A 70,496-nucleotide genomic window follows, 5' to 3' on the forward strand; every position below is an offset into this window, starting at 1 on the left:
GGTTTGCTTGCTGTTCAGAATCACTCAGAACGTGTATACTCTTTTGGGCATATATTCTGGTGGAAGAATCACAAAAGTGTTGATTGGAAGGGACCTAGTCCAACCTCCTGTTCGAAGCAGGATGATTGCCAACGTTAGGAGAGAGAGCACAGCCGTGGGTGTCTCCATGTGCAAAGCATGATGGATAAAGGCCATCTGTGACAACAGCCTTTGATAGAACCACCTGGATTTAACAATTCAAGACCTCCTTACTAGTCCCGAGTCTGGTGTCTTCAATTGCTGTCTTGTGTATGGTCCTGTTATGCCTATAGGAAGTAGACTGGCATTACCTGGTATTTCAGAAGTGATCCTCAGCTAAATTACCTAATCAGTGCATTTTAGAAAAAAAGCAATTCCTCTATTAGATCAGTTCAAGAAATCATGCTATTCAATCCTTGTCTACAAGAAAAGTGCCATAACTGCTCAAGAACAGGGTAACTTGCACTTTGGGAAGCTCCCTCCTTCCCTGGGAAGGAACGGCCAGCTAATGCCTTCAGGATCTTTCCTGCCTATGTGAGAAGCTACTTCCAAAAATTAGGGAAGAGGACCAAAACAGCATTCTTGAGCCTCGCAGATTCCCTGTATGTCCCTCTGTATGTTCTCCTATACTGCACACATACGTTCCATAAGAGGCCATCCAGGCCCAGACCGATTATGTTGCCTGCATATCAGAAGGCTCTTGAGATCCTGCTGTCCTGGGATAAAAGAAAGAAAATGCTCAAGGTTGCAAAGTTTCAAATGCTCCTGTGGTCCGGAAGGCCAGAAAACAGCATGAGATTGGCCCATGGCATGGAAAATTTCAGCTCGTCAGTTTGACAGCTATAAGCAACAGCAAACAGCATCTATAGTGGGAGGTGTCAAGCAAGCATCTCTAGCAGACAGCACCACTAGCTCTACCCCGTAATGCGAAGTAGGAAATGATCTGGCAGGTTCTGTAGTAGTTATTATGGAAAATCTCTATCAAGTGGAGAATAAAGAGAACCTACCAGTTTCTAAAGAGTAAGGTGAGGGAGAAGGATTTGTTCCAAAAAGCTGGAAAGAGATAAGTGAGACAGTAAGTGAAACAGCTCAACATTCCCCCATATTGGCTTCTTTTCCCCAGAAACAACTCCTGCAATGACATTATGTTTTAGCCATCACCCCAAGTGCGCTACCACACTGCTGCATTGCAGATATTTCGGGACCTCATCTTGGGCTTTCCCTAATTTCGCTCAAGGAGAGGAGACACCCCTGGGATACTCCTTCAGCCCCAACAGCAACCAGCCCCACAGTAGGCAGCGTTAACCCCGAGAAAGCAAATGATGAGCTGCTGCTTTGCATGGAGGAGGCATTTTCCGCCCTGTTGAGTCCACTTCACTAGGACCGCACAGCATCCAGTGGTCTTACCTGCACAACACTTGCCACTCTATAAGGTATACTTGTTACCTTCACTTTATGTTGACAGCATATGTGCCACCCATTTTTCTGTAATCTACCTGGGTTACAGTGCATCTTGCAAATCATCTCAGTCAGATGGGCTATAAGCATGTCACCAACCACCTGAATATCACTGTTTTTTTACCAGATAAGCTGCAGAACTCAATGGCTTGGATTGAAGCTGGTTGTTTCTCTACTCACTAATGTGACTATGGTGAGAGATGACCCAGGAGTTGGTGGAGGCACTTCTGTCCCTCTATTGCAGACTCTAGATAGGTAAGGAAGAAAACATGCCTAAGTACTACAGAGGATGGAAATGTTCTTGGGTACCCATCAGTGGGTCCCAGTCCCCCTCAGTGGGTCCTGGTCCTTCTCTTCTGTACCAGCACCTTTGTTGAGTCCAACAGGACACAGCTCTTGCCCAGGGCCAGCAGGGATGGCTCAGTGCCCAGTGAGGGGCCGTACGACCCAAGAAATATCTCACATTCTGCCCTGCCTCCATGCTGCTTCTTGGCTACATGGGAACAGCGCATGTATGTATCAGACATGAGCCTGAAATGCTCACAGTGACACGCAGCTACCCAAAGGTGCCAGGAAGATCCTCCTGGCATGAGGACATGCTCTGGTGTCATCTGCCTCCATAGCTGTGTCCCTACCTGGCCCGAGACATGAACGCATTGCTTCTGCTGCCTTCTTATCCCTACTTTGCTGCTTTATTTGTGTGACCAGTTCTTCAGGTGTGGAAAGACCTGCCTTATGCTTCCCTCTCTCTTTGGTTGAGGCTGCAGAGTGGCTGATCTGGGAAATCTACCCTTTCCTTGCTTTGGTCACAAAAAAGCCAACTGAGAACAAACATCAAGGAATCTGCTGCCAACAGAAGTGTGCCAGGTTCAGATACATATGCCAGTGCACATATAACACACTACTCAACTGTGTGCTGGGCCAGTGGTTTTCCAGTAACTATATAAACCACAGAGAAGTGGCATCTCCCTGATTTTCATGGCCTTTTCTCACTCCTTTTGGGCGCACTTGTCTTATTTTGTCAGGAACTGCCAAACATCAGCAAATGAGCTGAGAATTGCACCCCAAACAAACTGTTTGTAGCATCAGGCTGTTGACCAAGGTCCTTCCCTTCAACGCATCTGCATCAGAAAAAGGGCATCTATTTTTAAATAAAATTATTGAACATTTAGGTGTTGCTATTTTTATCAGAGATCAATGAATGTTTTAAAGCTTCGGTTCACTTGGTGCTTCTCAAAGAAAACACAGCAGACTTGGGTGAAGGGAAAGCAGCTGTATTACCTATATAAATGCTTCTAAATGCCAAGAGGCCATTCGTAGGCTCTGGGCACAGACTGGCTCAGAAACAGCTGGAAGTGGAGGGAAGCAGCTGTGGTTACGAATGTATAAGTGAAGATATGACGGCAGAGTGTAAATTGGAGCTGATATCTTGGTCCCACTTTGCCTGCAGTTGTGCCCCTAATGAAGGAGTCCCAGCCTTTAATGGGTCTTGTAGTCCTTCTGGGAGAACCAAACTAAGTAATAGACTGGTTTTCTTACTAAAGGTAGTATGAAGACTACAGTGGAGTCCACCTGTAATGCCCAGCCATAGGATCTGTCCAGGCTATGATCCTGCAAAGAAATGCAGTGAGATAGCATCACATTTCCAGGGTTTTAAGCTTGGAGATACCACCTGCTACTTCAGAAAATGTATGAAAAGGCATGGATACCTACTCAAAATCGATGGGGACGGAGGGATAACCTGAAATGATGGGTGGGATACACGTCAGGTGAGAAAGGGAAGAGCTAAGAAGAATAGCCGCTTGCTGTGGGGTGAGTGGTGTGGCAGAGGGCAAGTCAGAGAAATGCAGCAGCAAGAGGTGAGGTCAGGTCCCACAGAGGTGGGGGAAAAGCGGCGTTGTCCAGAAGCCAGGATGGATGGATGGCAGGAGCAGCAACGAAGAGAGAAATCAAGCACTGAGTGGGCAAAGGCTGCTGGGACTACTCAGCCATGGGCATGCCGTAAGCAGAGTATGAAATGCTGCTGCATTGCACAGAGATGGATGCTCCTTCCTTCCTACCCTTCAGGTGGCCACAGGGAGCTTATGGATCCCAAGGACTATGGCTGTAGGTCGGGAAGGATGTGGGCAAGAGAAACACAATAATCTTGGATGAGCCATCTGTCCTCGACGCTGGGAGATGGAACACAGGTTCAGGGGAAAATTTACTGGCACTGAACAGTTACACAACCATGGGGGGGAGTTTGGATTTCATGTGTAAGGTAGGGGGATGGAGGCAGACACAGCTTCATCCCCTCCTACAATGAACCCAGCTGGTGGCAGGGCAGCTGGCTATTGTGGCCAGAGGCCCAGGACGCAATCAAACTCCACCTTTGCAATTTGGCTGCAGGGTCATCTGGAAGGAGCAGGAGAGCTGGTGACAAGGACACATCCTGTGGCTTGCACCAGGACAGGAGGCCTCCTAAGCCTGACCCAGCCACTCGAGAGCCGCACTTTACAAAGAGGATGGATAATTCACAATGAATCCTGACATTATTTTATCTACAGATTCCACCTGACATGATTTCACCCTATCTAGCATCATTTGATCCACTTCTAAATCCAAACTTCAATAGGCAGTTACCTAAAAAAAATGCAGTCCTCACATGTAAAAGGCTAGAAGCTAGAGTTCAAAGCATAAAAGTCCAGTAGGTCAATTTAAAGTCACACTCTTGTAATTAGAGGGAAAAATTAAGACCGTTAACTCAGAGCCACATGAAGCTGTATGCATTCAAAAAACACTAATAGTGTTTTATTCAGAAAAAACAAACAGCCTTGCCTGGAATGAGATTAACATTCACATGAGATGACATTTGCCATGATTGTGTGTGACAGAAACACATTTTGCCCCAACAGTATAGGAGGGTGTGTGTAATCCTCATAGAGGCAACAAGACTCCCAGCTCCTCCCAAATGCCTGCACGGCCATTCCCACTGACCTGTCTTAAGTTTCTGCTGGTGTTGAGTTGATCTTTGGTTCTCCCTTCAATTAGTTTATTATTTTCTGGTTTAGCTTCTCTATCAGTCCATCTTACTTACACTACACCCTGTAAATTATCTTTTTTTTTTTGAGCTTTACATTTTTTCCTAGGAGACTTTCTAGACTTCAGCCAGATGGGGCCTCTCTTCTTTCCCTTGGCTTGACTCACTGTGAAGAAAATAAAAGCCTCCTCTGTTCTCTTTGGACAGGTTTCCAGCATTTGTAGGATGGCTTATCTGGAAGGAGCATTTCGTATTCTTCCATGCTGCAATAGACTTCACAGACAAGAAGTGCAAGCATCTTCACCACTGAAGATAAAACCAAAACTTAGAAATGTCTCTTCCATCCCTCTATTAGACCAAGACAGAAGACAGAGCTTGGGCACTCTCCCTTCCCCACCATCTATGACCTCTAGAGAAGTCTTTACTCTCCGAGTTCTTTCTTTCATAGGACCACAATAGCCAGAATGGACCTCCGACTGTCTCTGGTCCAGCACCCCGACAGCTTGGATCAGTTCATCAACACCTTCTCCAGTCTGGAGCAAACTGTCTCCAAGGATGGAGATCCCACACCTCATTGGGGTCATTGGCCCCTGTTGAACTATTTGATCACCGCCCCCTCCCTCCCCCCCAGGCCTTTGCTGAGCAATCACCTGCAGCTATGAGGAAACCTTTATCAAACAAATATTACAGAAGCAGGCAAGGAGGGGACTGTGCCCACGCGGGTTGTCCTTTGGGCCCTGCTCACCTGTCTCTCTCTCTGGACAGCTGGTTCTTCACAAAAGGTAGTGCTTGAAGTTGCCCACAGTGAATGCACAGAGACAGGCACTGAGAAATAAAATTTGCACTAATAATGACCTTTTTGAGGTTCTTCCTCCTCAGTCTTGGTCTTTTCCATCTCCTAGGAAATTCTGCATCTGAGAGGAACTCAGGACTTAACATACTTTAATGCCCCTGTGTACTATGCTAGAAGGGGCATGTGGAAGTGTACCTGCCCAGTGGCTACTGCTGATGGAAAACCAGCCTCCACTGTAAACACACGCTTGATCAAACATTTGACCTTCCTTTTCCTGGCAAGCAATTGTTTTGCCCCAAAGTATAAATACATTCTTTAGAAATACATAAATGCATAACTTAAAACCTCCTTTGACACAGGCGGGACTCACAAGGAAAAAAAAAAAACAAACAAAAAAACATACATTGCAACCCCAGGGGAGAGCTTATACGTTCACACAGTTTTATCTGGGTCCCTTGTTTGAACCTGGTGTCCCTTGCACGAGTGCAATGAGAGTCAGCAGTTGTAGTTGGGTTTTGAGGCCGTGCTGCTGCTGTAACGTGGGTCTGTAGTGTTTATGGGCTTCTTGACACCTTTAATGCTGTAACATTTACTTTCAGGCAAAGCCCAGTTTGCAGAAAACATCAGCCACTGCCCTTGACTTTAAGCGACGTTGGGTTTTGCCTGGAAATGTTATGACTTGTCAGGTGGTCCTGTTCTCCACCGGACATGACAACGACTCCTTGCTGATCCCGATTGCTCCTGTGGGACAGGGGTTATTTCCAGAAGGCTTCAGGCCCCGCATGCCGCAAGGCGCCGATGGGAGAAACCTTTCCAAAAAAGCAGCCTTGGCCTCATTTGGACAGGGCGATCGCTGACGCTGGAAAGCGGCTGACAGATTCTGATGTGTTTAGCACTCAAATAACTGTTGCCTCTATTAAAAATAGCAGTTCCCAAGGCTGGGCACGCCATCCCGCTGGGGTCAGGGTTAGTCCTGCCCTGGGCCAGCCCGGAGCAGTGCCGAGCAGAGCTCACTCAGGTCGCTCTCGTCATTCTCCTCCGGCTCGCTGCTGGAGTTGGAGGGGTTGCTGCTGGGCAAGCTGTGGCCAGAGCCTGTCCTCAGAGATGTTTGCCCCTTTGGGTCCATGCTCAGTGCCGACGCATCCCAGTGGCACACGCTGCCGGCACAGGCAGGAGTTCTCTGGTAGTTTGGCTGGGAGTAATTCTTCTGGCTGAAAAACTGCCCTAGCAGAGATTTCTGGAGGGTTGTTTGCAGGCTTTCACAAGTCCTCTGCTTTGTGCTCAGCTGGGTGTAATGCAAATCCAGCTGCAGGACCACGTCCGTCTGGAAGGGAAGAGCAAAGGATGCAAAGTGAATCGGAGACCAAGACTTGAAGCAGAGACTTTTCACTGTTGCCACTGTCAACAAAAATGACAGCCTTGGCTGGCTCTCCTGCAGGCTCACAGCCCCATGCTGTGGCGTGATGGAGCAATGCTACTGCCAGAGAAAACGAGCTGTTGCATACGCTCATGACATTTGTGGGTCTCAGCCATAGTTTCTGGACTTCAGGACTTCTCCTGAACTCAGGCCACCTCACTTGAGACCTCATCAGCCCAGTCAGGGCACTGTCACCGAGAGCATCACCCCCAGGATGCTGGCAGAGGGGAGCAGGAGGGGAAAGGGACTGCACCCAGGCAAGCTGCACCCATGAGAGGAACGGCACGACATCCGTCCTGGCCACGGCACAGGGCTGCTGCACACGCGAGAGGGAAGCATGCAAGGGGAGGGATATGAACCACTTAAATAAAATACACATCGCACAGTAAAAGCCAACAGTTTTAAACAGTAGCCCTCCACAGGGATCTATTCACAGCCTAGCACTATTTTAGATTTTTATAAAAGACGGTGAAGAAGTCAGAAAATAACCATATTCATGGCAGCTAAATCCCCTGAATGTGAACCCCTAGCATGGAGCTGTACCTGAGACGTCTGGCTGTACAAAGTAGAAATGTACAAATGTATAGCGGAGCAAGAAGATTTTGGCAGGCAATGCAGGGTCCAGATCTCACACCTGTACTCAAAAGCAATACTGAATGCTTGGGAAAAGTTCAGAAAAGAGCTCCAGGAACAATCAAGGACTGAAAGAGCTGCCATATGCCGAGGCACGTCATGCACTCTGCAAACGGAGCTCATTGTAAGCAGATCCAGGCAGCAGCTCGAGAGCAACGTTCGGTGTGAGCCTGCGTGGAGCAGAGCAGATAAGCAGCTGTCAAGATCCACTGGCTGGGTTTTGGGGAGGGCGGAATTAAAAAAGTCAAATGAGAAACAAGGTACACACTGCTATTTGGGGTGAGAGAATCTGCTGGAAGAGACAAGCCAGGGGACTAGCAATTCTGGCACTCTCATTTAAAAATAGTTCCAGAGTCTTTTGAAGTATGCCAAAGAGGCATAGCTCAGATCAGGCTTGGTAGTGTCAGCCTGATGGCAGGGGCTAAACCCTCCTCCTGCTCGAGATCCTGGCCAGCCCAGTGAGACATCCTTCACCTGAAATATTTGGGCTAATCTCATCTCCCCTAGGCTAACACAGGCTCCTTGGCCTGGCAGCGTGGAAGGACAGAGCCAACCAAGAGAAAGAGGATTGATTTTGTTCTTTGAAGATCAACAAGCTTTTCTAACATCAATCTGGATGTTACACTGACACAGGCATCCCAGGCACCATCTGCATGGAGTCACAAGACACACAGAGGGGCACATCCAGCTCGAGCCAGTGGGAATGGGGAGTATCAGTTACGTGAGGCTGCGGGAGAACTGTGGAGATTTGCACCTGGCAGCTCTCTACCTGAATTTTCTGTAGTCCACAGAGCTGGAAGACGCAGTCCAGCTCCTCCCGCTTGTACACAGAGGCGAGCAAAGACTCCATTTGGTCCAGGCAGCTCTCTTTCAGGACAGCCACATCATCCATCTTCTGGGTCAGGAAAAAAGAAGAAACACAAGAAAATTTCAACATCAGCCTGGGCATGGGGGCACAACTGCCCATGAAACATGCTGCTTCTCTGCACACAGCAATGCCTGGGGCTGGCCTGTGCCCTTGACACTTTGGCTGGTGGAAACGCCACGTAGCCTAATGGAAGTACTACAGCGTGCAGACAACCAAAACACAGAGATTTTACACACCCACTTTGTGCATATCAATGGGAAGACCTAGCTAAACATCCCCTGAGGGTGTCTACTGGGAAAACTGTGGTATAATGGGATTTCCAGCAGTGTAGATAGCAGCAACAGCTGGTATCACAACCACCCATAAGCAATATGTCAAGGAGGGAGCAAGTTTTCCGAGGGCATAGCTGGAGGAAGCTCTGAGTTGTGCCCCCCACCATCTACAGAACTGTCAATTATTTCTCAATAACCCAAACTTATCCAAAACAGCCCCATCTCTATGACAGCCTCTTCAGTAACAGTCTTATCTTGGAGCTGCCAATAGCACAAGAAGAGACAAGGGAATAGGTACCTTACAAAACAGCATCTTGCTTTGGATTTGAGCCCTCTAGGATGGGTGACAGCCCAGTCCACAAGTCCTTTCCATGCAAAGACACTTCCCTCTGCCATCTGGCTCCGGCAACTACTACAGCCTGATCCTGCTCACCTGCCTTGGCCAATGCTAGAATGTGCTGGCTTGGCTTTGGCTATGGAGCTGAGCAGCCCAGGTGGGCTCACTGTGGCCACACATAAAGCCAGTAGCACATAAGAAGGGTCCAACTCTTGCAAAACTTTCTTGCTGTTGGCAGGAGAAGTTGCACTGAGTGATGAAGGAGGCTGTTAGGACATTGCAGGGAAGCAGAGGTTAGAGAAGCCCTGGGAGCTCTTGCTAGCCTTTACAGACCTTCCCTGAACTGCTGCCTACAAGTGGCCAAAGCAATTTGTTTCTGGCCAGGAGAATATCGGGGGTAGACACAAAAATGTTGGATCCCAAATGCTGGCTGGGATCTGCAGGCATCAGGGTCACCGCTCCTTGCAAGGCTGGCAGAACAGCAGTAAACACCATTGCTGATCCAGCAGGTCTGCTGGAGGCAGGCTGAAAAAGTACCATTTATCTCTGTACAAAGCAAAGCCAAATCTCACTTCCCCACTTGGCAACTCATTACTGGAAAGATAATACGGAAGGAGCTTAGGGAAGATCGGGGCAGTGAATGGAGCTGGCAGAAAGGGAGACGGGTGTGCCAACAAGGGGAGGACACAGCTCGCAGGAGGATGGAGAGCTCTCCTGCTCAGGGAGCCTCCTGGTTCCTTCCACCAGCCTGAACTGTGCCCGAAACAGGAGACAGGCTGCAACGCAGAGCACCTTCTGCAAATGAACACTGCCCTCTCCTGCCCTGGCTCAGTGCATCAGGTACCTGCTCCCAGCTGTCCTGATGCCGTCACTGCTATGCTGAGCCCAGCAACCAGATTAAACTAAACCTGAAGACCAAGAGAGAGACACAAAGCAGATCAGCCTGGATGCCACTAACACAGGACTTCGGCAGGACTGCAAAAATCAGTGGAGTGGCCCTACTGTGTCCAGCCAGCTCCATCCTCCAGCCCATGCTTAAGGAAGGACAGGACACGGGTGCCGCCAGCCCTGCCCAGGGTAAGCCTTTTCTGACAGCCTCCTGCAATGGGAAAATCAGTGACTTTCCAAGTCAAACGTGGTGTCTGTGCTTTCAATAGCCTTTATGAACTCAAATGAAGGTGTCAAAGTTATTTTTGAACCCTGCTAGACTTGTAATACCCATACGATGCCCTAATCACTAGGAGGAAAATGGTCCATGGCCAGAAGTCCTCATAGTCACCCCACCACTAGTCCCCTCTCCTCCCCATATCTGATGATGCCATAGCACTCTCCTACAAACCTTCTCCGTAGCTGCCTCATTGCTGTTTCCGCACATGTCTCTTGCATTCTGCAGTCCTGCCTTCTCCAGTGCATCCCCACTCCTGCGACCTCTCCAGGAGTGGCTCCTCCCGGGATCCATCAGCCCCTCAGAGCTGAGGTTGGGCCACATTCCCTTTTGACTCCTTGCAGGCAGACTCCATCCAGATGTGCTCTGGATCAGATGACCTCTAAGTACCTGCTGCTGCAATTGTGCTAGCAGCCCTTGCAGACACTGTGAATCTTCAGCGATTAACATCGCAGTTGGGTTTATGCTAGCAGGGCAGGGATGCTCAGCTCTCTGCTAATGCACTGGACTCTTCTCCCAAAAGCCTGTTTATTGCTCTGCAATTTTGAGCCCCTTGAGGTTGGGCCACCCTTTTTTCCAGCCTAAGAAATAACCGGTGCACTACAGACATGACTAGCACAAATATAACAATATCCCATCCCAAGTTAAACCACAGCTCATGACAAGCCGCGCAGCATCAGGAAGTTTGGGTGGGGTGAACCACACAGCCTCCCAGAGTGAGATGAAGCCAGTCCCAAGCATTGGACATCCAAAATAGATGTGCCGTTTCTCTCTGGCACAGACCTGTGACCATCCCAACGTGAAGGAGCGAATGCTCAAGCACTGTGGGGAAATGACCAAAGTCCCTTCAGCATCCCCGCAGGGAAGATCTCCCAGCAGCCCGAGGGATTAACTGATTAAATGACTGCATCCATTAAATGGATTCAACAGCCAGCCATGTGCTGCTGACCTGCTTCTGCAAGCAAGGTTGAGCCTGTGTCCTATTCCTGAGGCTAGGACGCTCATCCCCGGGATATGGACCCTACAGGAGAAGGGACCAAAGGCATCATGTGGCCCAAACAACACAGATTTGGTGACACATGTCATGCCTGATGGATGCATGACCACATGCTCCAAGGGATACACATGGGTGGTGATCCTGCAACACCCTTAGGCAAAACCCCTCCCAGACAGGTATTCTTTTTACATGGAAATGTCATGTCCACTCTGGACCTGCCTTACTGCAATTCAGATCATTACTTCCTTCCATGTTGGAAACAACTTTTTATATATTTGAAGGCCCCCATCCACCAATATTTGCTTTTCTTGCCTAAACCACAATTCTCTTGCTCCTTCCTTTTATTACTTTGGATGTGCTTTATCTGGCACATCCATGAAGCATGGACCCAACACTGGACCCAGTGCTCGAGCTTCAGCAAGGAGAGCCAGAGAGGATCTCACATAAATCTTGGAGCTCTTGTTTACAATCTTGGCACAGTTTTCTGTCCTGCTTTTGTTGCACTAGCTGTTGTGGACTTTTGACCCCATTCATTTCCCACCCCATGCCCACGCTACTGCTTATTCCTGCCCACAGGCAGGAACTTCCATCTGCTGCGTAACAGCCTTGGCCTCAGATTTCATCTTCAATTTATCCAAATTGTTCTAAAATCTATCCCTGCCTTTCAACACCTTGCAGAGATGCCCAGTGTTACGGCATCTGGGTATTTAATAAGTGCATGCTATGGCACATCACTGCAGTCATTAGCAAAAATAAAAAACAATCCCACAGCCGTGTTTTTCCAAAAGAAACAACATATTCAATCACCCGCAGAGTAGGAAAGTTTTAGTTTTAAAAAGAGCTTCCTGTGTTTCAGTTTGTGCCCACTGCCTCTGGTCCTGGCTCTGGGCACCACTGAGAAGAGCCTGGCTCCTTCCTCTTTGCACTCTCCCTGCAGGTATTTATATACATTGATGAGATCTGCCTGAGCCTTCTCTTCTCCAGGCTGAACAGTCCCAGCTCTTTCAGCCTTTCCTCACAGGAGAGATGCTTCAGCCCCTTCATCATCTTCGTGGCCCTTCACTGGGCTGTCTCAAGTATTTCCATGTCTCCCTTGTACTGAAGAGGCCAGAACTAGACACGGCTCTCCAGACGTGGCCTCACCAGTGCTGAGTAGAGGCAATAGATCACCTCCCACAGCTTGCTGACAACTCCCCTGACCTGGTCCTCCTCCACCAGGTGCAATTCTTCCTTGCTCCAGACCTTCCCCCTGGTCTCAGGGGTCTGGGAGTCCTGAAGGCTGGTCTGACCAGAAAAGACAGAAGTGAAGAAGGGAGAGTACCTCGGCCTTTTCAATGCCCTGTGTCACCAGGGACCCTGCCCCATTTAGCAGTGGGCCCATACTTCCTCTTGCCTTCACTTTGCTGCTGATGTACTTGTAGAAGCCCTTCCTGTTGCCACCAGATTCAGTTCCAGATGGGCTTTGGCCTTCCTAACCCCGTGCCTACGTGCTTGAACCACATCTCTGTAGTCCTCCTACATCACCTCCCCTTGCTTCCATCTCTTGCACACCTCCTTTTCATGTGTAAGCTCAGTTAGGAGTCCCCAGGACACTCATGCAGGCCTCCTGCCACCTTTGCTTGACTCCCTTTTCATCAGGATCCTTGAAAATCCACCAGCTCTCCTGGACCTCTCATCTCCCCAGCTCTGTGTCCCACAGGAACAAAGCTCTCCAGCCTAGTGACCTTCAGGACATTCACCTGGGCGAGGAGCAACCTAATCTCAAGGGATCAGTTAAAGCACTGACTCCTGAGATTCAAAGCCCCTCAGCTGACAGCAGCTCATTATCCAAGTACCTGCACTCTGCTAAACTCCCAGTCTCGATAGCCTCCTGTGACAATGACTTCCCCAATCTAATTACAGTGCATGCAGGCAAGTATTTCCTTCCCTTACTCTCCTTTATCATTTCTGGCTGTGTAGGAGTCAGGAAATGGAAAAAAGGATTTTCTAAATTAATTTTTTTAGCACATTCATAATTTATAAACGTTTCCCCATGGTGGAATGCATTTTTTAATGAAGATGATGCCCAGTAATTGGCAAGGCCAGAGTTTTGTCTGGCCCAGAGTTTCAGATTTTCTAAATAATTTGGGGAAAGTGTGACTGGAGAGGCCATTAAGTCAAACAGCTCCAGATCAAGTGACTTGAAAACAAGGAGATCCAATGTAAAAGTTTTTAAAAAGTACGCATTTAAACAGTATAGAGCAAAAAAATGGGAATGTCTTAGGTCTCAGCATCATTTCTTTCTACATACGTCCTAGAGCTGCCTCTCTGAAGACAGTGCTTGTCAAGTAAAAATGCAAGCCAGGCAAGACACAGGATGGGAGAGAACACTACCACTGGACAAGTAAAGAAAATGGATCAATGCTAGAAAATCCCATCATAGTTATCTCTGGCAAGCCCTACAGCAAGCCCAGGCTCTCTGCTTAGGTCACTTTGATAAGCAGAATGTGGCAAATGGTAGGAAAACTAACATTTCCTCAACCAAACGGCTCCCTGCATTCATTCCCCATGCACCTCACATCGAGACTGTTTTTGTTGGCCTTCAGCCTCCACCTCCTGCATCTCAGCAATGCAAGTGTGGCTCAGACAGTCCCTCAGCTTGCCTCAGCATCCCTGAGGAGAGTTGGCACGGTGAGGACGCAGCCAGATTTCCCAGGTCCTGAAAGGAGCCAGGTGCCCTCCTGCAGACACCCGTGCATCTCTCTGTGGTCCCACAGGTGAGAGTGGGTGGCCTCGCTGCGGCTGTCTAACGTGGGGCAGATGAATTGCAATCCGGCTGGAGGATGTGCTGCCGCGTCAGCAGATGCCACTGGAGGTCAGTGTGAGCTAGCATGGCTGTGGAGCAGGATAGGGATGGGGATTCTATCGCCCTGGCTCTACTGGGGTCCCTTTTTGGTGTCCCCAATCCCTCTTGAACCAGCTCCAGACGCAGGAGCAAGCAGCTGCGTCCCCCTTTCCCCAGAAACGCTGATGATTCACACAAACACATGCAGACACACACACGATTTTCATGCGTGGTTAAGGAGCTCACGAGGGGAAACGATGCTCCGGCTTGGTAATGGGCAGGATCAGGCTCCAAACCTCCCGCTGGACGCACCACTCTGCATCAAGTGACCACAACGTACTTAGGGGCAGCATCCCTCCACGAGCAACAAGGGCCAAAAAATCCACCACAGTCACACTACGCTTCAGCAAAAGGACTACAGAAAATGAGGAAGATGGTTAGCAAAAAGGAGCAGCAAATTAAATCCTTAGAGGTGGCATGGAGACCACCAGAAAAGACCACGCTGGGCATGTGGTTTGTTAGGAGAGGTGTGAGAAAGGGTGCAAGGAAGCTGGTACGGCTCAACCAGAAGCAAATACAGGAGGATATATCTTTGCATGAAGACATATTAGGACAGCAGGCTAAGAAGGCATCATTCAAAGAGCCAGATCTGCTTCCAAACACAGAAAACAGAAAGGGTCTTCATCTCAATCGGATTAAATGCAATAATTTAATCAGGCAGGCCAGAAAGAGGTCCGAGGAGGTTAAAGGCATCAAAACCGACATCAAATCTGTTTTTGCAATGCATTAGGAGCAAGGCAGGCAGTGTGTGGGGCACCGATACGTGGAAGGAGCACTCAAAGGGGTGTTTGCAGAGAGGATTATTTGCATCAAAGGTAGCAAAGAAGGAGATCCTTTTCCACATGGGAAAATGGCCTTTCCCAGCCCTTGGGAGCCCTTGGGCTCACCATAACCCTCCTCTGCCCCGGGGAAAGAATCCCAGCTGGAGTTGAGGGGAAGGGGATCAGCATCTCTGCCAGAGGACTCACAGTGGACTGGTGGAGCAGGAGACGGACATCAGAGACATGGGCCGGGGGGGGCTGCAGCTTGGCACACACGTACATCACGTTGGAGAAGAGCCGGTGGAAGCAGAGCTCCACGCGTGCCCCGCAGGGGAAGGTCACCATTTTGCTCACTGGCTCTGGAAGGAAAAGCCAAAAAGGGTCAGCTCCTCGGAGGGTCCCACCAACACCTCCCCGCAGACCAGTGTCCATGAGGGGCACGGGGACGCCCAGCCCTTTCCTCCCCCCACCTGGTAGCGCTCCCCGTGCCTTGCATGGCTCACCATGGTTGCGTCCCCACCACTCAGCAGCTGCTCCCAAGGGACAGATTGGGTCCGTCAGGGACCGGGCTTCCTTCAGAGTGTGTTTGATCTCCATCACCTGCTTCCCAGTGACCAAGGGATCCCGGCCGATGTCTGGGAAAGAGATTTTGGAGGCACAAGGGTCACCCCAGGTTCCTTATTTATCGCCCTGCCTTTCAGACCACACATGAACATCTCAGTACTGCTACCAGGCTACTAAAAGCTTGCACAGGACACGACCTGCAATTTGGGTTTTAGGGATGGGTGGCTGGCTGGGATGGGGTGGCGTGGAGCCACTTGGTTTCTGGTGATATCTCTTCTCACCCCTGCTACTGAAGCAAGTGGTTTCTAGCTCATCCCTTACCTTCTAACACATCTTCCAGCATATGTGTAACCTTCTTCTCCTGCAGAATATGTTTCTTCAGATATTTCATGAAGATCCCAGAGCTGAACTCCCCATCCTGCAACTCATAGGCTTCTGCATCTTCACTCCTGCAAGAGCAAGGACTTGTCCTCACCTTTCTGCGACAGAACAAAGCCCTGGAGGTGACTCAGGGCTTGCTGACTCCATCCAGACTCTGTTGGCTGAGTCCGAGTTAGCTCCTCACACAATGGCACAACGTGCTTGGTTCTGGCCCAGGAGAGGGTGGGAACAGCATGGAGAAAGCAGTGGAGAGGGATAGGAGAGAAGAGCACAGCCTCTTTTGGCAGCTCAGGTGGGTGACAGCAGTAGAAAAGCCAGCAGAACAGGCACTGGAGCAGTAAGCAACACTCATTGTCATCTCAGGAGGCTTCAGGTGAAATGCTTGTGGCACACGTGCCTTGGGAATCAGGCTCAGGCATGGAAGGACAGATTAGAGGAGCTGATGCCACCTTCACGCATAACTTGTAACTGGCACAGGCTGCCACTAGCAATGTCAGGAGGAAGAAAAGAAGTGTCTGAATAGGAAATACTACAGATGGAGGGTGAGAGCCAGAGGAAACATAAGCAAAGCTCTCCCAAGCCTCCAAAGCCACCACGCATGATGCGATGCGAGGAGATAAAGCCGTGCCAGCATTCAGTTCTGTGTCACAGTGTGGGGGTGGCAAAGTGCGCTTACGTGGCGTAGCCATAAACTGTATTGCCCCAGGGCTCCAGCGGCTGTACCTGGGAGAGGGCACACTCCGGGTTGTACCTGAAAGAGGAGACAAAGGTACAAATCAGTGTCAAGGGCATCTGCCAATGTGTGTCTGGAGGAGACAGAGCCTGTGTGCTCCACCAAATCCCTCTCCTATGGATGGCAGTAAGATCAACCCTCGTGTCAAATATAACCACCTGTGTTACATGGGCAGCAGCAGAGGCTAAAGCTAGGAGTCCTACAAAGAACCCAAACCATGGGAAAATGAGCAGATAGGGCCAGCTTTGACCTATCTGTGCTGGTGAGCTGCTCCCAGCCCTGCAAGGGAGCCCGGAGCTGTGGGTACAACCATGCTACCTACCTTCTGAGGCTGATTTGTCACAAATCCAGGCAGCATATATGGGTTCACTGTGGCCCAAGAGACGACTGTCCCTAAAGGACTTGATGGTGTGCACATTGCATGGCTATGGCTCAACCACCTGTCCCAGGGGTCTGGAGTGTCCCACAGCTCCCTTCCAGACCATGCACACACCTCCTGCCCCAGGACACCAAAGCATGCTACGGCTGATACACATCCAGATCTCACTTTGAGATGGGATCAGGACATACCCCCAGGACAGACCCTGCTGTTTCCAAGATCAGGTAGATCTGGGGTGATAGTACTGGTTTTCACCAAAAAAAATACCATGGTTGCACTTACTGACCAAGCCTTGCCCATCTAATTGCAGCCAGACAGCACCGCGTGGGGACCAGCTGCCTCCAGTGACTTGGAGCCACTCCCAATCGCACAGGGTAACAGCCAGACACAGAGGCAGCATTATTCGGCGTTACTCAATTCCAGCACAGTTTGCTGGGGCTGAAGCTGGCACGCTAAGGAGAGCAGAAGGGGCAGCTGTATCACCAGCAGCCCGCACATTACCTACTGCTGGTGGTGCAGTCTGGAGATCTTTAATGGCACTATCCACCTAGCTTGTGTAAGTTTTCTAAAGATGATCAGAAGAGAAAATGTGGAAAAGGAGATATGCTTCTAAATATGAATATTGAGCAGAGATTTATCTGCTCCTCAGCTGCTCCTAAATAAATGCATAAATCTGGGATTCCAGGTCCTGTTGTCCCCATGCTGGGGACACCTACCCAAAGTTGTGCAGACACAAGTTGATGCAAACCTTTTGTGATGGCACCAGCAGAAATCCACAGCTCTGGCAAGACCAGCTAGTGCCCGCACTGGAAACGCTGGCTGTGATCCCCTGCCCCAGCAGAAGACAAGCTTCAGCAGGGACATTTCCAGACCACGGCCACACGCAGGGAGAGGCCTGACAGCCTCCCTCCTGCTCCAGACCCAAAAAAAGTCACAGTTACACAGCACATCTCATGCGATCTGTTTCTATCTGCATCCCAGATAGGAGATGGTACCCTCCGCCTGTCCTAAGTGGCACATGCTAGAAACCCTCATAAATCAGGGAATTCCTGGAAGAGGCAATCGCATCCACCCAAAATCAGCACATAAATGTACGAGGCTACACACAGGCTCCATGTTCCTGGTTCCTCCTCTGCCGAAGCTGAACATCTGCTACCACTTGGCAAAGGGGGATGTGTTTCTCATCGCCTTTGCATTTCTGATGCTGACATATGGGGCGAAGAGATACTCCGGGTGAGATCCCTCTTAGCACACACACAGCTCCTTGCGGTTCATGCATGGCTGAGTGAACTGTCAACAGACTTGCAGCATCAGTCCATCCAAAAGGGTGTTGGGAAAGGAGGACCCAGGAGCCTTGTTTTACGGAGTGGTGTAAACACACACAACTATGAAATCCAGACACTTTGCTGAGCTGAAATGGTGACTTTTCAAAAAAAAAAAACAAAACAAAAAACAACAACAAAAAAAACCCACAAAAAAAACCCCACAAAAAACAAAAACAAACGAGCTCAGGAGAGAGCTTCTACAGCAATCCCCCACAAACCCAGAGATAACACCCATTGCACTACGTGCTGTGTTTGCTGTGGGAAAGGGAAGGAAGAAGTGTGAGGTTTGGGGGAGAAGAGAGAAAAACAGCTGCACAACCATGCCTAAATGTCACAGCAGACCTCACACCATATCCTTTTCCCAAAGCACCGTTAAGTCTCCACTGAGCATGGAAACTGCTGGCAACACCAAGAACAGAGATGTCAGCTAAAAAGCTATTTCATGGATTGTCGCCGTTTGCGTTAGCGATCCCTGTGCAAGCCTCCAGGTCGCCACGCTGCCTCCCCACCACACACTGCCCTCAGATGAGCTACCAGCAGCCCGGAGGCACACTAGCCCAGCTCCATTGGTGTATCCACGAGACCCAGGTGCTCCTGCTCGGCTGCAAGCTGTCCCCTGCCTGGTATTGTGCTGGGGAGAGCAGCAAGGTGCTGCCACATGTGCCACGGGGACACTTGACAGTGCAGCAAAGCGACACCCTCTGCTCTCAGCAGCAGCAGCGAGCAAGAAGGGAGAAAGGGGATGCTTCGCTATGGGGCATTCAGGGCAAGTATCAAGAGACATCAAACTCCAGCGACACTGACAACTCAGAGCTGCGGCAGCAGGGTAAGTCCTGGCACAGCCCGCTTGTAAGTTATTCAAAGTGAGCATTCCCACCTCTGCAGCTAAAAAGCATCATCAAAGATTTAACATCTTTCCAGGGGCTGGCAGCTCTTTCAGGGAAGTGGTATCAAAATCTCTGTCGTCTTTCTGGTTCTTAGTGCAGGAACCACAGGAGGAAAAGGGAGACTTTTCTGCATTTGCCCTCCAGGTCTTTACTGACCTGTAAATCTGCCTCAGGAGACTGAAATAAATGAACTAATGACAGCTTCTACGGGAACAGTCTACCTGCCTCTGCTGAAAATGGGCAAGTAGTAATTTTCTGCAGCCTATAAGTTGCAGGATAGCAATCTGCAGGCCAAGGGAGGATGATGGGCTTTCCATAGACAGAGGGAAAAAGCTGATCTCTGACCCTGGCAGCAGCCTCAGTCCCACTTCACGACATGACCACTTCAGAAGCATTTAAGGCCAGTAAAAACCAAGTAGCATGGCTTAAAATAATTTCCCCATCATGTTGCACTCTTCTCACTGAGATGTTAACAAAAACACAGCCAGAGAAAGAGAGGTGAACTAAACAGTCTCCAGCCTGAGCATGTGGGCAACATGTACCATGAAAGCATGAGGTCAGCAAGATGCTGCTACAGCCTGCCAGGTCGGGTGGTTCAGTGCAGAGAGTCACACACAAAAAGACAAACCCTATGCTGAGCTTCAACCAACAATTTGCCAGGGCAGAACCATCCCTCTGCAGGCTTTAGGCAACTTGCCTGTATTTGCCAGGCTTTTTCACTCCAAAAAAATCAAGGGAGGGTCTCCAGCCCCTTCCCTCCAGCAGATCTCCGGCAGCATCTGATGCTCTCTGCACCTAATACATGACTGACTGGTCTTCCCAGAACATCCTGCAAGACCCGAAAGCCTTGCTGATTTTATGGCCCTGACACAGACCTGGGATCAGCAGCACAACAGGGGACATGGCCCCAGCAATCCACGGGGACACCCCACGTGGTTGTGTAGAAGCCCACTGCTGAAGCAGGGGCTGAGGCTCCCAGCTGTTTCCCCCGACCCCTTGAAATGCCACGCTCTGCCCATCCCAGGTGAGGAGCGGGGAAGAGCACCCTACCATTTCCGGCAGGTGTCCAGCAGGATGAGGTTCAGGGCCGTCTGCTGCTGCTGCATCTTCTGGAGGATCCTCTGCACGCTGATGCAGTTCTCAGGGGCGTAGGGTTGTGGAGCATCAACGGGGACCATGTAGTTCCTCCCTGAATGTTCGTACCCGTGTCCAGCATAGTAGAATATAGCTGGGAACAGGGAGAGGAGAGGACGAGTCATGATGCGAACCAGCTCCCCACAGCCACGTCCCACCTCCTGAAGGGATACTGGTGCAAGGCAGACCTAGGCCAGTAGCACCTATGAAACTGGAGCTACAAGCTACACTGACCTCACAATTTTGACTTTTTTCCAGTCCATTCATTTCAGCAGAGTTGGAAACAGCCCCAAGAGGCTTTCCTGTACTTGTGTTTTCCAGCGCCATTTGTCAGGAGACCCCAGAGTCACCGGGTTTACACATTTCCACAACCATCTGTGCTACAACACCCAAGCTCAGCATCTGCCAGACTGAATACCACCTTGGTACAAAGTTTTGGCTAATCATCAGCTCTTTGCAAGAATATGACAACAGAGTATTTTACCATGAAAAATACATTAACAGCCTTTTAAATAAGAAGGTCCTCAGCTTCCTAGTTTTGGAGAAGATAGTAGCAATGGATTAGGGGATGTGAAACACTCTCCAGCTTTCAAAGATCTGCCTGTATTTACACACATGTAAGCTGGTGAAAAATGAGATAGAGACAGAGAGGAGTTCTCCAGATGTCGAGAACACGTGGACCATGTGCTTCAACAACCTCTAACCAGGTACCAGCCCTGTAAGGCGGGAGAGGAGTCAGACTCATCCAGGTGTTTGTGGGAAGTCCAACACCCAACATGAATTTTGGTTTCAAGTTTTACTCGTGTTTAAGCACGTGAAACTTAGTAATGGTTTCTGCCTTCACAAGAGATGGCGACACAGGGACTGCCAGCTTGGAAAGCCAGCACTGAGGAGCTCAGCATGGCCCAAGCTGGTGCTTCTCTCCAACCCCTGTGTTTGGCGAAGGGCTCTCCTTCTGCACAGGGATCCCCACATGGGCTGTAGCTTCCCAAAAAGAAGCTGCACAGTGGCTGGCTGCCACTTCCCATCACTGATGCAACTGCTTGGGGGATGCTGGGACAAGCCAACTCAGGGAACTGAAATGGGTTAAAAACAGCTCTGTGAAGTGACACCAACAGTTGCACTACCGCAACTGAAGGACAGTGAAGAATGAGAGGTCAGAAATGGGAACAAGTCGCTACGAGACAAAAGCAGGAGAAACCCTTCAGTCAGATTCGCTGCCAAAGCCCACGCTTCATTGAGTAACCTCTCCTCTATTTTCCCTCCACTGTTCCTGCCCCTGTAGTTCGCAGGACATGCGCTTTGATCTCTGATGCTGCAAGGGTTGCAGTGAACAGGGCAGGAGCTGAAGGGCTGAAAGCATGACCTCATCATATGGAGGATGGAAAGCATGATCTCATAGTAAAAAATGCCTGAAGTCACCTTTGGTTTCTATTCTCAGGGGACAATGGAAAGTTACTCAAATGGCTGTTTTCACAGGTGCCCACAAGGTTTGGGTTCCTCTTCTTGTGGATCGCCAGCCAGAGACAGTGGGCTCTGATTTGCAGAAGTTTTAAACTTTCAGAACTTGCAAAGCAATGTCACAAAAACCTCCCCTGAGACTATAAAAGAGTATAAACAGGAAGCCTTCTGGAAAAATCAGATGCAGGCACTTCAGGTTTGGCCCTTCAAGTCAACGAGCACTGATGGCTTTCATCCCTCTGCCTCTCCTCCTGTACCTGAAACGGAGTTGATGACATCCATTACCAGGCAGTGTCACTGACACTTGGAAAAAACTGAAATCTACAGAAAAGCCCACAAAGAATCATTCAATCGTGAAATCTTTTAACTTTTGAGGTCTTGTTGTGCACCCTGATTGCACCGCCAAGTGCTCTCCACAAAGACCTGCATTCAAATCAAAAAAGACACGAGTTTCACATCAGCTTAGCAACTTTGCAAACTTCTCCTGGACTTCATCTCTCTTTCTGAACAGGAAAGTCAACAATTTGCCTAGAGAAGGAAAGGGCTTATTCTGAGTTAACATTTCAATGCTCTTCCCACATCTCATGAGTCAAAACTGCTGATCAGAGACAAGCTTCCAAGTACCAAATTAAAAAGAGGAAGCTCCAGGCACTGCTTATAATACAGGAAATGTCAGCGTACGGCTTAATTAAGGCATGACAGCATATTCCTAGTATTTGACTTGCAACTTTCTGCTCTCGTTGCATTTCTGACATTATTTTTTTTAACTTGGGACTTTTTAGGATGCTCAAAATAACATCCGGGGGGATTCTTTGTTTGCCTGAGGGTTGCATAATTAGACCACTCAGGGGATGTTTAGGTCCTTCAAAAATCTTCTGCGGCTTTTCTAAGAGGAGATCTGGAGGAAAAGCAGCCAGATGAGCCAACACCTCCATACGGTGAATTAGAGAAGCCTTTGGATCACCTTGAACATGCAGCCATACAATATTCCTGTGCCTGAAAACGAAGCCAGTTTTTGCTCTGGGCTTGAGAAATGTCAGAGAAGGTTCAATAATAAGAAGGACAAAGTCCTGCACTTGGGCAGATAAACCCAGGCAGCATTTTGGCTGGGGCTGAGTACTGGTTGAGCAGCAATCTTGGAGATAAGGGTCACAACAGATACCATGCTGAAGATGAGCCAGCATTGACAGGGGATAGAGCTATGGTAGAAGATGCAGGATCGTCAGGGAAGCTGTCACCACTCTCCCTGGCCCCAGGTAGACCCCACTTAGATCCTGTGTCCAGTTTCAGGGATCTCAGTTTAAATGGAAGGTGTTGAAGCTAGAAAAAGGCCAGCAGAGCCCACCAAGATGTTGGGGCCCAGGGCCTGGGAGGAGAGGGGGAGGGAGCTGGGCTGGGGACATGGAGGCAGATGAAAGTGTAACACCAGCCTGCAGTTCCTGGAGGAGCAGTAAGAGAGGCAACAAAGCCCAGCTTTCCTCATCAGTGTGGACCATACAACATGGGGCAACGAGCACCAACCCATGGAGGGTCATGTTTCACAGAAGGAAAGACCTCCCTGGAGAGTGGTGCAGCCTGGGATGGGAAGGTGGGTAAATGGGGGGCTCCATGCCTGGAAGTTTTTGAGACCTGATAAGGAAGAGCCACAACCAACCCTGACCTTGAGTTGATGACTTCAGTGTCCCTTCCCACCAACCCCTGTAAGGAGTGTAAATCAGAGACAGGTCAGTAAGGACACGCAAGGGAGGGCCAGCCATCCAGACAGGCCTGCAATAAGAAAGAGGTCTAGGAGGTCAGACATCTTCTTCAGCTCTTGTCAGCATCCTGAAGCTAAATAAAACTCTAGAAGCAATAACAAGCACCGTGCTCAAACACTAACCCACATGGCTATGTCCTCTCTTCTGCACCAGCAGAAAGATGCCTGAATGCCCCAGCACCTCTGCCGCTGGAGTTAAACTTCAGAAAACAGCCGGCCCCGTTTCCCAAGCATGCCGACAGATGCGTCTGTTTTAGACCAGGGCCTCTCACTTGAGTGCAGTGACAGTTGTCCACCAGTCAGCCCTCTACTCGTAGCTCCCTGCTTCAGTCCGTATGTCTATGCAAAGCTCTCCTGACTTCAGCTGTGGTGGTTGTTACACTGGAGATGGCACCTCCAGGTTCTTTGAGGAAGAAAAAGCAGGCAGAAGCACTGGATGCCTCTGTACAGGTGCATGCCCGACACACACATGGATGTACAGGACCGTCTATCACAGGCACTCCTGGGGTTTTTGTAGTTTTAACAGGCTGCCTAGGTTGTTCCTGGAGCTGCTGTCTCACCACTGTCTACCCATGCATATGAGTTATGTGAATCCTAAACCTCTCAGTCAGTTCTAGATATTTATCCTGGAGCTAGTGCCTTGAAAAATTGATACATGTGGTTTAGGAGGAGTTGTTATCTTCTTCTAAATGTGCCTTTTTATTAACAAGACAAGTTAATTTCAATGATTTGTACTTCACCTGGTTCTTTTTAATTTTATGTAAGGAAAACAGCTGAAGAAATGCTGGAAGATGCATCACAGCAAGAGGCACCACACTTCAAATGGAGAAACCCTGGGGCAATCAGCAAGCAGACTGACCCAACGCCCCACCATTAAGTCTGGATGCCACCAATTACGGCAAGAGTCCTGAACTCAATCATGGTGCTGGACCAGCCTTGCGCTGGGGTTCACTGCCTCCAAATAATAGCAGATCACTCAGCTTAGAAAGCTGTAAAGAAAACCACCATACGGAGCAGGCTATGCCTAGCAAACACTTGAGGCTTATCAAGGTTCAGTAACTCAGCTGTTAATGTTTTCCCTGCCAGTGCACAAAATCAATTTTGCCAGGAAGGATCAGTGGCCACGAATGCAGAAAAGCATTAGAAGTTTAAATAAGGCATGACAGCATGAAAGGTTTGCCGTTTCCAAATCTTTTTTTCTCTCCAATGCTTATGAAAACAAGGGAAGCGCCATGGATAAAATGCCATTTGGTCCTCACGTGCCACAGATAGAGGGTAAGAACGTCAGCGCCGTGGGAAAAGCATTAGCAGCCCCCAAGGGATGACTCTGGCCTGGGAGAGGAGGTAAAGCCTGAGATGCAAGGGGATTTCAGAGAGCACCCACAAAAGGAAGCCACAAGTGAAGTCATAGGAATATGCTGTCATCAGATGACACGCTCGGCTGGAGTGGCGACAACCGTGTACTGCCCTTCCCCACGAGCTCAGCCTCCCCGAGTGAGTCAGCGCTTCCCGGAACAAGGTGGCTTTGCAGAATTTCACTTGTGACTGTGTCCTACGTATTGCACAACCTGCACAATTGCTGAGCGCCGGGCTGGAATTGGCCCATGCTGACTTTCACTGTCTGAGTGCCCTGGTATGCCACACAGCTGGGAGGGTGGAGAAGATAAGCCTCACGCTGAGGTTTGGAAGCAAAAAAAGCCACATCTGCAAGGTGTTTTCAGGGTATCTGTCAGGCTGGGAGAACCTCAGAAACCCCAAAGAAGCTACTTCCACCGCCAAATCTGAACATCTGCTTTAAGATCTGCTGGTTGGTTTTGTGTTTGAGGAACACTTCCTGATGAGGACAGCATGCAATAAGCTCAAAGCCCAACCTCCAAGCCATCTGCAGATGGGAATGCTCTTCTGCAAAAAGGCTGTTGGAGGCCCAAATTAGACCATCAGGAAAGAGAAACAAGGAAATCGTGGCCAGCTGTAGCAGTCACAGCTCAAAAGGAGCACCCCTCCTCACAAAGGAAAGTGGTGGGGAAAATTGACAGTCAATCTCCTCAATTTTGCCATGTAAAGCAAAAATCAAAACACCTTCTCCCATTTGCCATCAGAAGCACTGGCTGTCCAAAACCTCAGCATAAGACCATGCTGTTGGAGTTGGGAGGTGAGCCACGTGACGGAGCAACACCTACTTTGCCTGCCTGTAACCTGGCCAAAACTGAACAGCATTTATCTAGGGGCTTCTGCCAAGCCTGGCACCACCACATACTGTGCTGCTGGTCTCCCTTGCCCCACCCAAAGGAAAGTTCAATTTCTTCTCTTTTAATTCAACAGCTGTTCAGAAATTGCCAAATCTCTCCCTCCCAGATGCCTCCCTGGCATCAACCGCTGCTACCCACACGTTGGCTGCTGCCTGCTCAGCGCTGGCAGGTAGCTGGGCTGGCTTTGCCTTACCATAGACTCCCTTCCCCAGGAGCTGCAGGAACCGACTGACCGCTGTCACCATCTCAGCCTTGTTCAGATCCAGAAGGGAGACAACCTGGAATCCCAGCTGCTCCAGAAGAAGACTCAGCTCAAACACATCCGTGACAGGAGCCATGAGGTTGGGATGATGCTGGTAGTGATTGTTGCCCACTAAAAGCGCTATCTTGCCTGTAGCTAAAAGAAACACCAAGTGACAAAGCTGTAAACTCGCAGCAGGAGGCAAGGTCTCACCTCCCTCTGTTGGAGTTCTTACAACTAGGCAGGAAGGATAGACCCCACGCTGCTACAAGCCTGGAGTGCCCTCCAGAAAGAGCTTGGCTTTCTGAACACTTTGACAAAATACACCAACCATCATTTTGAAAGAAAAGACTTGAAAAGTTTTCACTTGACAAGCAAAATCCCAGGAGTGCAGGAGGATCTGCGCTACTGAGGTTATTCAGCACCTGCCCTACCGTGACTGCAGGTCTTGCGTGCCAGTGGTGCCTGGCAGGGGGATGCACTGAGCCAGGCTAGGAGATCCTTTCCCCCATGGGGCTGAAGGAGAGAAACCCTGAGCTCCTGCTTTCATTTTATCCCTACCTTCTACTGTAGGAAAAACCAGGCACTCAGCAGTGGTGGGAGGAAGGAGCTTTGCCCTCCTCTGAGAAGGTATTTCAAGAAAGGTAAAAGATGTCATGTGAACAACACTTTTAAACTCATTTGGCTGGCATGGAGGTCAAGACTGGGTTACTCATTAGGAATAATCTTACTCCACTTGCTGAGCCTGATCAGGGCTTGGCAGGGGACGGGACTCATCCTGTGCCCTGCAGCTCTGATCCCAAAAGCACAGAGCCCACGGCAATGTGGGCATAAAGGCTTGAAGCGGTCTCTGCAGGAAAAGCGCTCCTATGCCCTGTCATCCCATCCACCCTGGCTTTTAATTAAGTGAATAATTGCTCAGAAAGAAAAGATCACAGTACTCACCAAAAAACTTTTCAGGGTGACACGTACCTGGAAAAGAAAGAGGGAAATGATAAGCTTGTGCCCAGCACCCCAGTGCCAGCTCCCATCACAGGTCCAAAACCTGCTCCAACATCCCCCAGCAATGCAAAGCTGGATCAAACGCTGCAGAACATCCACACAAGCAACACTCCTCAGGCAAGTTCTTCATAGCCTGATTGCTAATCTTAAAAGACATTGGTCCGGTGATTTTAGTAGGATTTATGAAATACTGCTTCATTTATGAAATAATGACCAGCTGGGAAGCAAAGCTTGGAGAAGGGGCAAGCCAGGGGAAGGAGGGCCAGCATGGAGGAGCTTGTATCCATTGGCAGGTCCGCACTACTTGTACCAGGCTTGCCTGGGCTACCGCACTTCCTGAGATGACTTGCCCACTCCCTCACTGTGGCAAAAGCAAAGAAACACAATGACTCAAGGTCAACATAAGCTTCAATACAGAGAGCTTCTCCTTATGAGTGGTCAATGCAGAGGAAGCTGCCTGTTTGCTTTTGACTGTGGTAATATTCCCAGAGCCTTTCACCATCCTGCTTTGCCTTTCCTTGCCTTTTAGCAGTTCTGGCTCAGAAAAGCCATCCCAAATGTGACTCGCTTTTCCAAGCTCCACAAGCTCCCCTGCCCAAGTACTCCCACCCTCTTAAAATCATCATTACCCTAACAGCTCCAGCTTTTCCTATTTAAATTAAAAATTAAAAACAAATCCAGCCCAGGAGAAAATCCTAAAACACTACAGGCTCTAAAAGAATAAATTAAGGGAATATTTTTAATTGCATAAATCTCATGTGTCTGGAAGAGCTTTAGCACCTGAACCAGTGCTGCTAACGCACCAGGGATGCCATCACAAGCCTGTTCATCATTTTCTGCCTCTGACAGAGCTGCCTGCTGCATGTTAAAGCTACCCAGCTGTAACATTTTGAACCCAACCTGTTGCCCCTTTCTTGCTGCCCGTCCTCCCTGGATGCTGTTTTGCCAACTGCCTGGAGGCAGGGAGAGTGCTCTCTGCCTATATAGGACCAATTCGTACTCGAGCAATTTTAAAGCCAGCCTAAAAGGAGAGATGAAAAGCTTATGGCATAGAAAAATCTCTAGATGGAGTAAAGAGCCAGTAAAGCTAGCCTGTGCTATTCCCGTCTCACAGCAGAGCAAAGGCAGAGGGCCAAAGCGGCGTCACACTGAAGGTGGAGCATGCCCAAGGCTCTGGGGACCCATCTTCTCCCTGGGATTTGTCAGCTCACACAGCATCAGGCCTGGGCTGCCAGCCCAAAGGGCCTGAACCTTCCCAAAATAAAGACCATCCTCTCCAGCTCTATGCATCTAAGCACATCGCTTCATCTCAGCAAGGCTGTAAATGAGTTTTAGCATAGCAGCCTGCTGCGATTTGGCCGAGGAGCTATTAAACCAGCTTCTTGGCAGGGCAAGAAAACCACAGCAAGCATCTGAGAGTGCTCAACCTGCCCTAACGTGGCAGGTTTCTGAGAGACTGCAGGACCCAGCAGCATCCCATGCCACAGTACAGCAGATCACCGGGTTTTGGGGTTTATTCTTTTACAGACACCGCTTCCCTCGCTACCTCTGAACGCCATCATCAAGGAATCCTATTTATCACGGTCTGATGGACATCTGCACTAGCCACTCAGCAGGGCTTGCTCAGCTCTGCTGAGATCATCATATCCGGTATATCCAGGGTGTGAAATTGTGCTCTGCAGGCTGTTCCCGTGACAGCCACCACAGGGCTGCCAGGACACTCCAGCTTCCCTGCAGAGCCCCACGCTGCTTCTCTACTCTGAAGTCTCTTACCTTCGGCTCCCTGCAGAAGCGGTATTTAAAACCGGCAGCCTTTCTTTTTTGTTAATAAAAGCGTGCAAGATCTGTCCAAGCCGGGGGAACATGTAAGTGTCAGAGCCGTGCATCCTACTTCTCCTAATCCCACGCCCCAGGCCCCAGCTTCCCCTGCACCAAGCTGCAGGGTAACATGCCAGCACTGGGCTCCTGGTGCTTCCAGGCAAAAGCACTAAATTCATTTCTGCCCTCTAATTACTTTTCACGCTAGCAGGTGATTTGCAGCAAAGCAGACATGGGTTGGCTCCGCTTACCTATGTGAATATCCACAGCGCTGGTCCAGTGCTCTCCGTGGCTATTGAAGGCACAGCAGAGGTACGTGCCAGAGTCACTGACCTTTGCGTGGGTGATCTAGACAGATCAAAAGTTAAATCACATTATTTACAGTGAATGTTTGAGGCCCCCTGACAGTATCTGCCAAAGGCACCCGTGTTCCTGGAATAAAAAGTCTTTTTTCTTGCTGTTTGCTGAGACCTCAATTTCTTGCCTCACAAAGCTTTCGCATGACTTTTGTCTTTCCAAGAAGGTCAGTAAGGCCACACGCTATGGTCTGCTGCTTCTAGAGCGCAAGAATCCTCTGCCCAAATGCCTTCTCTTCTTTCTCCAGCAGTCTTGAAACCCTGCATCATAGCCATACTCTGCCCCAGGACCCACACTGGGAGGACGGTGCGTGGCCAACATCAGAAGGTTGCCTGTTTTTCCTCTTAGGTGACATTTTCTAGATTTCTGATAACGCCTATTGCTCTCTTTTGGAAAGTTTTCAACTCTTACCCATCTCTTTTGACACGGGACAAGAATCAGAGCAGTACTGGCTGGTGAGGACTTCTGTGGTTCTCCAGCCCAGGCTCCTGCTCAGAGGGGAACTAAAGCCACCACTGGGTCAGGTTGGCCATCATCAAGAAATCCTATTTATAATGGTCTGATGGACATCTGCACCAGCCACTCGGCAGGGCATGCTCAGCTCTGCTGAGATCATCATATCCAGTGTATCCAGGGTGTGAAATTGTGCTAGTTGAGTACTGAAAATCTCCAAGGACAGAGATCTTGCTGCCTTTCTGGTTCCAGCACCACCCACCTCCAAATGAAGAACCTCTTCCTAATCTCCAGACCTAGCTCTCCTGTGAAAAGTGCAGCCTGAGGCCACTGTCCCCTATAATATCATCTACCACTGCTGAGAAGAGATTGGATCTTTTGTCTTCCTTACCCTTCACATGATGCCCCAGAAGGAAATTTGCCTTTCTTGCTTCAAGACAGCACTGACTTACATTCAGCTAGTGACCCAGAATAAACCCAGACCTTTTGCTGTCTCCCTGACTCTCTTCTGTTGGGACTAACCATTTTTCTTTCTAGCTCTCCTGCAAGCAGACAGCACTCCCGCAGCTCCATCACTCTGCAGTCCCCTGCGCAGACATACAATAGCTGTTCTTGTGCCGCTGCTGCAAAAAGGCACGAGAGAGGTGCCGAGAGCCCTTGATGCATCTACGAATTGGTTACTTCTTAGCGAAACAGCCACAGCTTTGAAAGAAGTCCATAAAACGTATTCCCTCTTCACCCGGAATCCTTCAGTCAGCTATCAAAGCAACAGGGGTGATACGTGGAGTGCTTTCCTACAACTCTGCAACAGGGCAGGGAAAGACAGCTGAGCATGAGGCTGCTTCTCAAGGGCTGGAGAGGACAGGCAAGGAGAGACTGCTTTCTGTTGGCATTCACTTGATCACACAGATCAAAGCATGCCCAAGCCTTGACAGGCAGATACGAGCCAGGCTTAAGGACTGACACCTGTCATGTCCAGGATGACAATAACACCATTTTCAGCAGTCGTTCCAAGGCTTCTGAGGCTCTCCCACGCCCACCATCCAGCAACAAGCTTCTGCCATCACCCACCTCAGCAGCCAACGTTTCTGAGCTATCCCAAGGCAACATTACCCAGAGTTTTTTTTTCTTTTGGTGTTCCAGCAGGTTCCCATTCCGGTACCACTGGTAGCTGGGGGCTGGGACGCCCATGGCAGCACACTGCAGCTGTAGCGGCTTCCCCACCTCCACCCTCTGCTCGGTGGGGTTGAGGACGATGACTGGTTCTCCTCGCCAGAGCCGAGGGGGCAGTCCTGCAAGGCAGCAACACAGAATTGGTCCCCCCTCCACAAGAACAGAAAACAACAGTCATTTTTTCCCCCCTGTATAAGATCCTGTGCGTACTGCCAGAAAAGTGAGCTTTTTCCACCCGCACCAAGAGATAGCGTCCCACAGGATGGCTGTGGTTGCAGCATCATCACTGCACCTTCCTGCTTTAGGAGCAGGGAATCCTTGAGAGCAACAGCCATGATAGTAAATGACACACCAAAGCCCTGCCTCTGGCTTCCCAAACCTGATGCTTGCTCTTTCCTGCCAAGGGCACAGTCAACATGCTGAGGTCAACCACACCCACACATTCAGCTTTGAAATAGCCACATTGCCTCTTCCAGTCCCCATGCCCAACACAATGAGGCAAACACCCAGTAAAACTCTGGGAAACCCATGGTGAGTGATCAGCAGGAGGAGCAGGTACATACAGCCGGGGTTACTGGGGCCATGACAGGATCTGAACCATCCAGAGGATGGACGCAGAGGTCTGGCTTAGACCCGCAGGCTCATGTTGCTGGAGCAATCTTTCTGTATTGTGATTTTCGAGCTGGGAGGACACACTGCCCCAGGAACTGCACAGGATCACTGTCGCAAGGGTGCGAAAAGCATAAAGTACAGAAAAGCTACAAGACATGCTCATACCTCTGGCAACACACTGATGAACCTCCACCTTCACCCAGTCAGAGAAGATGGCATTTCTGTACAGGTCATTGATTCTGCAGGTGTAGAGTTGGGTCTGCTGGGCAGTGATGGGCAAGTCTTGCTTGGTGGCACCAGGAATCTGGCAGCAGACAGACTGAAGGGAAAACACAGGCGGTGGGTGGTGAGTCCCACCCTTGTTGCTGGTAGCAGAAGGCACCAGCAGGCCCCTTGTAAGAGCAGGAAAAGTGGAAATCCCTGGTTTCATCCCCTCCTCCAGCCGCAGGGATTCAGGAGAAGGAGCTCCTCCATTGCACTGCAGAAGACCTCGGCATGCACACACATCCTATCCCACTCTCCTCCTAGCCTCCTGGTTCCCACCAGGCCTGCCCGCAGACCACTGCTGCGGGTGGGGACCCAGCCCGGTGCCATACGCAGGGCCACCTCTGCTCCCACTGTTACCTGGTGCTGACAAAACCACTGGTACTGCAGCGACGTGCGTCCCTCGGCTCTGCACCGCAGGGTGACGGAGTATCCCACAGGGACAGAGACGGAGACCGGCTGCTCAGTGATCACAATGGCTGTGGAGAAACGGGACGCGGAGGTGGAAACAACCCGACAGGCGCAACCCAGGGCTTTGCTCCCAGCCGGTGGCCAGGCACCCCGGCTCCCACCCCGAGAGGAAGAGAGATTTGGAAAAAACAGAGATGCTCGGCCTCCCGTGCCCAGGGGATGCCGCGGGGCTTTTTTGGGTGGTCTCTTGGGGCCCAAGCGCACGGGCGCCGGCCCCTTCTACGCGGCAGGGCAAGGGGAACGGCCCAGGCCGAGCTGCCCACTGACTCCCGGGGGCCGCTCACCTTCCTGCATCGCTTCGCCCGCGGCTCCTCGGCGGCCGCCGGCCAGACCTGCGGCGGCTCCTCTCCCGGGGAAGCAGCAGCACCTGCAGCGGGCGGGACGGCAGCGCCCGGAGCTCGGGGGGGCGGCTCGGGCCCGTCCGGCGGGGCCGCTGGCCCGGCGCAGCGGCCGGCGGGCGTGGCGGCCTCCGGGGCGGGCTTAGGCCGGGCTCCGGGCTCCGGCTCGCCGGGCCGGGGCCTCGGCGGGCTCCCCCCGCGCCGGGCCGCGGCCGCGACCGCGCACTCACCTGCCGCCGGCCCCGCCGCCCGGGGAAGGCCCCGTCGGCCCCGCACTTCCGTGCCGGGGCCCGCCCCGCTCCCTCAGCGGAACCGCGCGGGGCGGCGCCGAGCGGCGGCGGGGCTGCCCCTCGCACCGGCCGGACCGGCCCGCGCCGGCGGCCACGCCGCGGGAGGCGCCTCTCGCTCGGGTACCGAGGCTGCCCGCACCTCCCCTGCCCACGAGGGTCCTCACCCCCTTCCCCAAGGGTGTCCTCGCGCCTCCCCACAGGTGACCTCGCCCCCAACCCCACAGCCATCTTCTGCCACATCCCCACCGGTGTCCTCACCCCAGCCCCACAGATGGCCTCACCCCCGTCCCCGTCGGCGTCCTCCCCACGGGTGGCCTTGCCCCTGTCCCCACGACCACCCTTGCTGTCACGCCCCCAGCCACTCTCACCCCCTCCCCACAGCCGCCCTGCCCGCCGCCCTCGCACCCCGCTCCCCACGGCTGCCCTCACCTCTCTCCCGGGGGCCGCAGCCCCAAGGCTCATGGTGGAGCCACAGCTCCGCAGCCCCTGCTCCGCCAGGCGGGTGGAAGCCTGCCGGGCTGCTTCCTCCGAGAAATCCCCACCGGCATGCCCGGCATCACGAGGGCCCCAGGGGAAGCGGTGCCGGGCCAGGCGCCCGCAGGTTGCGCAAGTCCCAGAACTGGGGTGGCCTGCTCCCACAGGGGAAACGACGTGGCAGCCAGCGTCAGGACTCGTTATCGCTGTGCTGTGACTTTCATTAGCTAGGATAGAGCAAGTAAGGGCAGACTTGTTAAACCGAAACTCGTCACCCTTCAAGAGTCAGGAGGACCGCATGGAAAGCAGCTGGAAATGGCGAATGGAGAGGATGAAGGGTGACCAGGGAGTGACTGGCTGTCATTCCCAAAGAACTTTGAAGTGGCCAGGCAGGGAGAGTGACACAAAGCCAGTGGGGATGAAGCAGGTCTGGGCTCAGGACTTGGGGGGCCCCACTGACAGGTTCCCAGCCCCAGGGCAGACAAATTCCCACCAGACTGGCTTCTCCCCAAGCCAATGGTCCTGGGCAGCAGGTCCCTGTGGTGCCAGGAGTGATGGGCACCAGGACTTCAGCATGAGGGGGACCACAGACCATCTGGAGAAGAAGCTGTGAGAGAGACTCTTGCTCCTCTGCTGATATTTCTCTCCCCTGGGGCTGCAGCAGTGGCTATGATGGGGGCTGACCAAGGAAAAGTGAGGCCATCAAAGATGTCTCTCCTAAGTGCCTTCAGTGGCAGCATGGAAGGGCACGGGTAGGTCTCTGGGATGGCAGAAGGAAGCAGTCACGGCTGAGAGCGGTCGTGGATCACCTCCACGGGGCTCACTAGGGAACCCGGGGCAGTGCTGAGCCATGCCATAGGGTCACAGAGACTAAAGAAGGCTGGGGGATGCACCTCTTCCTGCTGCTTTTCTCTTACAAGGGATAGGGAAGAAGATGGAAGGAAAAAGCTAAACCCAACACAATTGGTGGATGGGGGAAGGATTTTCTCCCTCCATGTCCTTTCCTCTGTGCATGATGGGACAGTCATGCTGCACTCCTGCAAAGGTAGGAAAACGTGCTACAACCTGTCCGTCCAATATGATCCAGAGAAATCCCTGCTCCTACAGGGACTGGTCCTTTCCTTTCCTGGATATAGGGAAGGTGATGCTTAGCACAGACTCATAGGACCTTTCTTTGTGCTCATCTCCCCAGTTGTGTCTGAGAACACACAGACCCTTCTTTTTCTTAATTTCTGGAGGGTTTTCCAACTGTTTGGAAATACACCCTTGCAGGTTTAAAACAGACATATTAATGGATTGCAAATGAAGGTTCTGGCTGAATATGTGCCAGTAGCTCCGTGATATGCCTGTGATACGTAGTTATTATAAATGCAGCACAGGTAGCTAATAAAAATGATCATTAAATTAAGCCCAGCGCTTTTCCAGAGCTAAAGATGACACTTCTGGTTGATGCAGCATCTCTTCAAACAGCTGGAGGTTGCTGTGTTCCCCATAGACAGCTTCTCTGGGCTTCAGAGAGAGCATCCTCTGTCAAATCCCTAGACAAAAAGACCGTCGTTCTTGTCTTCTGTAAGAGCTCTGCCCCGGCACAGTCTGCATGAATATTCGGTGAAGAACCAGGGGTGAGAGCTTGTTGACATCACTTTGGAGAGCAGGAAGAAGCTTGTGATTTTAGAAACGGAGGAACCTACGGGTATGCGTGCAGACTGGGAAAGGGAAGGATATATTGTGTGAGAGGAGTGAGAACACATATGTGACTCTCGTTGTGAGACAGCACCGGATTTGCAGGCAGCTTTGCTAACAAGGATTGAAGCCTTGTGGCTGACTGGCTTAGGCTTCAAAAACTAAGTGGTGAGAGACAGCGTTTCCAAATGGAGACGGGAGCAGAGGGCACTGTCACTCTCTGCGAACAAAATGACGGGACAGCAGATGCTGTAAGAGGAAGCTCTGTCTCAGCGGGACGATGGGCACAAGAACCATTCAGAGCCTGAAAGGGCAGAAAAAAATACATCCACTGAGTGTCTGGGGGGAGGATCAAACACCACAGCAGGCTTTGTCTCACCACAGTTGAGCTAAACCTGTGCTCACCGTCCGGGTTTCCCTGCGCTGCCGGGGTGAGGCACAGAACCATGGTATAACTAGAGTGGGAAGGGACCTCTGGAGGTCTCTGGTCCAGCCTCCCACTCCAAGCAGGATGTCGATCAGTTGCTTTGGCACCTTGTCCCATCCACAGCTGACTGTCTCCCAGGATGGAGAATTGCCCACCCCTCTGGGACCTTGTGGTACTGTTTGATCCCCCTCACAGGGCAATTTCTTTTCCTGACATCTAATCAGAACTTTCTTCCTTGCCACTTGCATTTGTTGCCTCTCAGTCTATCACTCTGCACCTCTGGGAAGTGGTTGACTCTGTCTGGTCTGCACTCTTCCATGAGGCAGTTGAAGAAAGCAAGGAGGTCTCCATTTAGCCCTTCCCTAAAGACTTAAACCAAGTTCCTCTCATACTCTCCTCCTATCATCTCGGTGGCCTTCACTGGACTCACTCCAGTATACCAGTGTCTTTCCTGTATTTGGGAGTCTGAAACCGAGCACAGTTCCAGGCTTGACACAGAGACCCATCTGTTCTGGACACCCTTCTCAAGATGGTCTGAGCTCTTTTCTATCAGATCAACACCCCAAGAGATAGGGTTCATGGTGGTAAAATAGGGTTCAGGATGGTAAAATAATGTGTAATTCATATGCTGGGACTTGAACTCAGGTTTCCCTGAAGGTGTGGGACCTGAAAGTCCTCCTCCTTTCAGAGAAAGAGGTGGGAGCAGCAGAATGCCACCTTGGGTCCTCCCAGCCTAGCATTCTGCCTCCCACATTGGGCAGCAGCCAGGGCGCAGCAAAGGGTGTGAGATCTGGGTACGCGCACAGTGAATATTCTTTTGTAGCTCAGAGACTTCTTGACCCAAAGGTCTTTGTCCACAGTAAACCTCAAGAGATTTTCCTTCCACAGACATGTCCTGCGGGGTTTCTTAACCCCTATTGACATTGAGCAGCCACAGCAATGTGTGGAAGCAGCTTCATGCCCAGGTGAGGGAGCACGTCACTTTTAATGACTTTACCTCCTACTAATTTCACTTGATGCCCCTGGTCTTGTTCTCCTTGTCCCTCACACCTGTGTATACCTCAGTTGTTCCTGCCAGGCTGAAGAGTCCCAGTCTATGTAGTTATTCTTCATGCAGAAACCACTCTGGACCTCTGGTCATCCTTGCTGCCCTTCTCTGAGTTTTGGGTTTGGTTTTTTTCAGGTCTACCGTATTCTGTTTGAGATAGATTATTCCTGCGTGGCATTAGCCTGCGCAGAGCCCACGGCTGCCTATGGAACGTGAGTATCATTGTTTCCCTTACGGACCATGTTACATTCATTTTATGCAACTTCATCTGCTATTTTGCTGCCTGGTGAAGGTGAGATCTTTGGTCAGCCCTCTGGGACGACCTTCTTTCCCCATATTTCCTAGGACCACATCCAAATGTTGTATGATGTCCTTTGCATTTGCCAAGACCAAGTATCCTCTCTGCTATCACAAATCCAGCTATTTATGTGCTTGATAATATAATCACCTGCCATGCTGGCCTGCAAAAAGCAAATAAACTCCAATACCTACACCTGAGATGACAGAATGGTCCTTCCAGAACACTGCTCAAATGCAAGGCTATCCTGAGATCTGAACTGAGAAGAGCATTTCACTGAGGCTGAAGAGGAAGAACTACAAGTCTGATTAAGCCACTGTCAACCAGCTGGATAAATCCAGATTTGGAATCACAGAATCACAGAATCACAGAATCACTAGGTTGGAAAGGACCTTTAAGATCATCAAGTCCAACCATTAATCCAGAACCACCATGTCCCCTAAACCATGTCCTGAAGCGCCACATCCACACGTTTTTTGAACACTTCCAGGGATGGCGACTCCACCACCTCCCTGGGCAGCCTGTTCCAATGCCTGACCACCCTCTCAGTGAAGAAATTTTTCCTAATATCCAATCTAAACCTCCCCTGATTAGAATGCTTGGGACCACATCATAATAACTACTGCAACCACAAAAAAAAAAAAAATTGTTGACCCAGTATACACTGACTCTGACAGGTCAACAGGATCCAAGAAAGTTTATATGAGAGTAAAATTCACTTGGGGGTCCTGGCTTTGGATCTGGTGGTGTCTGCAAGCACCGCTCTACTGGATTGGATGGCTGAATCCGCTGCAGTCACTGCTTGTCCCCGCAAACTTCTCTCCAAACCCCTGGTCCACAGGTGTCACTGCCCTCCCATATGCCCAGGCTTGGGCTTCTGCTGCACTTGGTAATTCTCTTGGTGGACATCAATTTCTCCACATGCAGATCTGGCTCAAGTTGTAACCAAACCTTCAGTTTGCACCGGGGTTTGATATACCAGTGACAAGAAAGAACAGCTTAGGTCAAGACTGAGTTATATTAACCTGATGCACACTGTGTGTGTGTGTCTGTGCACATCCCTGTGCCTGTGCATAGGTGGTGCACACACTGTGTATGTCCATGAACACCCCTGTGCCAGTCCCTATGCAAAGTTACCTTCCAAATCACGGTGTTTGCTGGGGAAGAGGAATCAGGGCTGTCCTGCACTGTGATCCACGCGGCCATCACCTGCCCTGATGCTTGCTGCTGCATCTCTCCTGCCCAGAAGCCTGTTGTTTTTCCTGTTCTGGAGCTCTCTACCATCATCTTCCCACTTCTGCAGCATTCACTGAATGCAGTCATAGGCAGACAGCTGATCCGCAGCAAATCTGCGCCATCCATCAATCCTGTGCCGGAGAGACGCGGTGCCACCAGCGACGTGCCTGCGGCGCACGATACAACAGCTTGACAGGCAACACGAAGGTGGAACAAGAATAAATTTCATTTTATTACGCATTATGTTTTCATTTGGTATTAAATCACTGCTGGTAATAGTTTGTGACATGTACCCGCCTTTTATAGCCCTCTTTTGTGCTGTCCTTTTCATGGAAACCGAATAAATACCAGCCCGGGATAAAAACCAGGCTGCCAAGACGTGAAACACTCCCGAGGGGGACGCAGGAACATGACTGCTGTGACTGCACTGAGCAGTGCCTGCAAGAAAACGGGGAATCTTGTAGTGGATCATGAGAGAGCGACGAGGTGTGAGCAATCCCCCAAATCGAGGTGTGGGGTGGAGGTTATTGTAAAAAAAAAAAAAAAAAAAAACACTTTCTACCAAAACCGATGAACTTGAGCTGGCAGGGATGGAAGGAGGAGGAGGCCGGGCCGCCAGGCCTGGGGCAGGCCAGGCCCCAGCCGCAGGCAGGCCAGGCCGCCAGGCCCGGCCCAGGCCTGCCCCGGGCCCCCAGCCCCGGGGAGGCCGGGCCAGGCCGGGCCGCGGTCGCCGCGTCACGTCGCCACCGCCCCCGACTGACAGCGGCATGTGCGGGGCGGCTATAAATGCCGGCGGTGACTGACAGGGCGGGCAGCGGCGGCGGGGGCAGGGGCAGCCGTAGCCCGGCTGCCGCCATGGGCTCGACCCGCCGGGCCCTCGCCGGCCTCTACGGGCGGGAAACCGGCAACATCGAGGGAGCGGAGGAGGCCGAGAGCGCGGCCTGGGCCTCCCGGCCCGACCGGCGCAGCTACCTGCTGAGCATCCGGCCCCAGAACAGGTGAGGGCGGCCAGGCCAGGGGGAAGGGGCCAGTGCGCAGTGGGTGTCCCCCGGTCCGGCTGCCGCCACAGTGCGTGGTGCCACCAGGCCTTGGGATGGGGCCTGTGGGAGACATTTCAAAGGCAGGTGGAGGACCGAGGCGTGGGGGGAAGCAGGGACAAGCTCTCTGAAGGGGAAGCGGGAGGAGAGCAGGCTGGTGGCGTCCCAAGCCGTAAGGCAATGCCCCGGCCCTGAGGCGACGGCTGAGCTGGAAGCAGCATGGCCACCTGGGCCTTTCCAGCCCTGGAGACCTTCTCTGGGGTGGAAAAACCAAGCGGTGGCTTGGGCTCTCCAGAGCTGCTCATTTGCTGCAGGACAGCCCCTCGCTCCCCAGAAAAGGGCCGTGGTTTTTCGTGGTTGTTGCTGGGGCAGGGGTTGTCAGCACCACACATCGTTTATAGCAAGGCAGGTGTGCTAAGTCGACTGCCGTGCTGTGAAATCCTGATGGACACGAGCTTCTGCGTCCCTCGAGTTAAACTTGCATACAGGATACTGCGCTGACCTTCCTGCCTTCATTGTAGTGAAGCCGCTTGTGTTATCGACACCAGACTCCGAGCAGGGGGCCCTGCTGCGCGTGTACCTTATCTTATTGCCAAAAAGGTATTTCTACAATGTAGATATGGGCCGAGCAGCAGTGAGAACAGCATTCCTGGGTCAGAAATGGCCTTGGGCAGGGGGTTTGTGGTAGGAATAAGGCTTTGTTCACACAGGAGAAGGTATGATAAACATGTCAACTGAGACAGGCTGAGGTTAGCAAATACAAGGCAACATGCCAGCAAAAGCAAAAGCAAAGGTGTCATTGATTCTGTTAGTCGTTCAAAATAAAGCCTATAAATTATTTTGAATTCATTAGGAATGCTCTTCAGCCTGTAAGCTCTTGAAACGAGTGTGCCTCTTCCCTGTTGATTTATAAATAATCCATTTCCAACATGTCAAGGGTTGATGCCTTAAAGAATCTGAGATTCACAGAAATAAATACAGGACCAGGCAGCATGATTTTATCTCTTTTGGAAGTCAGATGTTAAAACTGGGGTCATGTCAAAGTTAAGTTGCCTTAATTCAGTTCCTTTGTGCTTGTATCGTAGCGTGCGATCTGATTGCAGTCTGTCTGTGTATCGTGGCATCTTCAGTACCAACAAATGCCCATACCTCAGACCCGACCATGCAAAGGGAATCTGTAATCGAGTCTGATGATTGCATTCTATGGATTTACAAGTAGAGAGAGTCTTTAATAAATAAGATGTTGAGGTGTTCTGGTTGCCTGTAGCTTGACTCTTATTCCCCTCCTGAGTATCTTCAAATTGCAGTTTTAATCAGTTTAGCCATAAAGGAGGGTTTGTCAGTCCTTGCAAGCAATACCTCCGGTGTTCCCAGCCGGCTTCTCCGAGTTGCAGAAGTTTTGCTCAAGGCTGCTGAGGAAGGCAGAGAGTGATGCAGCGCTCTCATGCAGTGAGCCTGGTGTCCTCTGGCTGGGTTGACGCTGTGGCTCAGGCACGGTAAATCCAGCCTGTGTCTGGAAATGTCTGAATCCTGCACACCCTGAACCTATCAGGCTAGTGCTGTGGGTGGGTGCACCCCAGTTTCCATCTGTGGGAGCCTAATGTTTTTGCAGGCAAAGGGACACTGGTACTGCCACGCTTAAGTCAGCAATGCATTCGTTTTCCACAAATTGTCCAATCCCCTTTTCGATACACTTATGTACTTGGTTGTCAAAGCACATGGCAAGGTAATTTCATTTTGCCTGTTAACTTCAGTGGCTGCTGCTTCTGTTGTAAGCAGCAGTGAATAAATATTCGCTAAATAGCAAAACTGACCTTTCCCTGTGTTCATGACACTTTTCGGTTTCCCTAATGAGTAAAGGAGGAGTAATAGAAAAGTCTCATTCCCCACACAGCCCTGAGTGTGCCTACAAGTGCTGAAGACTTGAGCCAGTATGTGTGGAAACTGTGGTGTTGTCTATGATGTAGGGCAAGGGCTTGAATGAAGTGGGGCTTTTTGTCCTATAATTAAATAATGTATCATAATAATTCTGGAGAGCAACTGAGTGGAATGGTGTAGCAAGAAGACTTTCAGAAAGCAATTAGGGGTTTAATTAAATCCAGGAACATCTGGAGAGCTTGCCTGAGACAACCTGAAAAGCAAGATGAGCGACATGCATAACGGTAGATAACATTCAGCAGTTCTCGTTAATGCAGAACGTATTTTAATTTGGTGAGTTTGGAGCTAACAGAAGTATGGGACAAGTGATACAGACACAGAGTTGCGGTGGGAGGCTACAGTGGTGGTTAGAAAGCAAAAATGGGTATTTTGATCTGAAGAAAGTGTGGGTTTTTTCCAGTCTTCTCTACTTCTGTCTTTATATGTATCTGTCAGGTGTGTTTAACCAAAATATTTGCCTGCTCTCTTCACCCATTCTTAAAGCGGTAGAAAGTGTAGTGATGTGACAGAGGTACTTTCAGACATGGAGATATCTCTATGAAAAGAAACTGAGGTTAGGAATCCCTGCCTCTGGGGTGACTCTTGAACATGTTTCACCTATATGCTTGCATTCATAACCCATGTAGAGAGTCGTCTGGATCTTCTTACTTGGTCTCCCTAATCCTATAGGAGGAAAAAGGTGTTGTGTAAATTGAAGGATACTAATTTAGAAACCAGTACACTTTTTTTTTTTTTAACTTGTAGAATTAGGGTTTGTCAGAGGTAGTGCTGCAGGGGCCAAAAGAATAGAGGCGTTGAAAATGGCCATAGAGAGAACATCATCCCTTTATTAAACAGGATATTCAGGATATTTACTTTTTGTGCCCTTAGGAACTGGTCTTTAGGAAGAATCTCCCCTGTGAGCAGTGACAAGAAATTACTGGCTTTTCCTTCATCAGTCTTTTAACATACCTGATAACGGACAATGTGAGGAGCAGCTTATGGTCATGGTGACTTGCCTTCTGCCCTGGCAGCTGACAGGACCTTTTTATTTTAGGTTAGGTGTTTTTTTTGTTTTTTAAAAAAACCCCAACCTCTTACATCTCAAAGCACTTGACTGTAATTACTTCCCAGAGTGAGAAGAGAAGCTGCCAGTCCTGTCCAGGGTCTGCCTTAGCTGCATTCATGGGCCACAACTTCAAGACGTCTCTTTAGGTGTCCTTTTTGTAAGAACTATCTGAGTCTGGAGAATGTCTTGTGCAGAGAGATGCAATTTTATGTAAAATCTTATGACAGAGGCTTCATCTGAGTCCTAGGCAAACTCCTCTGTTGGAACTGATCAACACCTCTCGTCTAATGCAGATGTCTGCTCCTCGGTCTCGTTACAGCATTGCCTCCTTGCTTAAATATCTTTCTACTGTCATAGCTTCATCATATGCAGATATTTTTAGAGTAGAGTGACATTGCCTCTGATCTTTTCTTGGACGGCTGTCTCTGGTTGTGGTGGCAGTTGAGCTCAGGAGAGTGCCTTGCCACCTGGCTCTTCTGGCGAGAAACTGTTCCCAATCTTGTACCTCTTGCTTTGCACATAATATCAAATGAAGGTGAAAGATCTGTTACTATAATAAAGTGAGCTGAAAACGCAGGAGTGCTTAGTTCCTGAAAAGCATGTTTAGCTTTCTTAGTTCAGAGGAGTTCCCTCTTCAGCAGTTGGGCACCTGTAACTTCTTACGGGACCTTGCTTTTGGCACCAAGTGGTGTAAATCCCTGATAAGAAACCAGCTGTGCATCTGAGGGAGTTCAGTGCATCTGTCTTGTCTGACAGAAATGTCCCAAACTCTGAAAGGAGGGACATACAGTACACACTTGAAAGGCAAAAGTAATGGCATTGGTGGGTTCATCTCCAGGATCTCTGGGGCAGAGGTCTCTTTCCTGTTGGTGTAATTATCTGCACAGTGGTGCCCTGTTTGAGTGGGGCTCCTTGCCAGTTGTGCACAGTGAATAATAATTCCAAGCTGCGTTTTTCAGCCCACTTTCTAAAGCCTCCTGTCCATATCTCCTAGAAGGTCAAGCAGAGCTGAGTATGTAGGCTGGAAGATGAAGATGTGGAGCTGGTCAAGCAGCGCCCTTCAGAACCACTGTTAAAATACAGCATATATGACATATGTGAACTTTGCTCTTCTCTGGAAACCTCATAAATGGAGGCATTTCCCAGACCTGGGATCCCATCTGACTGCGTGGAGGGGAGAGTGTGGTCTCCTCTGAACCAGCCACCCCTTGTGCCACAGTAGAGGCAGTTTCCAGGGGATGGAATTAAAACCTGCCCTATCATCACTCTGTTTCAGCAAGGAGCGGAAGGTCTCAGGTGAATGAGGCTGTTACCTCACACCAACTCAGTCTCACACTTCACAGCATCCCCTGGTCCAAGAAGAAGGCGGCAGAAGAGCTGTTAGGAACAACTGTATTTTCACCTTGCTTCTTTTCTAACCCACAGCCACAAAAATCTTCTATGCACAATGAGTTACCAGGAAGATGTCAGCTTTCCTGGGCATCTCATTGTCCGTTATTTGCTTTGCTTTCATTTGTCCTTTCTCATTCCTGGATGTCTTTCAACTAGCTACCAGTTTAATTTGGACCATAAAGGCAGCAATAATTTAGAGTTAAAATACACAGATCTGAGCCATCTCCAGAGTGTTACAGAGGCTGATATAAGAACATGTAACTTAATTTATTGTTTTCCACCTTCTCTGTTAATGAAATCTAGCTCTAAATTGTTACATGCAAGTCCATATTCATCTCGGCTCAAAGTAAATTACCTGCAGAAAAAATGCCATATTTCTCCAGCTCCGACATTGATTCATTCTGTGACCTTGACAAGCAAAGACTTAATACATCAGTTTTCCAGTCTGTGGAACAACAATGTGTCTTGTAGAGCTCCATAGCACTCACAGCTGCTTTATCACAGGATTGCTGATAATTACTGCCATGGTATATGAAACACAAACACACTTGTTCTGTGTGTGCATGAAGTGCTTGATAAGAAGCGGGACTCACAGGAGGAAAGAAGCCTTAAGCATAACCGTATGTACATGAAAGCTTCATTGTTGGCTTTTAAATGTTGAAAATGGTTGGCTTCTGACAGCTGAGAAGACATTCAGAATGGCTTGTATTTGTCTCAAGTAGTATTAACCTTGGAGGCAGAGAAGTTCATATGAAATCTTATACTTGGAAGTTTGCATGTGCAAAACATGCCCAATAATGTCATGGGTCAGAGTGCCAGCAAGAGGGAGCATCTGCAGGGGGTTGCCAGGGCCATCCCTCTGTCCTGCTCCCGGGATGGAAGGGCTGCCCTGTTCTCAGTGGGCTCTTCTGAGGACCTTTTGTGTAGTGCTGTTTCCGTCAAAACATACCATGGAGTTCTCAGCTTTGCTATCATTGACACGTTTACTTGCTGCACTGGACAGCTTGTGTGGCTCAATTTTTGTGCTGTGGAAGAGCACTGAAATATATTAATGACTTGCAGCTCAAGCAGATCAAGTCCGTGTACTTGTACGTGTGAGGCTGGAACCACTGTGAAGCCTATTTCAGGGTCTCCTGAGCTCTGTCGACTTCCATATGAGGATGTGAGCTGGAAGAAGAAAGATTTCTTTACCTTGGGAAGAAGAAATATGGAAAGAGGAGAATTTCATGCAGTGATTGCATGAGAGGGCTTAGAAAAGGTGCTGGGTTTAAAATCTATGTTTTTCAAGCAGTTACATTTTCAGTCCCAGTGGGGTGATGTACCAGCCTAGGCCATCAACTTGAGCAATATTTTCAGTCATTAAAGAAAGTGAGTGTTGTTGACAGGTCTGCCTCCTGCTTCTTGCAGCAAGACTGAAATTTGGCAACTGCGTGAAAAATGGAGAAAACTGTCTTCACTTCTGAAGAATAGGATGAGTAGTTGAAGGGCTAAAACCTTTCAGTAGATGATAAATGTCCGAAGGAGTTTGAAAGTATCTGATGAAACAGAATTTAAAGAAGAATTGAGGCTGGTAGAAGGTACATAGTAGAGGGGTATAATTCTCAGAGTCCCGTGCCACAGCGGTTAATAATCAAACCTATATTTCCAGGGCTAGCTTTTGACAAGCTGTGCTTCGCTTCATAGATGCCTCCAACCAATGGAGGAGGATGCTGGACATGCCTGGGGCAGACGTCTCTGAGCTCCTCTTCTACAGTAGAGTGAAAGCTGTACCTTTAGACCTCAATTCACCTGCTTTAGATACGTTCCTCAGGCTAAGATAAGCATTTGCCTTCATCCAGTAACTATAATGGCCCCAAGCTTGCTCGGGGGAGACACATCCACTGCTGATGCTGCATTTCATTAGCAGAGTCCTCTACTGTGTGCACTAACAAGTCTCTGGGGAGCTGAAGACACAGACAGTCCAGTCCCAAAGCGAATCAGACTAGGCACACTGAGGTGTCTGTCGCGCCTTGCTCAGAAGTTCCATGTTTCCAAGTGGGTAGATTTGGTCTAGAGTCTGATGTAGTTATGCTGTTGCAGCTCTATGTGGGTATGCTGGGAATGTAATCAAAATGAAGTGAAACACCAGCTGCCTGCAGGCAAGGCTGTTCTGGCTGAAGCATTCAGAATTTGATCTTGCTCTCTCTGGGCTTAAATCTCTAGTCTGTAAAGCAATTTTGCTTCGTTCCTTGTCGTATTGAGGTTAAACTTCAGTTAATACATGGATCTTTGTGATGATGGCCTTTTTCTTTTGATAATATCAAGGCTTCTCAAGAGACCCTCAGTCCGGTATTCAGCACTGTGTTTCAGGATGTGCAGTGAATAAAGCCCGGGCTGTGTGCTCAACGCTGGAGATTTTAGAAAAAGTACTGATGCTCACTGTTTGGTCACATTCATGAGCACAAGGGGTTCATGTCTCAGGCAACCTTCATTCTGGATGAATGGATGAGTGGATTTCTTTATATCCAAACAAAGACACCGTCCCATTTGTCTTGCGCAAGAAAGCATGATTAAAACCACACGTCTGCCTATGCTAGCATTCTCCAGCAAGTGTTTTAGGATCTTCAGTGCTGGCTCCTCAAGCGATGTCCATGTCCGTAGTATTCCTAGAGGCCAAAAGGCCATTTTTACCTTGCACTGGTATGCAAAATGTTTTTGGGTTCCTTTGCTGTTGAAAAGCTGGGAGGTGAGACATAATTCATACTTGTGCCTATGGGTTGTGTTTCCAGCTGGACAGAGCTGCCTGGGGGAAGCCCAGACCACAGTGCATCGGTGCTGCTGCCCCTGGGATCACCTGGGGCAGCTGTGCTTGGCAGAGTTGTGGGGAGGAGGGACCTCAATCCCCCCGGGAGGTCAGGGCAGGGCAAGAGCATCTGGAGGTTGAATTTGAGCTCTCTAAGCTGTTAGGGTGGCTGGGAGTGATGACGACATGGTGACATGCTGGCCAGTAAGGCGGGTAACGCAAAGGCATGCCTTGCAGTGCTGGGAAGGACATGGGGCTGAAAGGGATGCCCCAGGTGGTGGGGCTGAGCTGGAAAGACAAAGTACCTCTGTCTGACTTCTCCCATGGGCCAGCACAGCACTTGCAAAATGGATCGAGTGGCTGATCCTCAGCCTGTTACAGTTAGTGGTTGATTTTTCCAGCTGCATAATGCCTGATCTGCTCATGCTCTGCATGAACAGCAGTTGGCACTGGGGAGGGATCAGGATTGTGTGGCTGGGGGTGAAGCTGCTGCCAAAAGGGCAAGTGCCACCCATGTTTGTTGGGTTAAAGCTACTCCTGAGCAGCCATCTAAAACATCTTCTGTCTCTGCTCTCCTGATCTGAAGGCAAGGAGTCAGTGAGCTCTTCAGAGTGCTGGGGTTTTTTTCCCCAATTACGTGCAATTATTTGTGTAAAGTGTCAGGCCTTCAAGCTGAACTGCTTATTATTATTCACATGGAGATTCTGCCTCCACAAGTGGAAGTGCTGCATGGTTGGCAGGAGCAGTTTTCTGAGACCCTCTGTGGTCATTTTTAGGGAAAGACTTGAAGTCCTGCTGAATTCTGTGCAATTAGGAGTTGCACAGAGCCTGGATGTGGTCATTTGGGTAGGAGACCTGAAGTGGTGCACCTTTCTTGGTTCTTCATGCTGTCTTCTGTAGCATCATCACAAAGCACTGAAGTTTGGTTGTTCAACGGTGGTCTTTGATATGCAAGGCTGAGAAGGTTTGATCTGTCTGCACGTACTGATGTGGGAGTCTGACTTCTTACATCCCAAAGGGGATGTCTATGCTGCAGTCACTTCTGAGGCTATAGGGTGAGGTTGTTGCATAGGCATAACTAGCATGTATCTCAGTGCGACTAAATCACTGAGCTTACACGCTGCTGACTGGCTGGTACCTAGTTGGTTTTAGGCTTTTGATTGCCATGTGGGTATGCTCAGGGTCTGAGGAATTGCTCCTGACTGCTGTGGGTCAATGCCAAGAGGTTATTTCCTACAGCCTGCAAGGGTCTGCTGCCACGAAATGGCAATGTGGCTTTTTGGCTAGAACATGAGTCCTTGAAGATTACTCCTTTGGGACAGCTGGTGGCCGCTGGTAAGTAGCTCATCTGAGTGTCCCTTGTGTAGGACTTGGGTGTTTCATTTTTATTGCTTGAATTGGTTAATGTTATAACATGTTCCTGCAAAGAAAGCAAAACCTGTAGATTCTTGTAAAGTCTACTTCTTTTGTTTTATTTTAATTTTTTTGCCAGACCTTAGTGATTTGGTTGGCAAGCTGGAAAGCAATGTGTAGTGACCAGAGAGTTTTCAGCTTCTCCAAAGAGCTGTCCTTGGAAGCACAGAGGGTGAGCAGCTCAGGCCACCTGCTTGCCAGCAGAGAAGTGGGCTTGCAGCAGTCTGTACTCCTGCCTGCCGTTTAATGGAACATCTCCCGGGGTGGAGTTGCCTGCTTTGAGCACAACGCTGCGGATGGTGCATGGAAGGCTCAGGTGCTGCTTCTTGGAAACCTATTTGTATAAATGTCCTTACACTTATTCTCTGCGGTTAACGACCGTTTCATTTTTACAGCCTTTGATTTCAATTGACAATGTGGCTTGCTCGTCCTGGCAGTCAGCCTGAGTAAGGCAGCTGTACCACCTTTTAATAGGAACTCTGACCTGTGCAAAACGACTCATCATTAATACGTCTCTGTAATGGTTTGTTTATTTCAGCTCCTTTCCATGCTTCTCTGTCTAATCGTCTTTATGCTGTTTTTTGCTTAGCTTATCAAGCAGCAGATTCTGTCCCTCCAGTTTAGGAAGGTAAAACTACATTGCTTTAAACTGCTCTGACCAAACACTTTGCTGAATCTGACCGCACATGATTAATCTGTAATGCTTTGGTACTAATTAATTAGTAGAGAGCCCTGAAGTGATCTAACAGCCTTATTCTGCATGATTGGATCTCTAACACTTGGTTGAACTGCAGACAGCAAAGTGAATGTTCATCGTAATTCCTGTTAAGGTGCAAGAAATATTCCTCTTTCTTAGCCAAAGGATGGGTGTTCAGCTACTTCTTGATATTAAAGTGAGACTTCCATACAGAGACGTTAAAAATTAGATGTGCCTGCCCTGAGACTTTCAAAGAAGACATTTTCTTCTCCCCCTGCCATCCTGTGCTTCATTCATTTGGACTCTGCCCTGAAATGCACTTGTAGGGCTGTACTTTGCCTCTGGCAAAGTAACGCATTTGGAAGTCAATTGGCATTACTGGTTTGCTGCAGAAGCAGGTAGAGGAATGACAGTGGAGGGAAAGGCCTCTCCAGGACATCCCTATAGCAGTGGGATTGCTAACCAAAAGTCAGGAGAAGAAAATCATGATGAAGAGGAGTACACTTCTCCAATCTCCTTTTCCTGCAGACTGCCTTTGTATGGAAATCCCTCTTTAATGTGAAAAGGCTACTGAATTGCTGGTGTCCTCTTCCAGGGGGAGAAGACACTTCTCTGAAGTGTTTGTGAGAAGTGAGTGTCTTCTTGCTCCAGGGCTTTTTCTGCAACAGAGATGCAGCTTCAGGAAGGCCTGGAGGAAGAGCGGCTGCCACCTTGTATCAGATTTCTTGAATGCTCCGAGTTAGTGGTTTAGGAAGCAATTTGAATTGGACAAGTCTCCTTGCAGCTGGAGTGAGTCAGCTGAGCGCCCCACAGTGCTGCAGTTTCTAAACCCCCTCTGTGACTAATACAATGGTATCTTTGAAAGATTAAATAGACCTTCCAGGGCTTCCTGCCAAGTGTACATTGGGCAAGTCTCCTCTGATTCATCTGCTGTGCCTGTGGAGCCCCCAGCTTCTGGTGATGCTGCTTTCCTAAAGCATTCAGTAGCCTTTGCTGTTAGTTCACCTTACTCTGGGATTTGCACTGAATGGACCAGACTTATTCCTGGTGTTGCCTGCTGATATCGATGGCATGGTACTGGGATTAAACTTGGTCCCGAGTGTCACTATGTGTGTGCTCATCACTTTTTTAAGATGCTGATCTGGTTGCTCTCCTGCTGGGGTAAGAAATGTTCTTTGATGCTTGGGAAGTTCCTTATGTGGATCTAAAAGGCATTTACTGGTCTAGAGCTGGGGTTCTATATCAAAGGGGCATCAAAACTCCACCAGTAACTGCCTCAGTAGTGCCTTGTCTGCCTTGCTGTTTGGAAATGGGAGATTTTTCTCCTGGGGTTGGAGTATGGAAAGGTTTCTTTGGTCTGAAACTGCTGTTGGCTCTCACAGCACTTTCCTGGCCCTGCAGTTGTGTGAAGAGTTGCTTGCCAGGACCAGTCTCCTGGGGACCATTGATTTACACAGAAAAAAGTCTGAGCTATAGCATCTGTTTTTTACCCCATCCCACACATGTGTTTGGATAGACAGTGCTTATGACCCTTGTGCAGTAGATTAGTCCAGTTTGCAACAGCCCTAGCTACCCCTATCCCGAACCCTTACCCAACACCAAGTGCCTGGGAGCTAGATGAGGCTCCTCCTGCACCCCAGTTGTTTGTCGCTCAGGGATTCATCTTCCTGCATCTCTTACAAACCCATTCTAGCAGGAAGCCAGAGTGAAAATCACAGCACTGCAGCCTCCAGGTAAGTTTTCTGGGTGGATGAAACAGGCAGTTGCTGTGGCTGGAGCTATCCTGGCACCTTCAGCCGTGTGTCCAGTTCAGTCCCTGCTGCAGAGCCTGCCAGTGCACCTAACCTTGCTGGGTTCATGCTAAATGTGGGTTATTTTTGGTTTTCCTGAACAAGTCTGCTTCCTCAGCAGGTAGAGCATGAGTAGTAGCAGCAGCACCAGCATCCTGCCTGCAAGCTGGGGGCTGCTTGTGAGGCTGGGGTCCTCGTCGTGGAGCCCTCACCACGTGCTATGAGACCTTCTGCTCATGGTGGAGCTGTGTCAGGAATGGTTTGGGGGTTTGTTCCACCTCTTGCATGTCTCTATAAGCTGATCACTTGTTTAAGGAATGTCTTTCACTGCTGAAAATTATATAAGTAGAGCTGCCAGCTACTGGTTCTCTTGCAGTATTTGCTGTTTCTCCTAAGATCCTTGCACTTGAGACCTTGGGGTCTTCTCTCCTAGTATAAACGTGTAGTGTTTTAATTGCAGAGGGAAAAATGAAAGAAGCAGCTCTTCCCTCCCAAGAGCCCCAGATCACTATCCAAATGAAGACCCAACTTGGAATTAAATCACTTTCCTTTAAGAAAGCCCAGATATTCTGGGGCCTCTCTTGGTGATGCTCCAACAGGGTTGGCAGTGCTGTATGAATATGGTGATTTATTGCCATCATTGAATATTGATTAAATGACTGGAGAATCTGAGGTCCATTTTTGAGCTTCGTAGATTGCCCTATTTGGATAGTTCTGGCTATTTGGGTGTCCCAGCCTGAACTTCAATGTCAGTGCCTGAACTCTTGGGGTATGTAGTGCGAGTGCCTACCTGCAGCAGTGAGAAGTTAAACTGGGAATGGCTGTCAGCTTCACATACAATTCCTGAACTCAGAAAGCTGCTAGCCAGGCTCAAGGTCTCTTTCAGTGAGCTGTCACTACAATGGGCAGCTTTTCTTAATTCAAAGCTTTCAGTGAGTGCTGTTGTGTTCGGAAGGCATGTTCAGTTCACACTTGGCCTGAAATTACAATGTGAAGTCTTCACAAATAAAGTCAAATCCCAGAGCAACACTTGAAACACTGATGGTGCAGTACTGGGAATGTGAAGCTGACTTTGTTAGGGTCTTGCTTTGAGCTGCTGGCTGATCAAAGAAATGTTCTGGTGTAATCAAGAACTAAAATGGTTCTTGACATTCATTACCCTGATAGCCATAAGGGTTAAGACAAAGGGAGTGTCTCTCAAATGACACTTTAAAGTGACAGAGTCATCTTAGGCGTGAAAAAACAGTCAAATACCCTTACACTGGACTAGACTTGTGAACAACCTAGCGTAGGGATGATGGGAGGGAAGGAGGGCATTTGCAACAAGAAAGCAGGCTTCTGAGATGAGAGAGGAAGGGGACCCTTTGATTTGAGTACTTTGGTCTCTAAGAAATGCTTCTTGAATCTTCCAGGAGCACCTTCTGCGCAATCATTTCTCAGCTGACGGAGGAAACCCAGCCACTATTTGAAACCACTATCAAATCCCGTTCTGTGTCCGAGGACTCTGATGCTAAATTCACGTGCATAGTGACAGGTAACAGTGTCTTCAGTGAATAACCTGGTCCTGCCTCACTTGCTGGACATGCGCTAATTAAACTCTAGAGCAAGTGATAACAAGGCAACATGTTAACAAGTCTGCTGTTGTCAGACTGCCCAGTAAAGATTCAGCAATTGCATGATAATTTCAGCTTTAATTTAGGGGGGGAAAAACACCTGAGATTGTAAAGAGGCAAAGGCATAACAACTTTTCAAACAAGGCAAAATAAGAACAGAAAATGGAATATGCTGGTTACCGCTTGGGCCAGCTACATTTTATTGTCTTAATCTCTGCTAATCCTGGACTCCATAACTCAGGGATGTGCAGTTTTAAAGACTAAGGCTACCATACTGGGGACAGCTCTGTCTCTCTTTGCTGGCTGTAAATGGTTAGAGTGCGGCTGCATTTGCATCAGTGATAAACTTCTGTGTTTGTCAGCATTTGAAATAAAAGCCATTTTCTGCCCAGTGAGCTAAAATCTAACCTTGGGCAGGAAGGGGTTAGGCCAATAAGGGCAGAAGGGGAGGCTGGAAAAGGGCATTGTGGTGATGTGGCATGGCAGTGCATTGGTGTAAAGGCAAGTGGCTCCTTTGTTGATGAGCTTTTGTCTTTTAAATACAAAGACTCTGAAACCTCTTTTTTCCATAGTATGTACTTGTTTACGATTCTGTGATCTTTCCTGATGTTGCACGTGTTAGTTATTCTGGCAGGTTACTGAGTGAGAGAAATTGAACAAGTTTGCAAGTTTTGGAAAGGAGGGGGCTATCTCCAGTGAGCTTTAGTCACAAGGACCAAGACTTTCCTAAGATTCAGGAAATCTAGTTTGCCATTAGAAACGTGGTGTAAATAAGATGTGCACCAGGAAACGTTGAACCAGTCTGAGAACTTTGAATTCTTGCCTCTTCTCATGTGGACTCACTTGTGTTACAGATCTGACTCTGAACTCGCAGGGGTACAACTCATATGTTGATTTTATTGATGCTTAACTTCAGCAGACCACTTCCTGCTTCTAGGGCAAAAGTGGGCTTCTAGGAAGATACCTCCAAGCCATGCCCCTCAGTGATTCATTAGAAGAGCTTTCCCAATTAAAGTTTTCTAAAAGCAAAAGCTTGACATATTGTGCAGTAGCGTGGAACTTGCCATTCTGCAAGCCATGAGTGTCAGAGGTCAGAAAACTAGTGATGTTTAGATATGCTAGGAAATTCTGAGTAAGAGCAGGTACAATTCTCTCTTCCACGTCCCCTTGCTGGAAAGCGTAGCAGTGCTGCAGACCCAGAGCATGACTGCTTACTGCAAGGACATGGGGTAGCATTGCTCTCCCTTTCAGGATTTCTTGCCCCTTTTAAAGTGCCTAGTCCTGTCTTCTCTCACTGGCTTAAGTCTTCACCAACTGCACCTTGAGGTTGACAGTTCCCTCTAACAAACTTCATCGCCTACAAAGTCCAAATGATACTGTCAGCTCCAAGTGGGCTTTGTCAAGATGTGAGATGCATTTGTGCATCTGAGCTCTAGTTCACCATTAGACTGGATGGCTGACAGGGTTGGAAGTGCCCTGCATGTGTGATGCCAGCATGCTCAGTTTCCTCTCAAGACGAGAGAGGAGAGATAATTCGGTCAGCCCTACCAAGGAAGCCTGGTAAATGCAATGTCCATGTCCTTTCCGGCACCTCTCATGGAAAAGCTAGAGAAACACTTCACTGTATATTGTGCAGGAGACACACTGCCAAGGAATAATCTCCTCTGCTTGTACAAAAATCAAAGTATCAACGTCTAGAGACAGATACGCTCTCTGTCCAGTTTGTAGCCCTTCCTGCAGTCCACTCTTGTTCTTGGTAGGCAGGATGCTGCCTTCCAGTTTTGCACGACCTGCTGGTGCTGTGTAGCACAACCTGGTGTGTTACACCAAGTTGAAAACTTGACCTGATACTGGTCTCATCTTCTGATGAAGTGAAGGAAAATGTGAAATGAGCATCTTCAGCATGTAGCCTATTGCGGTATTTTCATACCTGGTAAACTAGACTGGGTATGCACTTACATTAATAAACCTACAAAATCGTGACTTTGCATGGAAACGTCCTTAAAAGCAGCCTGGACCTCCTATGCCATATAGTCATCTCTTGCATGTGGTCCTATGGACGGTGCTAGGAGCTCAGGACCTCTTTAGGAGAGAGGTTCATGAGGTGGAAAGCGAACTCTGACTGCAGTGCCATCAGTAGTTAAGATAGATACCTCCCCCTGCCATGATGTTTACATTCAGCTGGGAGACATTACGGGGAGAAAGGAAGTGGTGGTTGCATCGCTGGCCAGTGACCAGAGTGGAACCAGCTCAGTCCCATTGCTGTGGCTGGAGTCCAGGGACACTGTGGTTCATAGACTTGCAGAAGGCAAAGGGCAGACTGTCAGCTGCTCCTGTTTTGACTCTCAAGCCCTAAATATGGATACATGACCTACAATAACATCTTAATGTTTTTTTGCTGCTTCTTGACCAATAATGAGAGTTACAGGGTAGTCCCACATCAATGAATACCAGTGACTTGCTGGGCCTGTCCTAGGAAGGCAGCAAGATGCAAATGTTTGAAGGGCCAATCTCCAAAGTGTGCTGGGTGGTGCAGGCAAGAAAAAAACAAGTCAGGCAGAGGCAGACTTCCTGATACTCCTGAGTGGTTGCACAAACCCTCCTTTCCTCCTGTTGCGTACTTCTGCCTGCTACCGGTGTCCCTAGTATGTCTGATTTGATTGTTTTGGGTCAGATCCTGCATCAGTTATGACGTGTTTTCTTTTTTTAGAGAAAGTTAGGTCATCCTTTGATCTCTGAGAGTTGTGAAAAAGGGGGAAAGAATATTTCCATTTACTGTGCTTGTCTGCACCAAGTGTTTTCCTTGATGGGTCAGTCTGGACTTCAGGATCTCAAGGATCATAAAAGATCCTTCCCACTGATTGGATATTGGGCTCTTCTTTTGAGAGAGTGTCCCTTATTGGAGGTGCTACTACAAGGATTTTACTTTTCAGTCATTTCTGTATATCTACATCTATATTCAGCACTGGCTGGGAAGGAGGGATGTTGGCTGATGAAATGTCAGGGCTTGGATGAAGGGGCCTGAGTCTGTGACTGCTTGTTAGGGAATGAGGCCAGCCAGGAGAGGTGATGACTGGATCTAGCCAAGACCATCACATGTCAGTACCAGGTATTGCCTGCTGTTGTGCAGCTGCCTCTTCAGTGTCATTTCACCCCTCCTTAGGCAGGTTCAACCCCTCTGACCTGACTGCCCAAATCATCAGCTCGAGCTCGGTCTCATCACTGCCTTCATGGGTCAGTGCTTGTGCTGAGGAAGTGTCCAGCCTGGTACCTCTCCCATGCTATGTAGGTGCTCGATCAATGTGGGCATGTGCACTGCATTGAGTAGCACGTCCCCAGAGGGGATGGGAACAAAGCAACGTGCCCAGAAACAGTCTGGTTTTATTGTAGGGCTACGGAGGGGAAAGGGCTCTGCCCATGGCTTGGGGAAGAGAGTTGGGGTGAAGTGCATAGGCAGTCATGTGCTTAGTGGATGAGGATTTTCACAAGCATAAAGGGCTTCAACGTGTTGCATCCGTGGTGGCCCTGTTAGGGAAGTGTTTTGAAGGACAAGAGTGAAGTGCTTGGATGAAGGATGTCTGGAGAAATGCAGGGGCTTGCAAGATCGGTGGGTAGGTGGGTTTGGGGATGGGGTAGGGAGTACAAGAGCAGAGAGCAGGTTGGTGGGAGATGAGGATGCCTGGGTTTCGGGCAGCCAGGGCAAGAGAGGGATGGAGAATGAGCACCGCTCGCAGGCTGGTGGCATGGGGAACTACTGCTCTTAGTGAGTATCTGTCCCTCCTGTCAGCATTACTGGAAACCTCCTTGTCTTCAGGTGATAGGGAGGTTTAAATCCATAAAGCCAGAAAGGATGAGATCTTACCATGATTTTTCCTCCTAAAACTGTTTAAAGACCCCACTCTACAGAGCAGAAACAGAAAACCATGGAGATTATGTGTAATTGTTCTCAACTCTTTCCACCTTCACAAGTTTCAGAAGATTAACTCCGCCGCACCCACACCTCAAAAAATCAAAAAAAGAAAGTTGCTTTAAACAGAGTTTCCCTGGGTGATTTTGGATGGCTCTTGGAAGAACTGTTTTGGATAAGGTCACCAAAGCTTTGAAGACTTCTCAGACTTTAACAACTTTGGGAAAAAGAATGTTTGGTCTAAACCTGGCAGTCTCCATGGAAGAAAAAATCCTTGCTCAGAAAAGTCTCCTGGGTCCTGCAGTGGCTGGCCATCATGCTGGAGCAATGCTGCTGGAAGACACACTTCCCAAAAAACTTTTGCTGGGCTCAAAGGTGTGCAGCGGATGCCTGCCCTCCTCCCCAGGAATGCCCGGCACCGCTCTGTCTGCAGCTGCGGGGCACTTGCTGGTGGACACAGGGGACCAGCTGCTGGCAAATCCCTCTCCGCACCAGCTGCACCGGGTGTCTGCGGGAGTGACAGGTTTCGGAAGGGCGAGTGCCTGATTTATGAATGGCTTCTCTGTCTTGCAACGTGCTTATGCTAAGGGTGAGCATCCGGCACCCTGCAGCGTGGCAGTGCCCGCCCATGGGGCCCTCAGCTCAGCCGCACCGTCCCACTGGCACCCTTGAAACTGGCCCGTCACGGCAGCTGGGCAAGCTGCGGATGTTGTGGTTGCAGGGGATGTGCCGTGAGTGATGCCTGGCCCCCCCCACCCCTGGACCAGGGGAATTTATTCTCTCGGCAGCCGGAAGATGGATGCCTGCAGTGTCAGCAGCAGCTCCCTTCCCCAGCGGAGCGCAGGGCATGCCAGGGAGCCTTGACCCTGCACAGGCATCTCTCCATCCCCTGCTTAGCTCTGGTTACAGCCCCTGGGGAGGGACGGCTGGTGTTTGAACAGGCAGCTGGGGCCACTGTTCCTGCGTGGGAGGTGGGAAGCCTTTCAGCGTCCCTCTGCCTGAGGATTTCCAGCCGGCACTTGCTTGTGGCTCCCTTTCACTGCAGGCTGGAGCATGTAGCAGGGGCTAATCCCTCCTTGCCTGGGGTGTGCTGGTATGGCAGAAGCCCCTGGTAGGGAGCAGGTAGCCTCAAGCACACAGGTGCTACAGGTCAAAGGGAGTTTAGGCTTAACAGGAGGAAAAGCCTTTTGTTGAGGCACTGTGCAGCTATAGAAATCACAGCTCTTTCTGGCAGATGTCAGCTGGGAATGGGAATCAGCTGTAGAGGCCACGGGGGGACATCACAGGGCTTCTCGGAAATGATACGCTTGCAGTTACCAGAATGAAGTGCTGCAATTGCTGTTCACAGGGTCTAATCTACCTGCCAGCTCCCTGCATTACAAACTGTGGGGGCCTCATGAAGGTCTCGCTTGCAGAACAGCCCTTGGGAAGGGTAGGATTTCTCTGGGCAAGTTGTGAGCTGCGTATAAAAATTGTTTTGTTTGTCATCCCTGGAGCAAAAAGAAACAGACACAGGCTCATTCAGCCCAGGGTCCTGCTGCCAAGTACAGTCAGTAGCTAATATTTATGGAAAATATAAGCAGCAGCGTTGATCCCTGGTGATCCCATCACTGGGATACTCTTTTGGCCTCCTCCAGTTAGCAGTTTAGGGCTCACTCACCCTAAATGAAACCAGAAACTGGTTTGGAGGGCCAGAGCAGCAGCAAAGAGCGGACTGTGGTAAGACAGGGACCAAAGGGGAGGATGGAGAGCCTTGTAGGAAGGGCTTCTGGGGAAAGTCATGAGTTGGCTTCCTGCAGAAGAGAAGGAATGGGGCACTAACCAACAGAAAGCCAAAGCTGCCGATGGCAGCAGTGGGAGGGGAATGAGGATGGAGAGGGCAGATGCCAGGGGCAGTGCAGGGTAAGAGACCTCAGTGAGAAAAGGAAGATAATAGAGCAAAATCTGGTCTGCAGGGGTATCTGGGCTATGGGGATGGCTGTTGTTCAAGGAAAACTCTCCTGACACCATTTCCCTGACCCTGTCTGGTTCCAGTGGGCTAAGTCCCTTGAGGGGCCAGAGAACACTGGGGACCCCCAAAAAGCAAGGGATGGGGACAGGGTGGGGGGAACCAAGCAGTACATGAGGAGGAGATTTGGCGTATGCTGCTTTTCTGGTCAAAGGCATTTTGAATCGGCCAAAACCAGGGTGAATTCCTGCTGTTGAGTCTGCTCCTGGTCTTTCACTCCCGCTATGGGACCTTCATGGGAGCAGGCGTAAGCTGAGCTCGGGCATTGCTACAGGCTGCCAGCATCTCTGGCTGGTGCAAGTAGGAGGCTCCTCACCCTGGAGATGTCCTGGTCAGCCCTGAAAGATGTAGATTGGCAGCTAGGAAGTATCCAGGATAGGTAGGTAGTGCCCTGTCCCTGCCTTCTCTCTGCTTCAGAGCCGTTGACTCTGGATGCTTTGGATATTCCTGGAGAGCCCTCACTGGCCCCGTGCCAGGGCTGTCCATGAGACCTGACCCCCCACTGTATTTGGGGGTGCTGGGGCCTGGTGGGGAGACCCTTGGGGACTGGTGGAGGTAAGCAGCGTGCTGGACTCCTTCGCTTCAGCAGCACAGAAAGCCAGCAGGGGCATTTGCAGGAGATAAGCTTCGGGTGTCTACCTTAGGGCTTCGAACAACTGTTGAGCACATTGACTTAAGCGGAGGCGTGACGTGATCATTGAAACTTTTATTCCATGCCCTTAGGGTCAGCTTGGCTGTGCCGGGAGCCCCATGTGAAGTGCGGAAACCAACTTTGGCCACTGGCTTGAGCAGTTTTCACCTGAAAACTGCTCTTATTCTGAGCTAGAGCTGCTGCTGGTGGGAGATGAGGGCTGTGGCTAGCACTGGTCCATGTAGGGCACTCATTGCTGATCGACCACTGCTGTTGGTGGCGGGGAATGTAGCTGTGTGCCCGGCCTGCTAGCCAGCCAGTCACACATGTCATGATGTCATTCTACTGAAAAGGCAGGTGACATCTGTTGTCAAGTGACATTTGTAGGACACTAAGCTGGCTGTGATGCAATCAAGGTTGTTTCTGTTCAATGGAAACTTTTGGATCAGCTTACAGGCTGACACTTAGTGAAATGCTGTGAGCTCCATGGAGGGGCGAATGCCTGTTTTCTAACCTTAGCCTTAGTCTCATCAAATCATGCCTCTTCATATAAAAGTGACAGTATGCTCACCTTCTCGTCCCAGCCAGTGTTACAGGAGACGATCGTGTGATCCACTCCTCTCTGTTCAGGAATGAAGTGCTGGGATTTTTTTCTCAAAAATAGCCCTATTCCTAGGAGTGATAAAAGACTTGGATAAGCCCATCAGGTTTCCACTCAAAATACTTTTTCTGCTGTGTGATTTAAAGAATGTGGTGAGCCCAGAATAACATGTATCCTATTCTTCCAGAGCATTTCGTTTTGCTGTTGATACCTTGTCCGCACGGGAATAGGCTTGATGTTCTACTGGTTGCAATGTTTCACACCCTGATGTACCATTTGTCTCCTCCCCAGGATACCCGCAGCCAGAGGTGACGTGGTATAAGGATGATGAAGAGATGGACCGCTACTGTGGCTTACCCAAGTATGAGATATTCCGTCACGGAAATCGCCACACCCTGCAGCTGTACAAGTGAGTAAAGAAGCTGGAGAGAGGTTGGATGTGGTGATGGGAGCTGTGAGCATGTTTTCAGTAGTTGGAGGAGCTGGCTGTCAGCAGTGATCTCCCCCCAGTACCCGTGCTGGCCCATTCTGCTCTCCATTGCGATGTTCCCGGCTGTCCCTTCCCCTTCAGCTCTTCGCTCTGATGACTCCCCAGTCACATCAGTATGAGATCCATTACTGCATCCAGGGATAGCTGCCATGCGGAAGCAAGAGGAAGGTCGGGAGAAATTCCTCTCTCTGGAGCCTTCCAGTGCTGGTAGCAGCATGTTCTATGGCTGCAGCAGACAGGAGCTGAGTGTTAGAGCTGGATGCAAGTGAGTGAAGGGAAAGCACTGGCTGCCTCCAGGATGATGGTCCAGGGGATCAGGCAGGACAAGGACAGAAACAGTTCACAGGAGTGTTCTAAGCAAGGACAAAGAGGGGAAAGGGCTGCAGCCCTGTCCCAGAAGGGCCTTTCCTAGCTCTCACCATGAGGTCAGGGAAGGAAAGGGCTGCTTTGGCACTTGCCTGATGGAGCCAAGGGTCTCCTTTATTCAGCCCTGACTACCAGCCTCTTTTTAACTTTAAACGAGGACTGTGTTTCTGGAGAGCCAGGCACACCGTGTCCCCAGCAAATAGAGACCTGTCACACCTCAAATCCTGGATTTGGGGTGTCAGACAGGTGCGGCACTGTCTGTAAGTGCAGAATATCGGTATTGCTGATAGTCCTGTCATCCTTGTGCTTCTAGCCTGGACTTTTCTGCCACTGCAGGTGCGCTCCAGGTTTCCGTTAGAGGCTGGCTCACCTCTCGCAAGAGCAGGGATCTCCATGGGCCAGGCGTCCCTGAGGGGTGACAGCACAGATGGCATGCACATGCTTGTGCTGGTGCCTGTGAAGCGGGGTGGGAAGGCTTTGGTAAGGCAGTAGAGTGGAGGAAGAACGGAAATGTCATGTAGGCTGTGAAGAGCTGAGAGGAGAAGATCCTGCAGAGGAATGTGACCAAGAACAGTCGGGAAGCCTGGTGCTAGCTTTTCCTCCTCCATCACAGCCCTCACCAGAGTTACAGCCCAGGGGGGAGTTGGGCACTGATTTAAGGTCCAGCTTGCTTATCTGAGAACAGGCAGAGCCCGGGGAGGGAGGCCAGCCTCAGGCTCCTGACATGCTGTGGGCACCTCAAGGGCCACGTCTTCATCTTCTGGCTCCTCTGGAGCAAGAAGTGGGAGAGCGTGCATGCCTGTGTGCCCAGCGGTAGTGCCTGGGCAGGACGGGCAGGTCTCACGCAGAGCTTTTGGTTTCCAGGTGCCGAGAAGAAGATGCAGGCATTTACCAGGCCTCAGCTAGAAATAACAAAGGCATCGTGTCCTGCTCTGGTGTGCTGGAAGTGGGAACCATGACGGAGTTCAAAATCCATCAGAAATGGTTTGACAAAATTAAGAGAAAAGCTGAAGAAAAGCTGCGAGAGATAGAACAGGGAAAGAAACGAGGGAAAGAAAATGTGGAGGTGGAGAAGTTGCAGGGAATGAGCCCTGATAGGCTCCAGAGAAAGCGGAGGCTGGCCAGGGATCTGAATCTCCGGTCAGGAGCCTCTCCATGGGAGAAGGAGGATGCGGCAAAAGTGCACGTCGCTGATTCTCAGTCCAGACTACATGAGAATATTGCTGAGCCAAAGGAGCAGCCAGTCAATGCAATGACGGGCTTTCCAAACAAACTGATAGCACCTTTGAAAGCAGAGGTGACCACCAATGGAGATGCCTCTTTGGAAAGTGTGGAGGAGAATGGGAACAGCTTTCTCACGTACATCTACGAGACGGTGGAGGACCTAGCGACTAAGCCAATGGCAAAAGACTCTGCAGCTAAAAAGAAGAAGAAGGTGGAGGCTCTTCCAGCAGCAAAGCAGGAAGTTTCCAAGCGAGAAGAAAGTGGGCGAGACAGGGCCAACCCTTCTCCAAATCCAAGGTTTGCCCCTCCTGTCCCCTTACGCAGGAACGCACATTTGAGGGTGGCAAATGATCAAGAAGTGGAAAACAGTCCAAAAATCAAAGAACCTGGGAAAGCTGTGAATCAGGACACTAAAATCAATGGCAATGTGCACTTCTCTCTGAAAGAGATGTATAAGCAAGTGAAGTCGGCAGCAGGGAAGGAGGAGGCAGGAGCCAAGGAAGAGGCTGCAAGCGAGGCTGCCCTGCAGCCTGTGGCAGTCAGCAGACAGACAGAGGATGCTCCATTGCCCTCGGAGGTGTCGGAGGCAGAACACGTGCCATCCAAGGGACAGGGAGGCCAGCACCAAGCACAGAAGTCAGAGGGAAACAAAGCCGTCGGTCCAGAGGTAACTAGGACAGAAAGCAGCCAACGCAGGGGTTGCAACAAGAAAATATTCGTGCCACACGGTCATATTGTAGCACCAGCCCTGGGAGGCTGCGTGTACCCCACGGGATCTGCTGCTGAGGCTTCGTAGGTCTCCACTGGCAAAAGCACCCAGGAAGAAGGGCTTTCTGGACTTTGTGTGCCCAGACAGCAGAGCTTCCACCCCATCTCTGAATAAATGTCAGATGAGGTGGCGAGATGTACGTCAGGGCCCTCCGGCCGAGCAGCTGGTCTCCGGGTGGCCTGGGGTGTGCTCTGAGCCCGCCTGTTTAATCGGCCAGCTGACCTCATGCGAAATGTTTCCAAAACAGTTAAGCAGGGAACACTGAATGGCTATTTATAGTTGGGGGTGGATGCCTTGTGCATACGACAGGCAGCGAGACTGATGACATCTGTGCGGTTTAGCAAATGAGCCGGAGCTTCAGCCGACGTTTAATGAGCCCCCCATGCAAATGAGCACAGCGTGCCAGGTACACCACGTGAGCTGTGCCGGGCAGGGCGTTGAATTTTGTTTACAGTGCAACATGTATACAGTAGATCTAGGCTATTTTTTGGCTCTTCCCTGTTGGAAAAACTCTGTTGCAAGATTCATTGTGGTGGTGATGCAGTGCCAGGGCACAGCACCTGCTCCTGACCCTCACTGCATCTTTCAGTCAACTTCTATTTTTGTCACTTAACCTGAAGCATTTTCCATGAAAATATTAGACTGGAAGCTACCAGTCTTTTCTTTTTTTTCCCCTTTTTTCTTTAATGACCCCTTCTGTGGTAAAAGGTTTTCCCAGTCTAATGTGCAGGTGCCATCAGGAATTGGCGTTTGAGCTGTGGTAGGTGCACGCTTTCAGTACAGACCAGGGCTATCAGAGGAGGCACCCCGCATGCAGCACGTCTCCCTTGGTAGGTGATGCAAATACTTCAGGATGTGGAAACGTCCATGATACGGAGAGTGGGACTGACAAGTGCTCCAGTGAAAAAAAATTCCTTTCTTCCTCTTCTAGCTTTCTTTAGCCATAGGTAGGAACACCATTTACTGGTGAGGAACCTGCTGTGTTATGCAGTGAGGTGAGCATCTGGGTCCTGGCCTCACCACAGCGCAGCACCCTGAGCCCATCGTTAACCTGACCCATCAGCATCACATATCGCTGCAGAAATTATTGTTGTGCGTGCGAGCCCATGGCAAAGCAATTTGTTTTCTCCCTCTCTGCTCATTTTTACACCCCTTGCTCTTAAGGAGGGTGGAAAGTGTTGGTGTGTAGCAGCAAGGCTTGGGCTGTCATCCCTGAGCCTTTGACATGCATCAAGGTATTTTCCTCTTCAAAAACCCACTCACAGAGGGAAACCTGTAACTTGTCAGCTGGTGTGCCTTTGAGCAGACAAAAGGGAATGCTTTTGATTTGAATTTGAATGCTTCAGCTAGTTGGTGATGCTGGGGAAAGTGCTCAGGCTTTTGTGTGACCAAATAAGCTATTTTAAAGCCCTTTAAAGCTGACTCCAGACGTGTTTGAGGATATTTTCACTCCCCGGACACGGGTTGCTTGTCTTTTTCTTTTTTGATCCTTCCCTTAAACAAGACAGGGTCGTAGCATGAGTGTTTTCCTGGCCTTGGGACCTAGCTGGGCCGCATGCTCAGAACTTCTCTTTTGAGCTGGATTTATTCATAGCAGAAGGGCTTTGCACAATGCCAGACTGTAGCCGTGCTCTGAACATCCTCACGCACAAGAGCAGAGGAGAAACTGGATTTGCCTGCTGATCACTCTTGCCTAACTTCGAAACTGATGATTTTATTATATTTCTTTTATATACCCCTAGTTTGAGTATTTTATGATTACCTAAGGACAGATGCTTTTCTGAAAAGCTCCCAGAAAGCTTTGCTGAATAAGCTTTAGTTTGTGCACCAATGATAAAGCAAGATTCCCCCAAGCCAGCCCCGAGTCATCTTCAGCCGAAGAGATGTCCCCATTGACCAGCACTGCTGCGTAGAGCTGCCTCTGTGCGTCCGTCCGTGAAGGACCAGCCATGGTCCACCTCCAGCCCCCTTGGGAACTCCGCTGCTCAGCCCCCCGAGCAGAGGGACCAGGGCTGCCGGCCCTGCGGTTAGACTGGGCTGTGTCCACGGAGGACCAAATACCCCCAAGGGGGTTTAAGTGCATGAAGCCCGCCTGTCTCTTAAAATAAAACCTTTTAAGCCTGAGCACTGGGATGCTCTGTGTTGTGACGCTCAGCCTGTCGAAGCAGGCTAGGGACGTGGCTCTAGGGGACAGCAGCAGGGACATGTGGCATTTGGGGGTGCCTGCGCAACCCTGTGAACTGGGGCCCTATTTCTGCACACCCTTGGTGCGGAGACAGAAACTGCCTGGCCTTTGGCATCCTTTGGAGTCCAACAAGGAAGCAGACTTGAATTTTGCGTGCAGGAATGCCCCCCCAGTGCTGCTCCTCCCACCCCAGCTCTCTGATATTCACATTGTTATAACAATTGCTTGGTGAAGGGCTTGCTGGGAGACCAGCATTATCTTTCCTGTTTTTTCCAAGCATTGAAACGAAGCCGAAGTGGCACAAAATAGAAGGGCTAAGTGCCACAGCCCTCCTTTCCAATGGACCTCATTCTGGAGGCTTAAAGCTCAAGTCGGAGACCTCAGGAGAAAATCCTTAGCAGCAGATCCTCTGGGATGGAAGGGGAACCTTTTGTGTGCACGCCTTGTTCCCGTGCGATTGTCCTGATGTTGCTAGCTGAGCATCAGCCGGGCACAGCGTGTATCAGCAGTATCGCTGCCTCCACTGAGCCTTATCTTACAAAAATAGATAGTGCCCCTTGGCTGGAGGATTTCGCCAGATCTCCTCGGGTTAAAGCTCAGCCGTCGCAGTGGGCAGCTTGCTGAAACGTCTTCTGGTGTGCAGCTGCAGTTGGAAACATTTGAGCTTCCCGAATGTCAAAGAAACAGCATGGTTGAATAGCGCAGATAACGTCACGGTGTACAGTTTCGCTATAAATCATTCAGGCAGCCTCATCCAGATAGTGTGTGACAAGCTGATCGCCCCATCTCAGAGTACAGATTGCAGATATAGTATGGGGGGAGCACTGAGTCTTAAAAAAGAGCAAGGAAATTATACAAAGTCTCGGCAATGACTGGTGAAAATCAGAAAGTTTTGCTCTTGGAAAGGTGCCATGTCAGAGGAGATTGAATTAAAAGGCATTGAGTGTTTTAGAGAGGCAGATCTCCTGCCTTTTTGTGCACAACCAAGGCATTGAAAGGCAGAAGAGTTGGAGCTGATTAAAAGAAAACACGTTTTGTGCAGCATGACAGGGGGCTGCGGGACCCGCTATGGCATGATGGTGAAGCCAGGAGGCCCTGGATGAGTGAGTATCAGCGATACCGAGTTAAGACTCAGAGTTCAAGCAGAAGTTGGGCAGTGCCATATGGTACAGATTGAGCACAAGCACCACTGAGCAGACCCAGGCAGTAAAATGATGCTAATTTTCTATTTTCTGTTTTTTGGCTAGGTTGTAGCAACAGTGGAACAGTCTGCTAGTGACCTAAAACACCCAGTGTCTGGTCCAACTGTAGAGACCAGTCAGCAAGCAAGTAAGTTAGAGGAGCTCAGGAAAGAGATGCCTGTCTGCCAAGAGACCAGGGGGGCTGGGAAAAGGACAAATCCTCGGCTGAGGCCTCAGGAGCTACCAAAGCCACCAGCACATTCTCCAGACCATGTGCAGTCCAGCAAGGAGCACCCTCCCTCTAGGAAGCAGGCAGAAGGACATTCCTGTGCTCTTGAGGGCAGAGAGAGCCAACAAGGACTGTTAAGTCAAGAGGACAAAAGGCAAGCTGAGGAAGAGCCATTGCTAAAGAAATTGAGTCCTCCAGAGCCTGGAGAAAACAGTTCTCTTGAGCAAATCACACATCAGACAGCAGTCAAGGATGGGAAGAGCAAAGAGGCAGCAGCAAAGCCATCCAGGACCCATCCTGGTGCAGAGACAGGAGGGATCGGTGCAGCAGAGCCATCTCCTGGGGCTGCACATGGGGAGGCGGGAGGGACATCTCTGGGACATCAGAGGGCTGAAACACCAGCTCCTGCTGCAGTTCGACTTGCCAAGGAAGAGTCACTGCCCGCTCCTGCAGCGGGGATGCTGGTGGCTCAGGAGGCACCGCCTGTGGCTCACGACGCCCCAGGGATGGAGGCCACAGCAGGAGAGGTCCCGTCTGGAGCCCAGCTGCTGCCTCCTGCAAGCAGAGAAATGGAAATCAAAAAGGCAGATGGATCTGCTCCGCAAGAGGAGTTTTCAGCCAGCACGTTAAGGGGGGAGAGTGTCAAACTAGTGCCTGTGGGACCTCAGGAGAAGGAAGGAGAGCAAACAGCCACAGCTCCGCGCCAGGAGCTGGCAGCACCTTCAGGCACTTTTGAAGGAGGTGCTGAGGTTCAGCCGCAAGTACCGCTGGTCCTGCCTAGCCCTGAGAGACCTCAGGAGATGTCTTTGGAGGAGAAGATGCAGCACAAAAACCTTGTTTCCTCCTTGAAGAACTATCTGCTGCTGCTTTTAAAAATGTCAGATGGCAGTAAGGATGCCATGAAAGAAGACACTGAGCCCAGGGACAAGGAACAGCCCGATGCAGAGGAAGTCATGCTCCCAGAGATAGGCATTGCAGGCCTGAGCCCCCGCACCTCAAGGAGAGTTTTGGAAAAGGTACAAAACAATCAGCTCTTCCAGACAGCAGAGAACTTGCCTCTGACCCCCAGGACATCCAGACGCATCACCGGCATGATTAACGAGGAATTCGTTACCAGTAAGGAGATGCTGGCTTGCAGACCTGTGCCACCAAAGAGACGTACCCGGGTCACTCCCGAGGCGGAGGGGCCAACCCAGCTCTCTGTGCCCTCCATTGTGGTGGGCAGCATGCCGGCAGCAGGAGTGAGGCAGCCTCCTAACAATATTTCCGATTTTCCTCCACTGAGCCCTGAAAAAGAGAGCCCTGGTGACCCTCTGGCAGTGCTACCTTGTGCCACACCAGAGGAGCTTGCTTCCGGGGCCCGGCGCAAAATATACCTGCCAAAATCCAAGCAGGTGGGGGAGGAAGAGGAGGCAACCCCAGAGAGCCCAGGACACGTGAGGAGTCCTACTGTTTCACCACGACAATCCAGGAAGAACACAGCCCTGCTGCAGTCACCTGCCCTGGCTCCTTCCCCTCCTGCAGAGCAGCGCTCGCCAACCCTGACAAGGAAGATGGCCACGTTGGAGGTTCCTAAGCTGTATGAGGAGCCCACAGGTGACAGCAGTGGTGACCACGAGGTTCCTGAAGATGCTAAGCCAGAAGCACAGCCAGCAGAGTCCAAGAAGGCAAATAATCCATTTAAAGGTAAGGGAAGAGGTAATCCCCATGAAGCATGTATCCTTGCTGCCTACAAAGGGAGCCTGGCCAACTGAGCCAGTGATAGTCAGCTGGGGCCACGTGAGTTTTGTGCATTTTGCAGGGGTTTCAGCATTGCCCTTTGGCTGTGTGAAAGCCAAAAGTCTGCCCCAAGACTTCTTCCCTAGCGCAGGGAGGGCAGAGGAGCACGAGAGACAGCTGCACTGAGACTGGCTGTCTCCGCAGCCTGGGCTTCCCTGGCCAGAGGAATCCTATAATGCTCTTGTTCTTGGTCTGTGCGTCCTGGTCCTCACCATGCCTCATGCTGGTTGTGGATCCAGTGAGCATCAGTGGGATGCACAGTCCTTTTCCACTTCCATGGTCAATGCTAATTTGATCCCGTATGGCATTGAATTAGAAAAGGCATAATCCTGGTGTTGAAGTGCTTGCGGGAGCCAGGTGATACCCTCACAGAAGTCAGCACTCTTGCAAAAGTAAGGGCAACCTTGATAAAACCCTACTTCAGCAGATAAATGTTTCCTCCAACATTTCACAGTGATTTTCTACATTGCCTCTAGCCAAGCCCCACTAGATATTGCAGTGCTGCGCCATTGAATGAATTTGTACCACTTGTATCCCACTGTATTTATCCAAGTGGAGCTCTGAGACCTCCCCTGGGAAGGTGATGTTATACCAAGGCTGTACTGACATACATGTGTTACCCAACTCCAAATTCCTAAGCAGCAGCACTGGGGTAGGCTGGCTTGTCCCCAGAGCTGCAGCCAGCACTGTGTTTCTCACCATCCATCTCTTTATACCCTGTCCTTAGCTCCACAGGTGATCCGTAAGATCAGGGCAGAACAATTTTCTGACGCATCAGGAAACCTGAAACTGTGGTGCCAGTTCTTCAACATTTTGAGTGATTCTAAGCTGATGTGGTACAAGGACGAGATCCCTGTAGCAGAAGCACAAAGGAGGTAACCTGCCAGCTCCACTTCGTTGTAGTCCTTGTGCATAGCCCTGGGTTTGTGTGTTAAATCCAGCTCCTTGCGTTTACGGGAGTGAAGGTGCCCTGTCTGCTAAGGCTGCATGGGAAGCTCATTGCATGGCACGGTACATTGTGAACTTTTATCTTCTCAGTGCCCAGGGAGGGAGGGATCGCCCAGATGGGGAATTGTTGCCAAATTTCTCCTATTGATGCTCCTTCTGGAGCCTGGCTTAAGGACTGATGCTTTGAGTAGCAGAGCCCTGGGGAGAGCGCGGGCTGAGCCCAAATCCTAGGGAGGGCAGGGAAGGTGCTGTGCCCATCTCAGAGTTTGAGCTGGGTGTGAACTGCAAAACTGGGTCCCCAGGTGATACGTGTGAGGGTGGCAGCTGTGCTGGGAGGCTCTGCACACTGCACCTGAGCAGGCACTTCCATGCAACCACCACTGGCGAGCACCAACAGGGAAAAAGCAGCTCTGGCCGTGCCATCTCTATCCCTTGGCACTGCCTTTGCACAGGGAGAGCATGTTTGGACAGCTGGGATGGCTTCTTGTATCCTGGATGCTCCTTTGGGTACATTATGGAGAGCAACTTGTTCTCAAGCCCGAGTGAACTTTTGTGGCAATGTCATCCACATCGGATAGGATTTGCCTGATGCCTCTGAGTGTCCATGAGCTTCCTTTATAATGAGCAGGCAGAAGGAGGTGCTTCTAGGGCAGAAACTATCTCCCTATAGCAGATATTTGAACTGGGGCAAGTGGACCATGAGTGGCCATCGCCTTCTTAGCTGACCAGAGCAGAGCCTTCTCAGCCAGCAGGTCTCAGGATGAGGGTCTCACCTCTGTGGGCCGTCATCCCCTTCCTGGTTCATGCTGGCCATGCAGGGCAGAAAACAGGCCTTTGGTTCTTGTGGAGACCCATCTGTCCAAGGTGTTGCCACCTTAGCTGGAGGAACTGCCAGCCCAAAGCTTGATGCCGCAGGCTCAGAAGACCGGCAGCCTGCTGATAGAGAGCTCATGCTTTGCCGGTCCCTTGGAGAGGCTGCATGAGGGGGAGTGGTGTCTGCCCTCACTTGTGAACAGCTGCAAATGAAGCTGGACACCCCTGTGGCTGTTTGGCTTCCAGCCATCCCATCCAGATGTGGATCCATTAGCCCAAGGACAGCCCTGACCCAGCCACACTCAGAGGCAAGTACCTTTATCAGTCTGTAGCCCAATCCCAGACAGATTTTGCAGGGCTGCTTGGAAGATGAGCATCTCTGTGAGTACGAACTGCAGGGCAGGACTCCTGCTGCCTTTAGGTGCCAGGGTAGCAGCTGGGATGCCCTTGGGCTGGCTTCTTTTGTAGCCCTCTTCCAGCCCTCCGAGGGCAGCATGGTGCCCACCCACAGTGCCTGTGGATGGGGCTCCTGCGTGCCCCCAGACATCCCATGGGGCTGAGGCCATGCTCCGGTTTCTTCCAGCGCTGGCGACGAGGGTCAGGCAGCCTTGGCTGTTGTGCAGGCGTCCCAGAAGGACTGCGGGGTCTACCGGTGCGTGATCAGCAATGAGTATGGCACTGACTTCACCGATTTTGTGCTCAGCCCAGAAGGTGAGGAGCCCTCAGCAGCCTGGCAGCTCTCCCAGCTGCCCGGGTGTGCCGTGGAAGTGCATGGGGCAGGGTGGGATCCTGTCAGGACCTTGATACCTCTTTTTTTTCTGTCTCCTCTAGTGCTGTCAGGATTTATCTTGCGGGAAGAGATGGAAGGTAAGGGAAGGGCCACAGGCTGACGAGCTGCAACTGCTGCCCCTTGCTGCATGGGGGCAGGCAGCTCTGTGGCGGGGGCAGGACGTGCCCGCGTTGTCCCCCCTCACCAGCTCTTCCCTCTGCCAGTTGGAGAGGAGATCGAGATGACGCCCATGGTGTTCGCAAAGGGTTTGGCTGATGCAGGCTACTGGGGGGATAAGCTCTTTGGGCGCGTGGTGAGCGAGGACGTGGAAGTGCGCGCTGGTTTCCTGCACAAAGCCTGCCGTGCCAGAGCCATCTATGGTCTGGAGCCCGTCTTTGAGTCTGGCTGCACCTGCATCATCAAAGTGCACAATTTCATTGTCTTTGGGACCAAGAATGAGAACAGCCTCATCGAGAAGAACTACGATATTACCATCCAGGTGGGGTATCCTCTGCCTGTCTCCCCCACACCTTCCCCATCTGTCTGTGCCACGGTCCCCAGCTCTGTCGCCCCTTTCTTTATTTCCTTCCACTTTTTGAATGCTCTGGAGGGGTCAAGCCATGTTCCAGCAGGCTGGTGACATCCTTGTTATTCTTGGCTTCAGCTCTTCTCTCTGAGCAACATGGAGCTGCTTGGAGCTTTCCCGTCACTTGTCCTTTGACCTTGGACAGGGAAACAACTGGCAGTGGTCCCAGGGGATGCCTGGCCAGGCAGGGGGTCCCAGGGAGGCATTGGTGCAAGACGGGTCGGGTCCCTGACTCTTTGGTTTGCATCTCCAGGAATGTAAAATCCAGAACTCCAGCCGCGAGTACTGCAAGATCTTTGCCGCAGAGGCACGAGCAGTCCCTGATTTTGGAGCGGTGCCTGAGTAAGTAAAGTGCTGTGACTCTGCTGGCTTGACATGCTGGCTGAGCATCCCGGGGGATGGTGGGAGGGTTCCCTGTGCCCCCGAAGGGCAGTGTGCTCTTCTTCAACCCTCAAACTGAAGTGATATTGGGGAGGAAGGGAAAAGCCAGGGTTGCAGACCGTGGTGTGAATCCCCACTTGCTGCAGTGGGAGAGCTTGCCAGCCTGGTGCTGACCCTGTCTGTGCACTCCCACGCAGGATAATTCCTCTGTACCTGATTTACCGACCAGCCAACAACATCCCT

At 50.3% G+C, this 70,496-nt stretch overlaps 2 protein-coding genes across 2 annotated transcripts in view; one reads left to right on the plus strand and one right to left on the minus strand.

The window, feature by feature from the left end:
* Positions 1-6,255: 6,255 nt before the first annotated feature.
* LOC309409210 (mucosa-associated lymphoid tissue lymphoma translocation protein 1-like) lies at positions 6,256-33,058 on the minus strand (the record flags this gene model as incomplete). The annotated part of the gene is made up of 14 exons (XM_082005327.1): positions 6,256-6,612; positions 8,108-8,233; positions 14,830-14,981; positions 15,126-15,257; positions 15,508-15,635; positions 16,244-16,318; positions 19,942-20,119; positions 25,685-25,888; positions 26,678-26,704; positions 28,804-28,900; positions 30,476-30,654; positions 31,313-31,466; positions 31,772-32,101; positions 33,053-33,058. 14 exons carry the CDS (start codon positions 33,056-33,058, stop codon positions 6,256-6,258), a joined length of 2,145 nt encoding a protein of 714 aa, XP_081861453.1.
* A 5,014-nt stretch (positions 33,059-38,072) lies between these two features.
* The window catches only part of ALPK3 (alpha kinase 3), a gene marked incomplete at its 3' end in the record, with an annotated part of 33,330 nt that continues 906 nt past the window's right edge, over positions 38,073-70,496 (plus strand). The window contains exons 1-12 of the mRNA XM_082005372.1: positions 38,073-38,674; positions 47,876-47,914; positions 51,186-51,307; positions 58,825-58,942; positions 60,254-61,280; positions 64,815-66,663; positions 67,484-67,631; positions 69,101-69,228; positions 69,349-69,384; positions 69,511-69,785; positions 70,126-70,214; positions 70,451-70,496. The exon at positions 70,451-70,496 is cut by the window's right edge and continues 172 nt beyond it. Coding sequence (XP_081861498.1) covers positions 38,463-38,674; positions 47,876-47,914; positions 51,186-51,307; positions 58,825-58,942; positions 60,254-61,280; positions 64,815-66,663; positions 67,484-67,631; positions 69,101-69,228; positions 69,349-69,384; positions 69,511-69,785; positions 70,126-70,214; positions 70,451-70,496 — 4,089 coding nt within the window. The 5' untranslated portion in view covers positions 38,073-38,462. The remainder of the gene's footprint in view (positions 38,675-47,875; positions 47,915-51,185; positions 51,308-58,824; positions 58,943-60,253; positions 61,281-64,814; positions 66,664-67,483; positions 67,632-69,100; positions 69,229-69,348; positions 69,385-69,510; positions 69,786-70,125; positions 70,215-70,450) is intronic.

This window comes from Phaethon aethereus (genome assembly GCF_964289735.1).
Source record: "Phaethon aethereus genome assembly, chromosome: 12".
Taxonomy (NCBI): Eukaryota; Metazoa; Chordata; class Aves; order Phaethontiformes; family Phaethontidae; genus Phaethon; species Phaethon aethereus.